Source organism: Chelon labrosus (assembly GCF_963514085.1).
Source record: "Chelon labrosus genome assembly, chromosome: 2".
Taxonomy (NCBI): Eukaryota; Metazoa; Chordata; class Actinopteri; order Mugiliformes; family Mugilidae; genus Chelon; species Chelon labrosus.
Genome location: NC_140338.1, coordinates 7,839,795 through 7,897,036, shown reverse-complemented (window position 1 = coordinate 7,897,036; position 57,242 = coordinate 7,839,795). Strand labels below are relative to the sequence as shown.

Sequence of the window (57,242 nt, the reverse complement as noted above, 5' to 3'; positions counted from 1 at the left end):
CTACGTCTTTGTGTCAGAATCTCCGTTAACACAGAGCGCCGCGCTGCTGTACCGATACGCGGAGCGGATGCCAAGGCAACCAAGAGACTCTGACAAGTTTGTCAATAAAGTTGGGAGGAGGAGCTAATTGACGTACCTGCCTGATGCACGTAAAACACCTGCGGGTCAGTTCTGATAGATAGAAAATATTATCTCGCCTGATACAGTTATGGCAAAAATAATTGCCCACCCTGGTATAGACAGTCAGTGTCATTCAGTTAACAGCCTGGCAAATTGTTCGACCAAATTTGATTGTATGACCTGTCTGCATTAAAATCACTACATGCTGTAAAATCACTATAGGCTACTGCTGTAATTATTTTACTGTAGACTACTTAAGGGTTCAGGTTAAGGATTACTATATGATTATGGTCCAAAACAACATCAAATGCAGTTTTTTCATCAAGGTACATGAAACTTGTGTTGCCGGCTGGCTGGCTGGCTGGCCGCGCCGCGCATGAAGTTAGTTTTCTCCATCAAATTAAGCAGCTCTTCACTCACTTCAAACTAACACACCTGAGGAACACAGGTAGCCTAATTGATGGCCCGGGAGTCATTGACAAACCGGCCCACTTCATGCGCGGCGCAGTCAGCCAGCCAGCCAGCCAGCAACAAAAGTTTCATGTAGCCTACCTTGATGAAAAAAACTGCATTTGATGTTGTTAGAACTGAATGACACTGACTGTCTATACCAGGGTGGGCAATTATTTTTCCCATAACTGTATCAGGCGAGATAATATTTTCTATCTATCAGAACTGACCCGCAGGTGTTTTACGTGCATCAGGCAGGTACGTCAATTAGCTCCTCCTCCCAACTTTATTGACAAACTTGTCAGAGTCTCTTGGTTGCCTTGGCATCCGCTCCGCGTATCGGTACAGCAGCGCGGCGCTCTGTGTTAACGGAGATTCTGACACAAAGACGTAGTAACTCTACCAGTTAGCAGCGTTACTACGTCTTTGTAACCAGTTAGCAGACAACGGGCTAAATCTGTTAGCCTACTGTTCCACAGTAGCACACACGGCTAACAGAAAACTTACTAAAAATGCCAAAACCACTGCAGTTAGTCTGTTAATATACATGCTAACATACAGACACACTGAAAGTTGCGATAGACTTTTTCCCCCCTTTATTTTTATGTTTCTCATGGCCCGGCCCACAGACCCACCGGCCCACCGGGGAAATCCCCGGTGTCCCCGTACGCCAGTCCGCCCTTGTTAATGAGCCTAGAGGCATACGCACAGGAAGTGCTTAACTTAAGGTTTCTCGTGCTCATGAGATACTTTCTCGTGAGCACGAGATACTTTCGCGTGCTCACGAGAACGTATCTCGTGCTCACGAGATACGTTCTCGTGCTCACGACATACTTTCTCGTGCGCACGAGATACTTTCGCGTGCTCACGAGATACTTTCTCCTGCTCACGAGATGCTTTCGCGTGCTCACGAGATGCTTTCTCGTGAGCACGAGAAACGTTTCATTTTTTTTTTTTTTACCCATGTCCCTTTAGGGGCTCCGTAGGAACCAAAAACAACGTCTGTAATATTCTGAGTAGTTAATGTTACAGACGCTGTTTTTGGTTCCTAACGGTTCCCTGAATTTATACGTTTGTGTGTGAATGTGTAAATGTTTATAGTACTTTGTAGAAGACGCTTAATAAAGTTCATTCCATTGACTCGTATTGGTTCACGGGACAGAGCTGCCTCCTCCAATATGGCGGCAACGTTGACATACGGTCCAGCGTTCAATGAGGCGTCTATGTATATATATGCAGTAGAAGAGCTCGAGGGGTGTGGCGATGACATCGTCGAAATGCAAGTATGCGTTTTCGCCATCCACACGAACACTCAAGGTCTGCGTTTGCGAATTTTTTCACCCTGGGACCAGGTTTCAGAAAAGTGCGTTTTAAGGCAATGCGTTTACCGGATTCGTTTGGACGATCGGCCAAAACGATGCAAAACATCTGCGTTTAAACCAAAACCTTTTTTTAACAAGTGAGGACTTGGTGGCATGTTTAATGCTTAGCTATGCAAATTCGTGCTAATCATGTCATCAGAAAGTTGATTTCCTTTATTAAACCTCATAAACCGGTGACCAGAGAGACTGCACGAACGTGTTCTTTCCCCTGTGCATGGAAATGGAAAAAAAAAAAAAGTACTCTGCAAAAGCAAAATGGTTATAAGCCATTACCATGACCACTTTTTGGTGTACACAAATTCTCCTTGGAAAACTTGACAAGTCTTTATGACCTTATGACTTGTGCCATGCAACAGAATTAAATTAGAAACCTCCCACATATCATGTGATGAATGAGCCATCCAAGTTACTTTTCCCAAAACTCTGGTATTCTTCCATATGCATATAAAGGTCATTTGCACAAAAAAATAAAGAGAAAAGCTTGATTTTACATCAATGTGTTGATGCACAAAACTTGAACATTTAAAAAAGCCGATAGATGTTGTGCTGTTTCTGTGCAAAGCGAAAGGTGGATTTGTGGGTGGGCTCGCAGTGGGCTGTTATAACCATATACCACAGATCCTATCTGCAACACACACACATTTATTTTTCATCCTGTTTGTTACAGGGTTTAAATGTCACAGTGGTTCAGAAGGAGAAGCCTGATCGTAGAGTTGAACAGAGGTGGGTGCTACATGTCTAAGTAACATCCACATGAATGAATGCCAGGTCCAAAAGTTTCTCTGCAGAACACTGAATTGTCACAAGATGTTATTTACGGTCAGTGGTCTTAATGTTGCGGCTGATCGGTTTATGTCCACGTTGTGTGAAGGGCTGAATGATTTATTGATTTCAAATAGATGTATTGATTTGTTAGGCTGATTTGTTTAGGATGCAAAGAAATGTATGCCATGCCACAAATCCAGGGTTTATTTAGATTTAATGCTAACCCTATCTTACTTTACTGCAGAATGTGTACTCAATACATATTGGGCGCAGTTCGTATATTTAAGCAAGCACATGCGCTGTTAACGTTTTATCGCATTTTTATTGAATCTATTACTAAGAGAACACTGAACCGAACCTCGAGATCGCAATGTCTGTGAGGAGCTTGGTTTCAGAGACCGGAAATGCACAACAGCTACAACTTTTTCAATGTGTGCTGTTTATCAGTCAAAGGAAAATTCAAATTAAATGTTCACACACTTAGCGTGCACACACACTCAGAGGTGAAGAAAAAAAACTACTAATACGTCTGTGGTAGGAAGTCAATTGGTGGTAAAAGCTCTTCGCCTCTCCTCCTTATCGGTGTGAGAGTTGACAGTTGGTTTATGATGGAAGAACTTTACGTTTGATGTTTGTTTCACACAGGACATGAGATGGGACAGAAGCAGCGAGCTGGCAACTTTACCGACAGGTGAGTCTCTAATGTGGACTTCCATGTTGTGGCTGTTTCATTTTAAGATGAAGTCTTTTAATGTCTAAGAAGTTATATGTTAATGCTGTTGTGTGTTATTGCTGATCAGCCAGGCACTTACAAAGCTTCAATTTGAGATATTTTCCTGTCTTTATGAGAAAATGGTGTGATGACTGTCTGTATGAAACACATTCTCAAAAAAGTTTTACCAAGGGGTTTTCACTATCACCGCACGTCGTATATCTCACAGAGCTCGACTCATTTATGCATTTATCAGTTGCTGCGTGACATTATGAGACGGAGCCGACAGGCAACACCAAGTCAGGGATTTATTGATTGCGCTCCCTGATGTAAAGAAATAAAAGACAAACAATCGATTTCCTAAGAGAGGTAACTTATTCCTGGGCTCAAGTCAGACTTGAGTCACTAAAGACTTGCAGAAAGACTTTTTAACACCACTGACTCCCGCTGATGTCGCTTGTAATTGAGTAACTGCAGAGCGCAAAATTCTAGTCTACAAATCAATCAGCATTAAAGCAACTGAAAGTTATTAATGTTACTCCCTGGATTTATACAACCACATTGCTCGATCTTAACCCAGCAGTGGTTCCCAAACTTTTTCTGCTGGGACCCCCTTTGGTACATAAGAAAATCTTCTTTGCTCTATCCTATCCCTATCACGTCACCAACAGTGAAACTGACTCCCATACCGCGGGACTCCTGCGGGAATACCTTGTCTCGCGGGAGTAAATTGTCACCCTCTAATTCGATCCGCGCCTTGATCCAACTTCTGCTACTTCTAAGCCTGGCACTGAAGTACCTCAAAGATGCTAATGCAAATCTTGTAACATGTGCTGCCGAAATAAACTGTATTTGACATTTGACAGCCACATGTTATTATTATACATGTGCAGAATAAGAACAAGAAGAAACCAGTGAGCTACACCCAAGGAAAGTGCAAACCTCCTCCTCGCAAACCAGTGGTTTGACAGCTCCCGAAAGAGATTACGGACGGCACGCTACACAGAAAGAAACATGAAGAACCCCCTCCTGCTTCTTCTTCTCATTCCTCTGATTCAAGCCCTCATCATCAGAAGTGATAGTTGTCCGAGCCTTCCAATTAACAGTAAGTAATTTCTGTGTTCACTTAACTTATGTATATTGCACAACTTTGAAATGCATTTGAGGCAGCGAATGCAAAGCAAATTCAAACTTGTTTCATCCCTTTTTGTTCCTCGCAGATCTCACTTGCTACAACGACTTCAATCAGAACATCACTTGTGAGTGGGACAGCCCATACTTGTCTCATCACAGAGACACTCGCTGCAAAATAAATGCTAAGAGGATACCTCCTCCAGGAAGGTAAGGACTAGGTCTGCTTCAATAATAATAATTTATATCAGAAAAATATTAGTAAAAGCGTTGGCCTTGAAGTTATCGAGTACATCCTCAATCTAGCTATGATTATCTCCAGAGCTCTGCTCCTTGGTCTCTACATATATGTATAATATCCACAGTGTATAAATAACATCTCAAACTTATATTTTTTCCAGTCTCTTCACATACAGCGCTTCCTGTGACCTAGAACCAGTTGACATCTCCAACCCAGCACGACAGAAGTGCTCCCTAATCTTCGCCTACACCTACATAGTGAGTTAAAAAAAAAAAAAAAAAAGCATTGATAATACATATTTCATAAGAGAGAAAAACGGGTTATTGGCTAACTTGGTGTGAAGGCTGGTGCCACTCTGATGTGTAACACCAGTTGTCATATATTTGTGTTATCTCCAGGGATATTATTATCTCAAGTTCTCAATGATCTCAAGAATATCCATTAAAACTTCATATTGATGTTTTTCTATTATTTTGTTTTACCACATACAAAAACAACAACAACAAAATTTTAACCGGTCTTGGCTGACTGTTTCTACATTATTCTCAACATGCACAATTATCCTTTAATCTATTAACATCTCATATTGTGATAATTTCATTTGTTTAACACGCATAAAATCATCTTGATTGGCACTTCCTTAGTTTTGCATTGTTTTTCAATCTTTCCAGTTTCAAGCCTACCACGTGTTGTCCATCACCGTGACCTGTAAGGATGTGGAGCAAAGTGTAAACATTGAGTACAAACCAGCTTGTCACAGTGAGTACACTGTATAATACTAGTACTGCCTTTTTGAAACTTACCCTCTGAACTATTTGTGGTTTTCTAAAACAAACTGTGTGTGTGATCTTGCAGTTAAAGTGAATCCTCCAGAAAAACCAAATATCAACAATACCACCGTTTCCTGGCTCACCTACGTCAATGAGAATGGATTCTCTCTCTATAAGTCAGAACTGCAGTGGAAACAACAAGATCAATCTTGGAGTGTACGTACAGCATATATTTTGTGCCTCAATTCGTATGCGATGGCGATTATGATGTGTAAAGCGATGTGGAAAATTAACATCCGCACATTGGATTCCAGGATTCCTCCGTTCAGAAAAACGAAACTTCCTGTGTAAAGGAGTGCACGGCAGAGCTGGACCCAGACTTTCTGATACAAGGCGAGATGTACGAGGCACGCGTTCGTGTGCAGGTCGAAGACAACGGCTATGAGGGAACCTGGAGTGACTGGAGCCTCACTGCATCATGGTCATCTCCTGTGGGGAAACCAAAACAACCACCAGGTACTTAACTGGTGCATATGAAGAAAGCTAAGTTAAAATTTGCCTTTGGAATCAGAATCTCTGACAACAAAACGTTGGATAGAAAACACACAATTAATGTCAAGACACAACAAGACAGCGTCTCGTGTTTTTTGTTGTGTCAGGCAGTTGGTCATTCATTGGTCAGTGTTTAATCAGCTTAGCAAAACAGTGCAGAGACATTCAAATACACAAATATTTTCACAAAAACATGATCATCTGAAATGAAACGGATACTGTAAATGTTCTGACCGAATGATCAGCGTGATTCAGGAGAGGCCAATCGTTTTACAGCGGTTTACAGCTCTTCCTAGCCTCACAGCTAATATTAGCAGTTTTCTCATTTGAAGGACAAACTACTGCCATGTCCCTGGTATGAAGAGTTATTTCAAGTCACACAGGCACAAACTTATGTGCCGGCTTGCTGGTGGTTGTAGTCCTTAAGGTGTGTTCAAGTGCAAGCTTTAGGTCCAGATGTGAGGCGTCATTGAGGCATTGCTAAGTGGACTTTAGCCCGAATCAGCATTCAATATCTAATTCATGGTGTCAGATAAGTTCATTTAACCTGCCTACATTTGCCATTTCCTCTGCAAACTGCTCTGCAACCCACCTCTTCCTTTTCTGCTGTCTAGATCAGGGGTGCGCACACTTTTTTGGCTCGCAAGCTACTTTTACAACGACCAAGTCAAAATTATCTATGTATATATATATATATATCATCATACTAATTGTTGCTACAGTGGTAAAAGCTCCATCCATCTCTGTTTTTATTTTTATCAAGAAAAATTGGACTGCACCTTTAGAAAAACAGCGCTGTCAAGACTAACATCTAAAACGTTTTTTTCAATGGCACGCGATCGACCGGTAGATCCCGAAGGCAGTGCGGGTAGATCGCGTGCCATTGAAAAAAACGTTTTAGATGTTAGTCTTGACAGCGCTGTTTTTGATCGATGTAATGGGCACCCCTAGTCTAGATCAATGTCATTTCTGCATCAATACTTGCTCAGTTCTGTATACGTCGGCCTTGACTATGACTCTCATTTCCTTAGGCACCTAAAAGGGCCGGGGACATACCAGAACAAAGCCATAAAGTCAAAAATATTCAATTAAATGCAAATACATATATGGTTTCTTTAACCAAAGTGGCCCAAACTGAAGTGGGCATTACAGATATCACAGTGGTATAGGGGCAAATTGGACGAATCTTCATTGTCTTAAGCTAATGGGACCTGTTCTGTTCTGTGTTTGCCAGGTATTGCTGTGGGGACTGTGCGAATGATTGTGGCAGGTGTGGCATTGTTTGCCTTGGTGCTGGCTGTCATACTCTATAAGACCAACAAGCCCACCTGGGAGGTATTCCATCAACGTAGCTAAGAATTGCCAGACTTGGGTGTAAGCTTGATGCTTGACTAAGCTCCATTTCCCAATCTAGCTCCAAGTCGCTCCATCAAGTGAAATCAGCTGGCTCCACCTGACTCTTAGTCAAGCCTCACCTGTTAAGTCTCAACTTGTGCACGCCCACAGGGAAAATAAAAAGCCCATTATAGTCGAGTGCCGAAAAGCAAGGGAAAGCATGCAGAAATGTTCTCTGCAGCGGAGCAAACCCTCCTCATGGAGGTATATGAGGATTACAGCCACATAATCCGAAAGAAGGGCAATACCACGGCAATCAATAAAGCGAGGGATGTGGCGTGGCAGAATATTGCTGACAGGCTGAATGCGTAAGTGACAAAGAAAATTAAGTATTTCAGCATCATCATGTTATATAAATCCCCCATCAAAGAGACAAAATATATGTAGACAATAATCTACCAATTGATTTCTTGATGGTTTTTGTTTTAAACTAATCAATTATGTGGACCTATTAATGCAACCAGATCCCTAAAATTAAAAGGAAAATCCCCAAAGAACAAAAAGACAGCCCTAATAACTAACATTCATATGAACGTAATTAAAATAGCATTATTGTTTCACTGCAATTTATGTGAAATTCTCCATATTTTATCATTTGGCAGCCCTAGTAGTAATGTTAGAAAGTGATATTCATCACATTTATCAACTGATTGTTATGCAAATCGATGGGATAGCTTTATTTCCTGCATGGCCAATTGCTCTGTTTAATTGTATAGAATTTATATCATTTTCATTTAAGCCTGTCATTTTTACATGCTGTATTTGTGCTACTTCTGTATTTTGTCCCAGATGCTATATGTTGAATTGTTGTATTTTCATTTTATTTTATGTAAAGCACTTTGAATCACCTTGTGCTAAAATGTGCTATATAAAGTTGCCTTGCCTACATTTTTGATAATGATAGGCTACATTTAATCAAAGTATTTTACATGACTGTCACAAACCTGCAATTGCATAGAATGTCTCCTTGATCCGCTGTGGGTCATGATGGCCAGGGAAGGTGATGTAGATATTAAGGAACTGCTTCAGGGCCAGGTAGACTGCTCTTACCTGTAATGTGTTTGCTCTGTGTCATGTTTAATGTATAAATATGAAAGACAACTATGGAAATTACTTTATAAATAAATATATTACTTCATTGCCATCTGTCTCTGTTTCTAATTAGTCATGGCCTATGACAATATGACATCATGGACACCCCCATGTGATCATCTCAACTCCTTTGCATAATATGTGGCGATGCTGGAAATAATCACAAATGAAGATAGGACATATAATTGTTACCTCTCTGAAAACAGTTGCCTTGCTTAACTTCTCAGCATCACCAACACTGTAGAGAAATGTACCACTGGCAAAGAACCGCAGGGCAATACAGACTGACTGCACAGTGGTCAGAGACTGGCTGCGGCAAGTGACCCTCATAATGTGTGGTTCAAGCAAACTGCATAAATACACAATGCTTTGCCTGGTGAACCGGTACCTCTCCCACAGGTACGCATCTGTGTGATTCAACGGGTTGGTCCTGTCCTGGAAGACCCTTGGTGCTGGTGGTGGTTTTACACATTTACATCTAATTGTGGTTTGGTGTACATATTCAATATTTTATTTTCAATGCCTCAATTTCCTTTTATTATATTTTTTGGCTAATTAGTTTAATTTTATTAATTTATTTGTGTCTTATTTTTTATTATATTTTATTTTCGTGATAATGTTCTTTAATGTACTTATAGATAATATATAATTATTAGTATAAATAATTTAATACATTTTATTATATATTTTATGTTTTACATATTATTTTATCATTCCATGACAGTTGTGTGTCTCTGTTTCTGTCTATTGGACATTCTTTGATTCATAGATGGTGCTAAGCTTCACTTTTAGCCTGCTACAGACCAGGTTTGCCCTGCAGCATAAGTTACCATGGTTACTTGGCTGGCATTCACATTAGCCACCTTGGTGGAACAGGGTTGAGGCTCAGACTGATGGAACGGAAACCTGAGCCACAGTTCTGTCTTAGCCATGGTTGAGGCTTAGCCGGAGTCATAGTTTCCCCGGTTACTGAGTTGGGGCTAATCTCAGCCTCTTTGATGGAACCAAACTCTCACTCATATTAGCCAGACTTGGCCATTTAAGCTTGGCTTTGCCTTTAGCCTGCTTGATGGAATACCCCCCAGATCACATTTTATGACAAATTTATTCAGAAAATCATGAAATTCCAAAAGGTTCACATACTTTTTCTTGCCACTGTACATAGAAGAGGACTAGACTAAAGCCTAACTCAGCTGAAATGATCTGGTTTTTAAATTAAAATCTCTGAACCACCCAAATCCCCTTCCCAGTTTCACAAGCATTTTGTACAACTACTGTCATCACCGTCTCCAGATGCACAAGCATTTCACTTATTCAGTAAATATATTTTTGTATTTGAATCTTATAAAAGCATATATCTAAAACATATAGTATTATATGATGGCAAACTCATACAAGTATATTATTATTTTCTATAAAAGAAAAAAAAATCAAGCATTTCAAGATAAACGTACTGTAGATCATTTATTGTTAAGCAAACACGACTTTCTGTTTCAGGACTCTTTCTTTCATGCGAATGCTATGTATAATATTATCCAGCAGATGTCGCCACATTCAACTTTATCAAATGCTTCCAAACACCTGAACTATTTCAACACAATTGCTTCTGGTTGATTCAGTGGTTCAGAAAGCTTCGGTTTCTCCATCACTAATAAACAGTAGCAACTATTCAAACTATGTCAGGGTACCAAATGAATTAAACATGTCAAACAGAGAGAGCTTTAGCATAGAAATTTGATCATGCTGTACTCAGTCACATCACACACGCGTTAACGGGAAGCTATCGCCATTATCCTAAAGTCCGCCAATCGCGATTCTAAACACGGATGGTTAAACTCGGTCTAGGAGGACGTAATTTTGTTGCATTTCACCGAGTACTGACCTGGAAAACACGGCAACCGAGTCAGAAGAATGAAGACATGAACCACCCATTTCTCTTCCTGATTTCCATCTGACGGAAGAGGGAGGGGTGGCCCACCTGAAGCCCCGCGGTGCAACGGCACCTGACCATTAGTTCCGCTCTTTGTTTTCCTCCTACGTTGGCACTCGTACTTGTGCACATCCCGTGTACGCAATATTAGGAAGGTGGTCATAATGTTATGCCTGATCGGTGTATGTTGTTCACATGCTGATTTTCTTATAGTAACAAATATTTAAGCACTTTAACAGTTGCTCTATCTTCAGTCAAACATTCAGTTAACCACAGTTTCATATTTCATTTCATTTTATTTGGCACATAAAATACAATAAAAACACAACAACAATACAAAATACATTAACAATACGCAATTGAAGAAGGTAAGAGCATAAAGGCATGCCAGGGAAACCCCAAAAACCCTCAAGGGGCTGGTATAGGAGGGTTCCTCAAAAGAACATTTAAATTTTAATTAAAGAAAAGCAATCAAACATAACACAGACAACAAAACAATAACTTACAGAAAAAGGAGAAAAAAAAGATGAGAAAAAAGAAAAAAAAAATGTATAAAATAATGGTGATGATTATTCATAGAGAAGTAAGTTTATGACAGAATATAGTCTGCACTTTTCTCTCTAATAGTAAAGTTTGGTATGAAATTAAATAAAGGTTAACAAACACAATCTTCAGACTGTGAATTGAATGCGTTTATAATAATGCTTAGATCTAGTTAAGATGAAGGGCAAATGCACCAACGATGGTGATGGTGATGATGAAGATGACTTAAGAACTATGATCTTCGTCTCCCATCTGTGTGATAACGGGGTTGCTACATGACTTATACCAATGAATAAATAAATAAATAAAACATAGACCAGGCCGACTTGTTTGATAGCCTCCACTGGATGTTCAGTTTTCATCCGTTGAATGAGAGAAAATGAGTCACAGTAGCTTTCGTAAACAGCTCCAGAACTGTCAGCTGATTTATAGATGATGTCAGTTTTCATTAAAAGCTTTAGATCTTGTGATTTTATAATCTTAACCTGATTGCGTTACTCAGGCTGTTCAATATCGCTGCAGGTATGCTGATCAGACAACAAAGGTTGCCGAAGGATACGGACAGACTGCAACAAGCTGTGAATGCAATCAAGTCACGCGATCGGTCTGGATCTCCTGAAGGTGTTGATCCACAAATAAGAATGTCTCTCTGCTAGATTAAAGGTAACATAAGTGCAAGTGTTTGCTAACCTGGTGTTGTTTCATCAGCACTGAGATGATGAATGATCATATCATCAGTACTGTCACAGTGACACTCAATATTATGCAAGTCTCCGGTCAAAGGTGAACAAGGGCACTGTCTGAATAACGCTCTTAGTCACCGGATCTGTCAGATTATTCAAACAGGATCTGGCAGGATGGGAGGCGTGATGACATTTGCATCAGTGACTCTGTTCTCTTTTTCTTTTCAGTGTCATAATAAAAATAAATACTTTGGCTTGAACTTTTTAGGATCAGAAAGATTTAAAAGGGATATTAAACAGAAATACAGAAACGATAAATCTATAAAAATCTCACACGTGGGATCGTGCTGGGCCAGACCACAGCGACATTTCCAACGAGAGGATGCAGGAATTGGCATATATTTTAAAAAAGCAATATCAGGATGGGGCGGCACAGTGGTGTGGTGGTTAGCGCTGATGCCTCACAGCGAGAAGGTTCTGGGTTCTAATCCATTTGTGTGGAGTTTGCATGTTCTTGACATGCTTGTTAGGTTAATTGGTGATTCTAAATTGGCCCGAGGTGTGAATGTGAGTGTGAATGGTTGTCTGCCTCTCTGTGTTAGACTGCGATAGACTGGAGACCTGTCCAGCGTTTGATTCTCAATGTTTACTTAAAATATGCCCCAAATACCACTGAAGGACAGTAGCAGATAGAGGGAATGGTGTGGAATTTAGATGTTGTCCACCCATATGTCAGTCTGTACAGATAGCAGTCTGTGAGAATACAACGCAGAGATAAGACCTCTTAAAGGTGCAGTAGGCAAGTCTTATAAAACTAACTTTCTGTCATATTTGCTGAAACTGACCCTATGTTCAAGTATAATTGCATGAAGCAGGTCATTTTAAAAAAAAATTCGGCTCCTCTGGCCCCACCTAGAGCCTGTAGCGCGATTTGCAAGACATCCAACGCTCCACGTTCAGATGCACCAATCAAGTCCAGGGGTGTATCTAACAGAGTGTCAATCACTGCTCATGGACACGCATTTCATAGCGCCCTCCCCTTGGCCGCGGGCATGTAGAAGGAGCCGGGATGTAATCCTCGTCTGAGGCCTGTGCCTCAGCTTCACTCTCAAACGTCTAACCACATCAACAGGTAGCGGTCATATATCTACCACATAGCAAATTGATAAATCTAAACTGTGGAATAAAACGCCACAATGAATGCTTCTAACTGTTACTGATAGCAAACATCACCGATGTAGGCTACTTTCAGAAACATCCTAACCTTGGTTTTGTCCTAAAGTTGACTATTGCTAAATATTTTGACCTAAAGTATAACGACTGTATCGTTACTTTAGGTCAAATTATTTAGCAATAACGAAGGGTATTATAAAAACTATTTTGTTGTTGTTACGTCGGTGTGTTCCATGCTAGTTTGTTTACTCGCTCTCTCTCGGTTCTCTGCTCGTGCACAGTATTCCAGGGCCAATATGCACGCGCTCTATCGTGCACAGCTCTCCCTTGTCGGGGGAGGGGCTTGGGAGACCGTTTTTGGCTTTAGCGGAAAGGGGGGAGGGACTGAGAAGTTGTCGATGTTCAAATTTTTTGGCTAAGTCCTGGATCTTCGCAATCCTGCCTACTGCACCTTTAAGTACCCATATAATTCTCACTACCACACACACCCACTTACCTGCATATATAATACTAAACACGCTCACACTGATATACAGACAAAGAAAAGCTTTGCTGTGCTGTTGCGGGGCCCGTCTGTGGGTGAAACTCCATTTGTGAAAGCTGCCTCAGCAGTGAACCTTGGCCTGTGGTAGACTGAATGTTTTCCACCGAATGGAGAAGTTTTCGTTTAGAGAAGTGGGGAAAAAAGAGGGAATTTTCATTTTGATGAAAACAAATAACACCAATAACATTTTCAATCTGCGGTAGAGCTGTTTGTTTCTGCCACAGTTTTTCTTTGCAAGGTATCTAATTCATTCTGACTGAATGATAAGACAAGACTTTTTTGTTTACACGTGCAGTCGTGGCCTACTGGTTAGCGCTTTGGGCTTGTGACCGGAGGGTTGCCGGTTCGAACCCCCGACCGGTAGAAAGCGGCTGAAGTGCCCTTGAGCAAGGCACCTAACCCCTCACTGCTCCCCGAGCGCCGCTGTAGCATGGCAGCTCACTGCTCCGGGTTAGTGTGTGCTTCACCTCACTGTGTGCTTGTGTGTTCACTAATTCACGGATGGGATAAATGCAGAGACCAAATTCCTTGTATACACAAGTATACTTGGCCGAGAGACACTTAATCTTAATCTAATCAAAAGTAGTGAAGTTTTGATGTTAATACACAAATTTAGCTGTTGTGCATTGGTGATATATAAATAAAGCTACTCACCATATTTACCACGTGGGCCAAAACTGGCAAGTTTGACACCCTAGATATAAACAGTAGAGTCAACAGGTGAGAGCGCTAGTGGCCAAGGTAGCTCAGTGCACTGCAGCTTAAGAAAGTACATGCAAATACAAAAAATTAAGAAAATGTGTTCATCAGTTTAACAATTCCTGCCCTACAAGTACTTGTAGCACAACCAAATACAGAAACAGAATACAAATACTCACAGTACCTGCAGATACAGAAGCACATTGTAAGCAGCACAAATGACGATAGCACAAAGTTTTTTTAGGGGATCTCAAAATTTTAATAAAAAGTTTAGGAATATGTGTTTAAATATTAGAAATCCTGGCAATCTGCAACTGACTTGTGTATTTCGTCTGATTATTTCAATTGACAAGCCAACAAAAAGCAAAAGTCTTGCAAGGAACGACGCGATCAGGTCATGGTATTTGAGCACCAGCAAGCCGAATGCTATCCATTAGCTTCAAGAGAAGACGGAAATATTTAACTGCTCATGCCTCCAAATATATTGCAGTTCACATCAAAACAATCTACACAGATTAAATTGCGCTGCAAGCCAGAAAGAAAAAAAACACAAAAAGCGCCGCTTGGAATTGTCTACGTTTTTCTCGTAAAAAGGACAAAACATCAGCAGACTTTCACAAAAGCAGACAAAGAGAACTCAATCAAAATGATTAAACAGAAATATTGACCTTTGGTATCTGTGGAGTTGGGAAAATGAGCCAATATTACATATCTGTGAGGTGCAAAAGTAAGTGCACCTCACTCCTGCAGGTGGTGCGCTAGCTAGTCACGACAGTGTGACATCACAGCTGTAAAGTGTTGGCCATATGTTAACTTGGCATTCTGTGATTAAACGAAGGATGAATGAAACACAGTCGGTGTCTGCGTTTGATTAGACATAACAACTTGGAAATTAATTTCAAGGCCAAATTAGAGTCCATCTGTTCTTGATTGTTTCTAATGCATGTTATGACACTTGGGAGTCATTCAGTGCTCCGTTTGTTTAAAGAAAATCAGGGCTTAGTTTCAGTCTGATCCTCACAACGCATGTTTGCAGAAGTGTGTGATGAGACGGACATAGGAGCTTCCTGAGAAGCTCAGAAAGTGAAAGAGTTGTTGTTAATCATCAGACATGAAAAGGTTACAAAATAGGGTTTAATATTTTTCCCGAAAATTAGATGAATCAGATCCCGGGAAACAGCTGTTTTTTGTTGTTGTTGTTTTTGCCCAAGTAATGTATCGATATCATTCAAATATGCGTTCCCAGCATGTTTTATAATATTTGTAACATTATTAGGGCAAGAAACACAGTTTATGTCCATATCAACAAAGTTTGCAATGATCAATTCTGCTGCGTGATCAAGTGAGCTGCGTGCGTGACAGCCTATCTGCCAAAAAGCAGCTACCGTATTGGTGTAGAATGATGACGTGACCAACCGTGCCACCACTCGCAACCAAGATCTTATTACGCTCTGAAGAAACTAGTTCTGCATAAAACATAGACGCATCGGCAATCGACTGGAATTTTTGCGACAAACTTTTTTTGGGTAGCTTAGCATGACTCGTTATTTTTTATGAACTAAAGATTGTGTAGATGCCAGACTGTGGAGCGGGATGAAACGATAACAGGGTTCACCTTACGGCCTAACAAAGCTGGCTTCAGACATCATTAGGAGGTTGGTAGCCTACTGCTGCAAATGACATTTGCTGCCGCTAGGGTGCGTGGATTTCTAGGCTATAGCCTACTGCTGCACTGAATTCAACGTTAACGTAAGACAACAATAGAAGCGCACGTGTAACAAAAAATAAATATATATTTCCCGTTTCCCGTCATAACCTTTCCCGGGAATCGGGAAATAGTCTTGATCAGATTTCCCGGGAATCCCGTTTCCCGGGATTAAACCCTATTACAAAACTGCCTCTAAAGAGTTTGAAATCCACTGTCAGACAGATCGTGAGAAAACTGATTTTGTCATTACTTTTCTGCTAAATGTGATGTTCGTGTGCAGCTGCACTGACATAACACTTCTTCTGACCTCCATCTCATGCATACAGCGGTTGGAATTAGGACATAGTACAAATAATCTGTTCTGAGAGGCACTGCAAGAGAGAAACAAAAACACAGTGGCTGGGACACTTAGATTTTTTATATCAGCGTTATGTTAAGTCTGCCTAATAACATTAGGCTTCATTCAGTTGCCATTCAAGTGCAATTAAGAGTAGGCCAACAAACCAGCATAATACCTCAAAACTAAAGCAGCTAGTGGAAGTACTAGCATTATTACAGTGTGCACCATTAAGTTGCTTTGAAAACAGCTTATAAAATAAGGACTATCTGTTAAATCCATGAGATAGTCGTTTCCACTGATGATTTTTGACTGCTACTGAGAAAACAGTGGAGACAAAGGGGCCAGAGTTAACTTAAATTAATGATATCATTTAGTAAGGTTGCACACATCAAGAAGTTCATTGGAAAATACATGTAATGTAGAAAATGTGGCCACTTGTCTTTACATTGCATTTTAGTGTCTTTCAGCCTGTTTTGGCGAACTGGCGAACATGAGGAGCATTTAGTAGCTTAACAACCACAGATTTATCTCAGCTGAGTTGGTGAAGATCACAGAGGAGCTGAAATGAGAGTTAATATTTAGGGTTTTCAGCACCAACACCACTCCAAATCAGCGCTCAGTGTAAAAATAAGACAATGTTGACTATTGTTGATTTCCCCAAAATCCCCAAAATCTGCTTTAACAGCTCTAAAAATTACACCTTGACAAACTGAAAGTCTCTGAATGTATCTATTGATCTATATTTCTCTGCTGATTTGTCTGTTTCCAGAGTTTTGCTGAGAGTAGTTGTTAAGTAACCCCGTTTCTCTCTTTCTGACTGACAGACACGGAGCCAGGCCACATCCCCGGCTCCGTCAGCATTCCCTTCAACTCCTTCCTGTCCGCCTCGGGTCATTTCCTGCCCAAAGATCAACTCCAGGCCCTGTTCGCCCGTGCTGGCGTGGACCTCAGCCGCCCAATTTGCAGCTCTTGCGGCTCTGCCGTGACGGCATGCCACGTGGCACTGGCGGCCCACGAGTGCGGCCACCCGGGGGTGGCGGTGTACGACGGCGGGTGGTCGGAGTGGTACACCAGCGCCCGGCCTGAGGACGTCATATCTGAAGGCAGAGGGAAGCACGTGTGAGATTGCCCCAAGGATGGTTTGGAGCTGGATCAGACCGACGCTGGACCACGAGAAAAGAAAGGAAGGAGCAGGAACAGCTAGCACCGAGTTAGCTAAGCTTAGCATAAAGACGTGAAGAAGAAGAAGACACAGCTCGCCCTATGCAAACATAACCTCTGAATTTATTTACACATTTTAACCTTTAATGTATTATCTGTGTGTGAATATGTTGAACAACAAGTTTAGGATTAGCTGCCTCCAGTCTTTGTGCTAAGCTAAGCTAGCTGGCTGCTTGTGATAGCTTCATATTTAGCGCACACACCTGTGAGAGTGGTGTCAGTCTTCCTCTCATTCAACTCTCAGCAGAAATAAGCTAAGAAACACATTTTACAGAATGTCAAACTATTTTGTTAACATTAATATATAACTAAGGAACATTTTCTTTACTACAAATACACTGTTGAATGACTCTACTCAGAACTAGACACTATATGAACACTGAACTTGTCTGAACTGGTTTTTGAAACAAGACAAGGTTTGTTTACAGCTTTAATGCATATGTTGGAATAAAATAGAGCGCCACTTTGAATCACAAAGTGCCGCTGACATCTCATGTACGTCTCCTTTTATTAAAATCAATGTGAGCTTATTTAAGTTACAGGTTTAACAGAAAGGACACCTGACCTGAGTGCAGAGTCTACTTGTCTAACATACTGACTCGACATACACACCCACATACACAGAGACACTATGTTTAGTGTTCTCTTTATAAAATTCATAATTTTCCAGTGGAAAACCCATCTTAATGTACACGGGTCAGTCACAACATTATGACCACTGACAGGAGAAATGAGTAACACCGTCTTGTCACTGTCTTGTGACAATTTAATGTTCTGCTGGGAAACTTTTGGACCTGGCATTCATTCATGTGGATGTTACTTAGACATGTGGCACCCACCTAGACCAGACCAAGCACCCCCACCCCATAGCAATGACACTAAACAAAATTAAGAAGGTGGTCATAATGATCGGTTTATATCTATTTTAAAAGATTGTTTTTGTTTGTTTTTTTTTTCCTGTGGAGACGTGAACATTTTACGTTTTTTTGGTAAAAAAACAAAACTAAAAAACATACACCGATTCAGAAATTCTCAGATGATTCTCTTTACTGGAAATTTAAATGTTGTTACTTCAACTTTTCAAATCCAGCTGGTAGTTTATAGCGTTGAATGGCTGAAATAAAAACCTGCACACTGAAAACAGGGAAGTTTGTTAAATCCCAAATGAAACAGGATAAAGTTCCTAAAATCAGAACAATAGTCTTCGATTACATGGAGTGTAATAAACTGCCGCACACTGGCACCAAAATCTAATTCTACTGTGACATATTTGAAAAGCATTTAAGTACATGCAAGTACTCAAACAACTATTACTTAAGAAAGGAATAACTGCAAATATATATCAACAGTCAAGTGACTGCAAACCACTGAAGTAAACTCTAGTTTCACGTGGGTTGAAATGGGGGAAGTGAAACCTGAAAAAAGTTCCGTCTCTCCTCTCAGTTGTATGTCACCTCTTGTTGAGTTGAAGTCATTTCGGAGAAGCTCTAATGTTCTTTTTCACTGTTTGAGCCTGAGGTAGTTGCCGTCCTGTCCTGGCCCTCACTGGTGAGTGTGTCCATCTGATAGAAATTATTTCTCTGTTATCTCGCTGTGAACATGATGTCAGCTGGCACGGTTGCTGTCGATAGCTTCCAAGGGGCTGGAAAAAGTCTCTCAGTTTTGTCTAGTCTGTTTTATGTCTTAAAAATATATATATTTATGTACTTGATTTATGATAAATTAAGAAAGATGTCACATTACATGTAAAAATGTAATGTTTCCAGCTGTCTTGTTTGAAGACTGGCGACACATTAAGGATTAAGTGTCATGAATATACATCTACATGCTGTCAAACCTACCTTAGGGTACTTCAGTTATATACAAAACCAAGTCGATAAATAGTAGTTTGCCAGTGATCTGTTTCCACTTGAGGGCAGCAGACCATCAGATCAGTTTTTAATTGTAACTGACAGTACAGTTGTAGTATGAGCTCACAATTTTCTCACCAGCTTCTGCATTTCGTGAGATGCTCTGTTTGATGCTCATTCCAATCAGCAGCTGATTTCCTGAATTCGTCGTGTGTTTAAAAAAATAGGTCAAAGAGATTTTCGGCATGACTCAGGGAACTTAGTTTAACTTTTGTGACTGAGATACAAACACAACAAAAAGGCCATAAAAGGCCGTCATGCAATTTAGAATCAGAGATGTGAGAGTAGCTGTCGCCAGAGCAGAAGTGCCTTTTTCCTCATTTTCATTCTTTGGTTCTGCGAAAAGCTGAAGTTGAACGCTTGTGGCGTGAAATGTGAAGGTGACTTGATAGTGGACATCCTCTGGGTTTTACACACGACTGTGTTGGAACTGAATCACGTCAGGTGGGCGGTCAGTTTGGTTTGTAGAATTTCTTTTTCCCTTTTTTTTCTGTTTGGCTCAAGGGCTTCACAATTTGGAATTGGTGTCTCAGTGTAGTCATAGTCACGGTTTATTTATGACCTGACCACTAGGGGGTGCCAAAGAGAAAGAAACTCTTCAGAACTCACAAGGATGAAATGAGCTTGGAAGACATAATGATACTGAGAGATGTCCTCTGGCTAATTTCCTCATTTTATTTAAGTGTATTTGCTGGAGTTATTTATTCTGTTTATTTATACATATGGAAAGTTTTGGATTTACTTTTGCAGTACATACTGAATATGTGACCATAAAGAAGTAAGAGTATAACTTTCTTTTAACTTTGCATGACTTGATCTTGATCTTGATCCAAAGTTGAACCAATTGCCATTTTTGAATTAGACTATACTGAATCAGGATACTGCCACCTGCTGGTGCGGAGAGTTATTTTCTCTCACACAGGACTACATGCTCCCAAGTGTCCATGTGCAACTCCTATCCCTAGCCAATGTGTTACGATGCCACAGTTGGTGTTTGATGCTGCTAATTGTTGTCGGTTAGGTGTGTTGGGGCGTGTTTATCAGATCATTTATCACCATGCAGAAAATTAAGTAATTCCAAAAGTTTAACAGTCGTGTGGTGTTTAGCACTGATGCCTCACAGCAAGAAGTTTCTGGGTTTGAATCCATCGGCTGACTGGGGCCTTTCAGCCGATGGATTGTGAAGTTTGCATGTTCTCCCTGTGTCTGCGTGGGTTCTCTCCAGATACTTCTGCTTCCTCCCACCATCCAAAGACATGCTCATTAGGTTAACTGGTGATTCTAAATTGGGAATGTGAGTGTGAATGGTTGTCTGTCTCTCTGTGTTAGCCCTGAGATAGACTGGAGACCTGTCCAGGGCGTACCCCGCCTCTCGCCCAACGACAGGACAAGCGGTTGCTGAAAATGAATGAATGAATGAGACATGTGACTTTAAAGGCACTGCTTAGAAGCTATTGTTGCCTTGTTACATCACACAATCAGATTATCAATGAACGCCATGGACTTCTGCTTCTTTTGTAATATAGTTTTATATAGTAATATATGACGCACAAAGATAAAAATATGTTAATTAGTAATATCCTGAAAATCCTGGAAGGCAAATCTTATTACCCTCCGTACAGACTGAGTCCTGCTTCCAACCTTTATGCTAAACTAAGCTAAGCTAGCTACATATTGAGTGTACATACACAAGGAGAGATATCAATCTCCTCGCTCTTATCTCTCATGTGAACTAAACACCGGCATACAAAGTTTGAAATTAATGACATATTTGGTATTTGTGATTAGGACTGAAGTTAATTAAACGATTTTTTCAAAAAAAAAAAGGTAAAAGTGTATTTTAAAACAGGGTTAATATAGACCTGGAAAAAAAGATTCATAATTTAAGTTCGCAAAATATTAGCGTGAAATTAAGGATCTTCTTAGTTTTAACTGCATTTCCGTGTATGCTTTCGCTGCATTTTAAGTCTAATTTGGGAAATGCCCGTTGTCACTTCCCACCACTTGTCGTGGTAACAAGGCAGCAAATAACCGAAACTTAGTCTTCTGGGGCTTGGGGATGAAGTGCTGAACGTGAACGAACGTGAACAGAAGCAAAAAAGAGAACGGAAAGTAAGAAAGCAGGGCAGTGAAAAAGAAAAAAAATAGGGGTTTCCGCATTTGTTGCTTTACAATCGCTGAAACATTGAAGGTATATCTTCAAGCTACCATACCGTCAGAGAAACCACACGAACCGCAGCTTTTTATATGCTTTAGTCACAGAGCCGCGCTACACGTCACCATAGATACTGAGAAGAGATAGTTAACTTTTTGAAGGGAAGCCAGCGTTTCCCTTCAAGCTGTCTGAATGACTCTGAAAATGGATGATCAGTAACTCTTCAACTGAGCTGATAAGAACGACTACGTCTGGACAGGTACGTCCTCGTCTGAGTTCATTTGACTTGACTCCCGTCGTACACGCAGCATCTCCTTCAGTGTCTGTGGCTGGAAACGATGCCGTGGGGTGAGAATTACGACGGATGAGGCGATTAGGGCAGATCAGAAGCGGCTTTTGTGTGCTACTGTGCTGATGATGATGATAGTATCGGTGGCAATAAGGTCAAACAAGAAAGTTCAGGTTTGACATACTTTTAAACTTTTAAAATCAAAATCAAGTTCACACAGTACTTATTTTTAAAAAAGCTTATTTTAACGGCCTCACATCTTCAAAGCTTCTAATGAAACACTTGATGTAAGTAGAAACATGACAGCACATTCTGGGAAAGTTTTTTTGGGGGGGTGGGGCAGTACAGCTACCAGGAAAACCCTCATATAACGAGTATCCAACCATGCATCACTTACACCACAATCTTGAGGATAAGTTCTTGCCATGTGAAGTGTTTTAAAAGAAAAATCGTATTCCACGAAACTTGACCGAAAAAAAGTGTTTGAGATACTGACTCATGATGATTAGTGTTCATTTTAAAAGAAGTTCAAGGGCGAGAGATAGCGAGAAAGAGGAAGATAGACGTGTGGGGGGGGAGGTGTTTGAAAGTGAGAGATGTGGTTCGTGTGGGAAGGTGGAAAACGACAAAAAAAAAAAAGCGTGGAGGTGTGAAGACAGACAGAGATAGAGGAAAAAAACAGAAAGGGGGAAGAAAACAGACGCTGCGTATTAAAATTATTATTTTTTTTCTCAGTTTATCAGTGGGCTCGTACGCTCACGCATCAGCATGTCAACATACATCAACAAGTGTTAGATGGACTGTGATCTTAACCTTTGGTGTAACATGCTTATGACAGCTTTTAAGGTAACCCACGTCACATCTGTCTAGACTCAAACGCCCACATTTCAACTTATCAGTGTTACTTGAGAAAAAATTATTAAAAAAAAAATACATTATCTCAACCATAACTGGACTGCCGGTTACAAACCATTCGTTCGTCAGGTAGATGCTGATCAAATACAAGACAAGCCCACACACTTATTCCTTTCGTCAGTCAAACTGCTGCGGCTTCATTGGGTTATGCTAATACTCATGCTAATTCAGATTCAGATTCAGATTCAGATTCGGAAACCTTTATTTTTTCCCGTGGGGTGCACTTTAAGGCACATGTGACATGTGACACTTAGAAAACTGAACATTAGACGTATGTCATAAGCGTTTGAAACTTTCCAAACCGTCCATGGAGGATGGAGTAATGTCTCCCACCTTAAACCTAGCTGCATCCAGTTGCAAGTAAAAGCTACTTCCTTGTATCTGAACCAACGTCGGACTAGCACTGGATGATAAACTCAGCTTCAATCATCAACTTAAGGACATTCAGACAAGAAAAAAAGGAGAAATCAAAGACTAAGCAACCATCTCTAAACTCCCTTATCCTCCTTCCGTTCAACCCGTCTTACTCTACGGCCCCACCTGTAACTTGAACGCTCTCTCCGGCGCAAATCTCATGCATAAAACCTTAACGCATCATGTATTTCCATTTCTCTGCTATTTCTTGGCAGGGGCATGCAGCGGTGATGTCAGTAATGTTGTGCATGCAAAGCTGCTGACTAACTTAGTCAGACGTGCGTAACTGTGTGTAATTAACGGCGTGTAATTAATTAACCATTGGGCTGTGACTTTTGCGATCCTGCAGTTGGCCTCTGGTGCAGGAGGGTAGTTGATCACTTTTGAGTTGGTCGCTTCGGAGAGATACAGCAAGGTAATGTCACCTTGCCGTATCCTGCCCCTGTTTAGGTGATTACCAGCTGAAATCTATTTTCATAGTCTCAGCAAAAGGCGTTGCACAGTAATGGGCTATGGGCTTCCTGTGTACAGACGCCAACACTAAGAGTCGGCTTGGTTACAGCCTTGAATGTATTTATAATCAAGACAAACTATATATATATATATATATATAGATATATATAACACTAGTTAAATGTTTTCTGAGGTAATACACCTATCAGCCATAACATTATGACCCTAATAACCCTAATACTGTGTAGGTCTCCCTTGTGCTTCCAAAACAGTTGGACATGGACATGGGCCTTCTGAGGGTGTCCTGTGCTGATGTGGTGATGCTGTTAGTGGGGGGCCTTTGGTTCCTATGGGTTGAGGGCATCATCCCACAGATACTTAATCATTTTGGGATCTAGTGAATTTGGAGGCCAGGTCAACACCTTGTGCTTTTCAGGTTTTTTTGAGTTGTTCCTAAACCATTTTTGAGCGTGCATCCTGCTGGGGATGGCTGCTGCTATCAAGGAGTGTCATTGCTATGGGGTGGGGGTGCCTGGTCTGGTCTAGGTGGGTGGTACCAGGGGTCGCGTTAACCAAGGGGTCGCGTTAAAAAAACTGAAGGCAATCTGTCATTTTGACAGACTGTAATTCACACCCCAGACCACTTGGTGGTGAGTGAGCATATTAATTGGCTCTTGTCTCTCTTGATCAGTAGTGTAAGAGTCGGTTAATAGTCGGTTAAGTTTTGTTTCTCTGCCGGACGAGTGAGTGGGTGCTGACTCTCAGGGATCCACGCGTAGCGGTTAAGTTTCATTTCTCTGCGTATTGTGCGTAAGTGGCTGAGTGCCTCAGTTTGCTAGTGGTCAAGTCGGGTGAGATGTAAGATGTTTGAATGGTGCAGTTTTTGATTATATATCAATCAAACGTGGTAGGACTCAACTGAGCCGGTTAAATAGGCGTCTAGATTCATGATTCTTGAGTCGTCTTTGATGGCCGGTTATATTAGCTGAATCTTTTTTTCCACCGCTACCAAATATTAATTAAAAATGAATGAAAATTAAATGCTATTGAATATGTCATTATTGTCATATAAAAACAATGAAAGTGACAGGATTTTTATGACCCTGTCAGTCAAAATGACAGACAACGAAAAAGTCTACCGATACCTCTGGATGGTAGCCTACATGTCTAAGTAACATCCACACAAACGCCAGGTCCAAAGGTTTTCCAGCAGAACACTGAATTGTCACAACATGATGGAAGTGGTTCCAATGTTGTGGCTAATTAGTGTAAGTGAGCAGTAGGGTCATTTCTCATACACGTTTATACAAGTGATTACTTTTCAACCAGGGTAGTCGTCCCCTGATGTTTATTAGAAGATGTATTACTAAAGTTTTTACAGGTTTAAGGGACTTTTGTCTTAATCCTAGCAGCGCTAACATTTATTTTCTGCCTGCTAAATTCTCTAATTCTAGAAAAAAAAAAAAAAAAAAAGAAAGGAAGTGCAGACTTCCTGGAGAGTAAATGAGCTTTTCTATGATTGGGAAATAAAATACCTTTCTTGGAACAGAAGGGGGTTGAGGTTGTGGTTTGTGTGCATGTGTAGTTTGTGGTTGTTTACTTGCCTTTGTCTCTGAAACAGAGAGAGGAAACAGAAAGAGTGTGTACAAAGAGAGAGAGAGAGAGAGAGAGAGAGAGAGAGAGAGAGAGAGAGAGAGGTGTCAGCTTTTACATTTTTTTTTTTCTGTTGGAGCAGATTAGGGGAACTCCAGATACCGGTGGTAAGATACATATGAAGAGAGAAAAGGTTAAGAGGTAGACATTTGAAACAGTACCTGAAAATGTGAAACTAGTAAATAGTTCTTGATAAGTTAGTCTGATTTAAAGTGCTGCTTCCCCATCATGTTTTTTTCCACCAGTCAGTGGCTTATCATGTTGTGTGACAGACTGAAGTGAGTCACTAGATGATGTTTATGTGCACCTCTACATGTGGGGAAATTGGGTGACTGTCCAGACTTTGAATCACGTCATTAATTTCATTGCATCAGACTTATGTCAAGAGATGGTTCACAGCACCTTTACATTTGAAAATCACAACTGTAACAGTGTGATAACCTCAATAAGCAGAACCATCTTCCTTGAAGTCAGCGTCATGTCGATCTGTTTCCCCCTAATTGATGTCATGACAGGGAAAGCACGGCTCTAGTATTGTCGGTACCTTCGTGCATGGGGGAGATTTTTAGGTTTACTTTAGGTTTACTGTCATTCTTCGCGGGACAGTTAAAGGAAGTAAGGCCCGGTTGACGAAATTTGTTTTACCACCAGCATTTCCTGCTCTGACAAGTCAACATATGGGCTCATTAACACGCATCTTGGGCGATCCCAACACATGTGGGCTGCTCTAAGTACGCCCGTTCACACCTGGCATTGGAATGCGTCTCGTCTCAGTTCATCTATATGCAAATGATCATTAATTTATCATCTCTCTTTTTTTTTGACTTTAATAAACTGATCAGACCTTTGCTTACACCCTGCAACCTTTCTGGAAACATGGTAACTTACCTCCTGAATACATGGCTAATAATTAAACCACATGCAAACTCCAATTTGTATTTCCGATATCCAATTCTGAAATTTATTCATCAGTTAAAAACCTCTTTCCACTATCAAACACACAGTACTAGTTGTCGGTGCGTATCTCAATGATTCTTGGGTGAGTTTGCACCAAAGTCTTTTAGCTTCTCACCCTTCGCACACTTTTAAATGCCGGGTGTGAACAGGCCTGAGCTACCACACGACCATATTTACAGCCTTTAGCATGTAGCATTCAGCACAGACATTGGAAATGACATTAGCAAGTGCAACTCAATAAAGTTGTGGGACTTGGATCCTTGTCCTTGGATCCTACAATCCCCAACATGCACCTTGATAGTGTCCTGTCCTAGGACATTTGTTTCTCGGTTTGTTCAGATTTCTAAAATGATGTCCCAAATCTGGGCGGCATAGCGGAGTGGTGGTTAGCACTGATGCCTCACAGCAAGAAGGTTCCGGGTTCGAATCTGTGGGCCTTTCTGTGTGGCGTTTGCATGTTCTCCCCATGTTTGTGTGGGTTCTTTTCAGGTACTCCGGCTTCCTCCCACCGTCCAAAGACGTGCTCGCTAGGTTAACTGGTGATTCTAAATTGGTGGTGTAGGTGTGAGTGGTTGTCTGCTGTAGCCCTGCGACAGACTGGAGACCTGTCCGGGGTGTACCCCGCCTCTCACCCAATGATAGGATGAGCAGTCCCTGTAAGCGGTTACAAGATGAATGGTAGGGTGCCCCACACTGTTTCCTGATGTTGGCTGACAGTTCACATTGCTCAATAAGTCGCAGGATGAGTCAAGCTGAGTCTGATGGCTGTTCATCACGGATGTCCTTTGTCATTTTTCATCCTAATGCTAATGACAAACCGCAGACCGATTGTCTTGTCATTCATTCATGCTAGATGGTCAACAAGATTCTGGAGAAACCGTCTCTGTAGGACAGTGTGTGTCACTCATCCTAGCTTCCTGGCCTCACAGCTAATGGTAGCTTTTGCTGTTTTGTCCTTTTGAATGACAAATAGACTACTGCCACCTGCTGGTATGAAGAATTATTTACTTTCACACAGGCGCCGAACATAAGGGCCAGCTAGCAGTGGGCTAGGTGACTTTTTGGAGGTGACTTTGCATTCTGCCTTTGTTGTCGGTGGTCCCGATCTCGGTTTGCGGTGTCCGTACCGTAACATCCAGACCTCAACTCCTCATAAGTACGAAATTAATCGAAATTATATGTCAGGAAACCTCAAACAAAGCTCTAGTCAACAGTTTAACCGCTCATGTGAATTTGTGAATTAATGTATAAGTGACATTGACTGCGGTTCACTTTCTGCTCAACGCCCAGTGCCTTCTTATCAGACAATTCCTCTCACAGAAACCAAACAAACTTTCAGTTAAACTGACTGAAAATGATACATCAATCACAGCCAGCGATTTCTTTCAGTCAGCTATGGCGCAACAATGATTACACAGTCACATCAAACAAACTTGGCTTTGTGTCAGCAGAAGATGATCACGTAACAAAGTTTATAGATCAGGCAGATTAAATACGCGTCTACACGAAACGCACCGTAAGCAGTAGTAGTGAATCACTGAGGCCAGAAAGTGGAGATTGTAAGTGAAGACGATCACGATCAGCCATAACATTATGACCACCTTCCTAACTTAGTGTAGGTCTCCCTTGTGCCTCCACAACAGTTGTGACTCATCAGAGAATGGACATGGGCCTTCTGAGGGTGTCCTGTGGTGCCTGGCAACAGGATGTTATTAGTGTGTGTGTGTGTGTGGGGGGGGGGGGGGCTTTGGGTCCTATGGGTTGAGGGGAGGGGGCTTCTGTGGATCATCCCCAGATAGTTTCAGTTAGGAGAACATTATATTGTCACAAGATGGTCAATGTTATGTCCTTCTCCTGTCAGTGGTCATAATGCTGTGGCTGATTGGTGTATGAGTTAGTATAAAGTTACATTTTTCTTTTGTGTCTTTTTTGTGTCTTCCTTATCTTATAGATGCTTTGGGTTTTTCTGTACCAGCTCCATGACACCCACTGAGGCACGTCTCAGTCCTTTTCACTTCAGCTTTGGTCTCCATAACGATTCCACAGGATTGACCTGATGTTGTTGTTATTAGAAACTCCAAATAAATGCCTGCTTGTTAATTGACACTGACTCTGTATAAGTTAAACACACCAGATTTGCCTGAATCTAGTGTCAAGAGCCAAGGTTCAAGTGTCTTTATTTGACACATGCATAATCTACAGTTACAGCTGCATTGAAATGACACTGCAGCAAGGATCGATCTAATTCACCTTTTTTTTTTTTTTTTTTTTTTACAAGTGAGGACTTCCTGATGGCATGTTTAATGCTTAGTTACGCAAATTCGTGCTAATCATGTTATCAGGAAGTTGATTTCCTCTTTTCTAGTAATGCTTATAATAAAAAATGGGCCCTTCAGGTTATGGGCATTACTCATTGTGGAGATAAGTTAATGCCTGAATATGCAATCTGATAAAAGCTATTTTAAGAAATGACATTAGCAGAATGTGCACCTGTCAAAAATAATGGTACATTTGGGTTTCTCGGAAAAAAAACAACCATTTTGACCTTTAAACCTCATAAACAGGTGACCAGAGAGACTGCACGAACGTGTTCTTTCCCCTGTGCACGGAAATGGAAAAAAAAAAAAAAAGTACTCTGCAAAAGCAAAATGGTTATAAGCCATTACCATGACCACTTTTTGCATGTCGGTCTGCACCAATTCTCCTTGGTGCACTTATATATATATATATATATATATAGGCACATAATATCCAAGCATATGGAAAACTTGACAAGTCTTTATGACCTTATGTCTTGTGTTGTTGTCATGCACCAGAATTAAATTAGAAACCTCCCACATATCATGTGATGAATGTGCCATCCAAGTTACTTTTCCCAAAACTCTGGTATTCTTCCGTATGCATATAAATGTCATTTGCACAAAAAAAATTAAATAAAGAGAAAAGCTTGATTTTACATAAACGTGTTGATGCACAAAACTGAACATTTAAAAAAGCCGATAGATGTTGTGCTGTTTCTGTGCAAAGCGAAAGGTGGATTTGTGGGTTGGCTCGCAGTGGGCTGTTATAACCACATACCACAGATCCTACTCGAACACACACACATTTATTTTTCATCCTGTTTGTTACAGGGTTTAAATGTCACAGTGGTTCAGACGCAGAAGCCCGATCATAGAGTTGAACAGTTTATCAGTTGAATATTCTCAAAAATGAGGGAAAAAGGACAGGGAGGAGGAGGAGGAGGCATACTGCAAATAGATAAAACAGACTGTGGAGTGCAGGGTGGTAAAAGAGATTTGTTTGGGCACATACACTGTTTAGGCATAACATTATTATTGTGTAGGCCTCCCTTGTGCCTCTAAAAGAGTTGTGACTCATCAGAGAATGGACATGGGCCTTCTGAATTGGGGGCTTTGGGACCTATGGGTTAAAGGGAGGGGCCTCCGTGGATCACCCCACAGATACTTGATTAGTTTGGGATCTAGTGAAGTTGGAGGCCAGGTCAACACCTTGTCCTTAACCATTTTTGTGTGTGTCTGTGTCAGGCTGCATCCTGCTGGGGATGGCTGCTGCCAGTGTCATCACTATGGGGTGGGGGTACCTGGTCTGGTCTAGGTGGGTGGTACATGTCTAAGTAACATCCACACTGAATTGTCACAAGATGTTATCTACTGTCAGTGGTCTTAATGTTGCGGCTGATCGGTTTATGTCCACGTTGTGTGAAGGGCTGAATGATTTATTGATTTCAAATAGATGTATTGATTTGTTAGGCTGATTTGTTTAGGTTGCACAGAAATGTATGCAATGCCACAGATCCAGGGTTTATTTAGATTTAATACTAACCCTATCTTACTTTACTGCAGAATGTGTACTCAATACATGTTGGGGGCAGTTCATATATTTAAGCAAGCACATGAGCTGTTAATGTTTTATCGCATTTTTATTAAATCTATTACAAAGAGAACATTGAACCGAACCTCGAGATCACAATGTCTGTGAGGAGCTTGGTTTCAGAGACTGGAAATGCACAACAGCTACAACTTTTTCAATGTGTGCTGTTTATCAGTCGAAGGAAAATTCAAATTAAGTGTTCACACACTTAGCGTGCACACACACACTCAGAGGTGAAGAAAAAAGCTACTAATACGTCTGTGGTAGGAAGTCGAAGGTGGTAAAAGCTCTTCGTCTCTCCTCCTTATCGGTGTGAGAGTTGGCAGTTGGTTTATGACGGAAGAACTTTACGTTTGATGTTTGTTTCACACAGGACATGAGATGGGACAGAAGCAGCGAGCTGGCAGCTTTACCGACAGGTGAGTCTCTAATGTGGACTTTCGTTTTGTGGCTGTTTCTTTTTCAGATGAAGTCTTTTAATGTCTAACAAGGTATATATTAATGCTGTTGTGTGTTATTGCTGATCAGCCAGGCACTTACAAAGCTTCAATTTGAGATATTTTCCTGTCTTTATGAGAAAACGAGGTGATGACTGTCTGACTGAAACACATTCTCAAAAAAGTTTTACCAAGGGTTTTCAGTATCACCACACGTCGTATATCTCACAGAGCTCCACTCATTTATGCATTTATCAGTTGCTGCGTGACATTATGAGACGGAGCCGAAAGGCAACACCAAATCAGGGATTTATTGATTGCGCTCCCTGATGTAAAGAAATAAAAGACAAACAATCGATTTCCTAAGAGAGATAACTTATTCCTGGGCTCAAGTCAGACTTGAGTCACTAAAGACTTGCAGCAAGACTTTTTAACACCACTGACTTCCGCTGATGTCGCTTGGACTTGACTAATTGCAGAGCGCAAAGTTCTAGTCTAGAAATCAATCAGCATTAAAGCAACGGAAAGTTATTAATGTTACTCCCTGGATTTATACAACCACATTGCTCGATCTTAACCCTTTATAGGACACTCATTGAAATACTTGGAAATTCCAAACCCTATAGTGATACTGTAGGGCATAAGAAGACTTTTTCACTTTTTTGAAATTTTCCATTTTCGTGTAGAAAATCTTGAAGGTACCATATAGGCTTCCTTGCCCTTTAAGTCAACATGCACATTGTCACATCAGACAATATTAGCCCACTTCTTCCTGGGACCTAATGAAGCTGTAACGCTCAGTGTTCATGCAGAAGTGAACCTTGCAGACCACATTTGACCTGAGAATGTTTCCTTGATCTTCGGTAACTGCCTGGTTGAAAACCACATGCTACTAAACCTCACTGAGAGGCACGGGGAACCAGTTTAAAATTAAACTCCAAACATAGGTTGGAAATTCTCCTTCACATGTATGAAACATGAAAAATGACTTAAACACAAGTAAGTGACGTTGCTTTAAGTTTAAGACTTCAAACTTGCCTGTCTTGAGCACAGGACCAATGGCTTGATCCAGCTTCTGCTACTTCTAAGCCTGGCACTGAAGTACCTCAAAGATGCTAATGCAAATCTCGTGATTTGCATTTGCACCCCACTTCATCTTCTTACGATAATGTCTTAGTTTCAATTGAAAGAGTATAGGAAGTGAGGGCAGTGTTTTTGTTTGTCTTTCAGTAGTAGCACCTTGCAGCAATATGTGGTTGTGGGTGTGATAATTGGAGAGAGCAACAGAATGCTGCATATACCCTCCTGATGTCACGCAGCTCTTTGCATGTAAACATAGTTGGTTAAACCACCTATAAACCACCTATCCCAGCTGTCATCGGGCGGGAGGTGGGGTACACCCTGGACAGGTCTCCAGTCTATCACAGGGCTAACACAGAGAGACAGACAACCATTCACACTCACACCTACAAGCAATTTAGAATCACCAGTTAACCTAACCAGCATGTCTTTGGACGGTTGGAGGAAGCCGAAGTAGCTGGAGAGAACCCACATAGACACAGGGAGAATATGTAAACTCCACACAGAAAGGCCTCAGTCGGCCTGTATTTGAACCCAGAACCTTCTTGTTGTGCGGCGTCAGTGCTAACCAGCTTAACTTTCCCCAAAGTCTTATCTCATCTTATCACAGTGGATTTCACCAGCACTTTGGATTCCGGCTAGAGATATGCTGTTATCTTATGTGAATCAGCTCAATAAATGATAAAGGGAAAATCCATTTAAAAGGAAAACACATTTGACCACTAAAGCCTGATTTAACTCGAAATAACACATTATCAGTTTGTGTCTTTTTGACAAACCAAATCTGACCTTTCAACAGATGTTTTGTTAGCGTGTGGGACCGCAGCACATAAACTGTGTCAGGATCTGAAACATGCCTATTTCGGTTTCTTTCCAGTCACCTGTTGGTGCCGCAGCCTGTTTTTGCTATCTCTGTGGTTACTTGTGTGTGTGTGTGTGTGTGCGCAAGTGTGTGCGTGTGAGTGACCAGAAATAAACTGTATTTGACATTTGACAGCCACATGTTATTATTATACGTGTGCAGAATGAGAACAAGAAGAAACCAGTGAGCTACACCCGAGGAAAGTGCAAACCTCCTCCTCGCAAACCAGCGGTTTGACAACTCCCCAAAGAGATTACGGACGGCACGCTACACGGAAAGAAAAATGAAGACCCCCCTCCTGCATCTTCTTCTCATTATTCTGATTCAAGCCCTCATCGTCAGAAGTGATAGTTGTCCGAGCCTTCCAATTAACAGTAAGTCATTTCTGTGTTCACTTAACTTACATATATTGCACAACTTTGAAATGCATTTGAGGCAGCAAATGAAGAGCAAATTCCTCCCAGAAAAGTTTCATCTCTTTTTGTTCCTCGCAGATCTCACTTGCTACAACGACTTCAATCAGAACATCACTTGTGAGTGGGACAGCCCATACTTGTCTCATCACAGAGACACTCACTGCAAAATAAATGCTAAGAGGATACCTCCTCCAGGAAGGTAAGGACTAGGTCTGCTTCAATAATTATAATTTATATCAGAATGTTGTAAAAGTGTTGGCCTTGAAGTTATCGAGTACATCCTCAATCTAGCTATGATTATCTCCTGAGCTCTACTGCTTGGGCTCTACATATATGTACAATATCCACAGTGTATAAATAACATCTCAAACTTATATTTTTTTCAGTTCCTTCACATACAGCGCTTCCTGTGCCCTAGAACCAGTTGACATCTCCAACCCAGCACGACAGAAGTGCTCCCTAATCTTCGCCTACACCTACATAGTGAGTTAAAAAAAAAAATAAAAAAAACACATTAATAATACATATTTCATAAAAGAGAAAAACAGGTTATTGGCTAACTCAGTGTGAAGGCTGGTGCCACTCTGATCTGTAACACGAGTTATCATATATTTGTGTTATCTCCAGGGATATTATTATCTCAAGTTCTCAATGATCTCAAGAATATCCATTTAAACTTCATACTGATGTTTTACTATTATAATTTTTTTCCACATACAAAAACGGCAACAACAAAATTTTAACCAGTCTTGGCTGACTTATTTCTACATTATTCTCAACATGCACAATTATCCTTTAAGCTATTAACATCTCACATTGTGATAATTTCATTTGTTTAACACGCATAAAACCATCTTGACTGGCACTTCCTTAGTTTTGCATTGTTTTTCAATCTTTCCAGTTTCAAAGCTTCCACGTGTTGTCCTTCACCGTGACCTGTAAGGATGTGGAGCAAAGCGTAAACATTGAGTACAAACCAGCTTGTCACAGTGAGTACATTGTATAATACTAGTACTGCCTTTTTGAAACTTACCCTCTGAACTATTTGTGGTTTTCTAAAACAAACTGTGTGTGTGATCTTGCAGTTAAAGTGAATCCTCCAGGAAAACCAAATATCAATAATACCACCGTTTCCTGGCTCCCCTACATCACTAAGCATGAAGAGTTTACACAGTATAAGTCAGAACTGCAGTGGAAACAACAAGATCAATCTTGGAGTGTATGTACAACATATATTTTGTGCCTCTATTCATATGCAATGACGTTATAATGCAATGTACATGTAAAGCGATGTGGAAAATTAACATCCGCACATTGGATTCCAGGATTCCTCCGTTCAGAAAAAAGAAACTTCCTGTGAAAAGGAATGCAAGGCAGAGCTGGACCCAGACTTTCTGATACAAGGCGAGATGTACGAGGCACGCGTTCGTGTGCAGGTCGAAGAAGACGGCTATGAGGGAACCTGGAGTGACTGGAGCCTCACTGCATCATGGTCATCTCCTGTGGGGAAACCAAAACAACCACCAGGTACTTAACTGGTGCATATGAACACAGCTAAGTTAAATTTTGCCTTTCGAATCAGAATCTCTGAACAGAAAACTTTGGATAGAAAACACACAATTAATGTCATGACACAACAAGACAGCAGTCGGCAATTTGCCGGGAGTCAGGCAGTTGGTCATTCATTGGTCAGTGTTGAATCAGCTTAGCAAAACAGTGCAGAGACATTCAAATATACAAATATTTTCACAAAAACATGATCATCTGAAATGAAACGGATACTGTAAATGTTCTAACCGAATGATCAGCGTGATTCAGGAGAGGCCAATCGTTTTACAGCGGTTTACAGCTCTTCCTAGCCTCAAAGCTAATATTAGCAGTTTTCTCATTTGAAGGACAAACTACTGCCATGCCCCTGGTATGAAGACTTATTTCAAGTCACACAGGCACAAACTTATGTGCTGGCTTGCTGGTGGCTGTAGTCCTTAAGATGTGTTCAAGTGCAAGCTTTAGGTCCAGATGTGAGGCGTCATTGAGGCATTGCTAAGTGGACTTTAGCCCAAATCAGCTAATAGCTCAGCTGAGGCATCCGTCGGCATGCAATATCTAATTCATGGTGTCAAATAAATTCATTTAACCTGCCTACATTTGCCATTTCCTCTGCAAGCTGCTCTGCAACCCACCTCTTCCTTCTCTGCTGTTTTGGTCTAGATCAGTGTCATTTCTGCGTCAATACTTGCTCAGTTCTGTATTCGTCTGCCTTTACTATGACTCTCACTTCCTTAGGCACCTGAAAGGGCCAGGGACGTACCAGAACAAAGCCATAAAGTCAAAAATACTCAATTAAATGCTAATACATATATGCTTCTTTAACCAAAGTGGCCCAAACTGAAGTGGGCATTACGGATATCACAGTGGTATATGGGCAAATTGGACGAGTCTTCATTGTCTTAAGCTAATGGGACCTGTTCTGTTCTGTGTTTGCCAGGTTTTGCTGTGGGGATTGTGCAAATGATTGTGGCAGGTGTGGCAGTGTTTGCCTTGGTGCTGGCTGTCATACTCTATAAGAGCAACAAGACCACCTGGTAAGCTGACATAGATGACTATCACACATATACAGTTGAGTTCTGTGGCGTTCTAGTTTTCTCACAACTCTGGTTTGTTTAGGGTTTACATGGTCAAGAGGATCAGAGGTCCGCCCCTTCCAAACCCAGCAGAATCCTTCTTGCAGGATGTAAGTTCATGTATACACAGGATCCTGTAACTCTTTCTTGTAAAAAGAACATTTTCTTGTAAATAGAATTAGCGATAAACACAATACCGATCTGATAATGGGGTCAACATTAGAAGACAACTTCCAGCTTTAGCAAAGACAAATCTCTAGCATTTATTTTGCAATTAAGACATTAAGCCGTTACACATCTAAACAGTCTTTTAGCCTTGTTTTATTGTTAGCTCTTTTAGATGTTGAACAAAGGAATTGCCAAAAGCTAACGTTTGTTATTTGATGCTGGGCAGCTAGCATACAAATGGTTTCAAATGGATTCATGGATTTAGATTTAGACCAGGGGTGTTAAACTCATTTCAGTTCAGTGGGCACATACAGCCCAACTTGATCTCAAGGTGGCCGGACCAATAACACAATAGCATAACAACCTATAAATAATGACAACAAGAAAAATAAGGAATTTTGCCATTTTGCTGTTTAGTTCCTGGTCTCAGTGTTGTGTTATGTCTCCAACTCGTACCATAACAGTGGGACCTCTACTGGACAAATTAGGATTAGTAGTAACTTTTATTGAAAATTTGCAGTTAATGTCTTCTAAATTCATCCCGTGGCCCAGATTGGACCCTCCAGCGCGCCGGTTTTAACCCCCGGGCCATATGTTTGACACCCCTGATTTAGACTGCAAGAACAACAACAAAATCAAACCAATGTGTTGACAAGGGAACTGAAAAGTTGAATTACTGCTAGTAAACCATTCCACATGCCAACCTTGTCACATGACAAGTATACACCCTGAAGGTAGTGAAACCAGACCAAACAGAATTACTTATCAAAGAAACGGCACATGGTCGAAAATGTGTAAATACAGAGAGACAAAAACACCAAAAGCGGTAGTTTCATCCTACACATTGAACATTTTCTAATTCTTCCTCTTGCTCAACTACCTTTGACCTTTTCTCCTCCAGAGTTGGTTGACACCTCACTTCACCAGCGACTCCTTCCATTCCTTCCTGAAACCAGTGGAAATCGTCTCTGTGGAAGTAACCTCCAGCGTGGATTTTGTCGCACCCTTTAAGCCAGTGGAGAAGATGCCGCAGAACAAGAACAGCTCCGAGTCCACCAGCTCCAGCTTCTCTAACCCGAGTTACTCTGAACTTTGCACTCCTCCTCCTCCTCCTGTTCACTTGCTAACTCCAGGAAATCTGGAGCCCTGCGCTGCTGATTCACCTTATGGTCCCGTTGGTAGTCAAAGTGAAGAAAGAAACACAGAGCAGGAAGATAATAAAGTGAGAGAGAGAGACATGGAGTTCCTTAAGTTGCTTTCCAAAGGTGGCAGCAGCAGCAACAATGAGTCAATGACGGTCATTTTAGATTATGAGAAGACAGATCAGGTCCAGGCTGAGCGCCTTAGGCTCCAGAGTCTAGATTCAGGCATGTGCAGCTGCGAAGAGGTCAGTCAAGAGAGCATTGATGTAGATAGCATCAACGTGTCTGACAGCCACGAGGAGGAGCTTGAAGATGAGGAGCAGAAGAAGGAAGAGGATGTCCAAAAAGTAGCTTTTGAGAAGCTGTTTGGAATCAAAGGAGGTGTTTTTGGCAAGGAGCCTATTCTCGTTTGCTCCGATTACGAGCGAGTCCAGAACCTGCAGGCTGACAGCCCAGAGCTTTCCAGCCTGGATTCAGGTGTAAGCAGTGGCGGTGAGGAGCATGTGAGTCAGGAGGAGTTAACGGAGGATGCTGACAAGCCCACTGAAACGACACGCTTCCTGTTTCCACCTCCTCCTTCCATTGCCTTACCGTGCTCCTTGCTCCCTTTGCCACAACTGCCTTTGAACTTCTCGGCTCCGGCTTTGAGCCCGGCCTTACGACCTCCTCTAAGCCACGTGCTCGATAGGATTCCTCGGATGTCGAGTGGCAATGTAGTGGAGCCCTCTGGTGATGGCTATTTACCGGTGAGACAGGAACAGTGCTAAACCAGACAGAAAGCTCTTCAGTAAGCCTAACTGTAAAAAGCTGCACAATAAAGTATGTAGCATGTGCAGGATTTGACATGGCAAGACATTCTGCCAGGCGCCTTGATTGTTTTTCTATGACACATAACATCAACCTTTATTCAGCGCTTGGGGTTTAAAAACCATGAAGGAGGAGGGGTTTAATGAATGTATTTTTTTATTCTTATTCTTATTACTGCTACTGTTTCCTCAGGGGGAAATGTAAAATATCTATGTTCTGCCTCAGAAGAACGCTTTGTGCTTTAAACAGCTGAACAAAGTAGGGACATACTTGTCTTACCCAATGTCAGAGTTGCATTGTTAGCAGCGAGAAGGTACGATGTGTTGACGGTCAGCTACTTTGGTACAATATTTGACTTGATTTACATGTGTCCAATATCTACAATGGTGCCTTATTTAAATAATATGTGTATATAGATTGTTTTTTACAAAAGCTATTGTTTGATGCTCAAAGGTTAACCTAGAGGTTACAGTTAATAGTACACTGACTATAGGTATAAGAGGACTATACACCGATCATGTGACTCATCAGAGAATGGACATAGGCCTTCTGAGGGTGTCCTGTGGTGTCAGTGTTAGTGGGAGGCCTTTGAGGGGAGGGGCCTCTGTGGATCATCCCACAGATACTTGATCAGTTTGGGATCTAGTGAATTTGGAGGCCAGGTCAACACCTTGTGCTGTTCTTCATGTGTTTTTTTTCTTTCCTAAAGTGTTTTTGTGTGCGTTCCTGTGCATCCTGCTGGGGATGGCTGCTGCCATCAAGGAGTGTCGTTGCTATGGGGTGGGGGTGCCTGGTCTAGTCTCGGTGGGTGCCACATGTTTAAGTAACATCCACATGAATGAATGCCAGGTCCAAAGGTTTCCCAGCAGAACACTGGATTGTCACAAGATGACTGAATGAATGTATCCCCTATCCCACTTCTTCTCCTTCTTCTTCTTTTATTTGTTGCATTTCTACTGTACTGAACGCTTCAGTCATTACTGTCCACCGCATCTCCAACAGAACCTGTGTGCAGTCATCCACTCATCAAGCTGCACAAGGGGACAACGACAACTTTAAATGAATCCCCTGCCACAGTAATACAGAGCTATTCCTTATTTACATTCATATGGCAACTATAATGTACTTACTTGAAGAAGTTAGACCTTAACTGGCTTAACTTTTCATTATTTTCTTATTGTTGATAACAGTATATTTGGGACAAAGTTTTCCAAGGACTGCAACTATCATGTTAACATTTACGTCTGATTTGTATGCTGCTGTATATGTGAAATAAAATGCATATCTTGGAACTTTTGTTTTTAATGTCAATTTATTCTTTTTTTATTTATTTACTCCTCACAAGTTTGCCACAAATGATTCTCAGAACATTGACAATATATCCTGATAATAATATTAAACCAAACGGGACTAAAATACATAAATAAACTAGATGATCGCAAGCGATCATATCATAGCATAAAGGGGTCCATTATGGTCACCAGCAGCGCCCCCTATAGACCATACTGCAAATTTTAAGCAGTTTACTGCGGTGGTTTGTGAGATATAATACGCTCGAATTTCACGAAACTTGGGATGATTGTACGCAAGCATGTTATTATGACGGCTGCTAAGTTTCATAAGGATTGGGTGAATACTTCAAAAGTTATAGGCCTTAAAGTCATATGAAATGTTTCCATGTCACCTGTAGCGCCCCCCTGTTGACGTAATGTCACGCAACTTGATGGGCATCTACACAATATGTTACAGATTGTGTATGCCAAATTTCATGGAGTTAGCTGTTGCAGTTTTTGAAATATTGAAATGTTGATTTAGTAGCGCCCCCTAGAGACCAAGGGTCACAGAAGTTGGGGTGCTTGTACAGAATCATGTTATTGTCAATGATATGAAGTTTGATTAAGTTTGGGTATATACTTCACAGAATATTAGCTTTGGAGTTAGACTGTTGCAGCCATAAAAATGAATTAGCCATTAACTTTCTAATCAATAATCCTGCTAAAGTTCTTTTGAGAACTTTTTATTATCTTTGTCCATAAATGATACATGCCAAGTTTGGTGAGAATTGGATGAACGGGCTAGGAGGAGTTGATGTTGCTTTGAGGTGCAATTTCAAAATGGCTTCGTCCATTAGAACCAGGGCTATGTAAGGAATCAGAGGGATAAAGAATTTATTTTGTTTCTAGGGCACACGGTTCTCTAGATATGAGGTAAAACGTAAATTGACTTATTATAGCGCCATCTAGCAGCATGCATGCGTATTGACACTTTGGCAAAGTGACATGCTAGGACTTCTACCAAGTTACCAGGTTTGATGCCTTTCCCCCTTGCAGTTTGTCCTGGGCAGACACTTTAGTTACGCAGAAAAAGAGAAATCATTATAAGAATAAAAATCACGACAAAATCAATAGGGATCCTGCAACTTCGTTTGCATGGACCCCTAAATAAAGATTCTCTGTAAGCAACACATGTAGGTTTATAAGAAAAAAAGAAAATGAAGTGTCTGAGAGTAAAATAAACAATACTTCGTGGCTCACTGGGATTTCTTGTTTGCATGGAAAAATAAAATAAACTCTAGAGAAACGAGGCGAGAGCGTAAATAACCTTCACCCACCTTAAATCCCAGCAGACGTATACCTGTTCAGGTGAGTCAACTGGGTGCATCCCTGTTGCTAGGTGATGATTAGTGACATCAGCATAACTGCAGTGCACCCTACTCCCTGCCTGCTCTCTTTAGATGTAAAAACACTCGACAACATGTATGGTTAGTCTTCAGTTAAGAGTCCTGTGGATGCACAGAGTTAATTCAAACTATGTCTAAGCGAGAATGTGCAAATCCAAACGGGCTTTGGGAAAATATTGACTAGCTTTTTTTTTTTTTTTTCTTCTTGTTACCTTTGGACTTACAAACAAGAACGGGAGTCGTTCTGTGCCTGTCGGTGCGACATGTCTGCTGTGGGATAACCAGAGATGCTTGGTAACAGCTGTTAAGTTGGAGATTCAGTCATCAGTGAGGCCCTAATGGACGCTAAGATGATTTCTCAAGGAACAAGGAATCCGGAGTAATGCAATGGCGCTCGGGCACGGCTCAAAGAAGTCAATTTCATGTGAGCAGGAGGTCACACCTGCCTCTCTGAGCAATGGGGTCAGTAATACTGAAAACACTGGTAAAGTGGCTGCGTGCGTAGCCTGATATTTTCCACTCATTACACTGAGATTCCTGTTTGTGAAACCTGTGTTTAACACAATGATATTTACAGATATTTTTTAAACGTGGGCTAGTGGAGGCTCTTGTTGTGGTTTTACATGCTATTGCTGTGATTATAAAATCTGTACTAGTAGATTCATATGGCTCTGGTTTCATGACAGCACTGAGCTTCCTGCACTTTAAAGCCCTTCCTGCCATACGTTTCTGACTTGATTCCATCTGTTTCCAAATGTCTCACCATTCGATATGCAAGAACATTATGCAGGCTTGCATTATGTAGAAAAAAATTCGATGAATTACCATTGTTTTTTTAAGAAGAAAAAAGTTTAAAAAGGAGTGCATGGAGGAAGAAGTAAAGACAGCTTATGCAGACCTCTTCAGGCCACTCCAGTGACTCCTACTAAGCACACCAGAATCTCCTAAAACGCTGTTCATGATGATGTTTTGGGGAATCCAATGGCAAAGAGAAGCGCGTTTGCAATGAGGTAATGTTTCTGTTTGTGCTTTTTTTAACTGCCAATTGGGTATCAATAAAGTTATTCACATTAGCTCCGCTGATGTGCTTTGCAGGGACCAAGCAGGGATTGATTTTGCAACTATCCGGTGTGAAGAACAGTGGCAATGACTAATCTATATGTGTTTCAACGCCGACAACACCCATTGAGCCCACACTGGGACACTAATTGCAGAGATACATTGGAAGAGTTGTATTCATTTAAATATTTGGCTTTATTTTCACCCATAAAAAATATATCATTGATTAATTGATTAATTATTGTTTGAACTTTGAAATTAATTCACGCGTGCAGTGATTTTGCAGATTTAAAATGATTCCAGCAGCTGCAGTAATTCTGGTGCAATTTTCGAGTCCTCTACATATAAACAATGATAGGAAAAGGAGAATGTAAGCTATTGGAATAAGAATATAACTAAATTAAACTAAGGGGGGATGTCAGGACCCCTTTAGTCAAAGAATCTTGTTGCATTTGCATTAAATTTCTTATTAGCATGGATCTGTTCTGGGAAGTATACCTGCCCTTCACAATGTGCTTATGTGGAAAGCCTAAGACCCGGGTACAGAACAGAGAGGCGCCAGAGTATTGACATTATGCAGGCTTGCATTATGTAGAAAATAATGATGGACGGACGCAGCATAAAACGAGGAGCTAGGGTGGAAGTGGGTCGCAAAAGGGCTTGCTGGGGGGAAAAAAAAGCAAGAGAAAGCAATTCACTTCTTCGGAAACAGCGCGCTGCCTCCACGTTCACACCAAGCCAAACAAGAAAACATGAGGGATAAACGTTCACACTTTCACAACAACGACCGAGGTGTGAACGCACCCTAAATAAGCTCTTTGGATGGGAGGTGAAAGCTGAGCTGGCTAATGGCTGGTTGTAGATTAACCATCGGCTGATGAGCTGAGCTCGACTCCATGGCTACGCTTGAAACCCTAACATCTGAACCATACTTGTCATATTGGATGTTAGGTTAGCTACATCGAGAAGAGAAGAGACGCTTCACTTCTCAGCGCTGTTTTCTCCGTAACCATGGGCAACGTGAGATCGCTGCCATATAAAACGTTCAAACTGGCCGCACTCTGCAGGCTCTGTGGTGGCGTCGGCCATCCTGTGTGGAATGGTCTGGAGCAGTGGCATCGCAGAGAGGGAAAGGAAGAAGCTGGAAAAGATCATCAGGAAGTCCAGCTCTGTCCTGGGCTGCCCCTTGGACTCGGTGGGGGAGGTGGGTGATGGGGGAGTTCTGGCTGAACTGTCCTCCATGCTGGATGATGAGTCTGGGCCCCCCTCCATGGTGACCTGACGGGACTGAGGAGCAGCTTCAGTGACAGACTGCTTCACCCTCGATGTGTGAAGGAAAGATACAGAAGGTCTTTCCTTCCTGCTGCTGTTAGGCTCCATGGCGAGCACTCCTAATATGTGAAATATTGTTACACTTTATGGTGTAATAACACCAGTCTGTGCAATATGTCTATTATCTGTTCTATCTCTGTCATTTCTGTATGCTGTTGCAAACTGCAATTTCCCCATTGTGGGACTATTAAAGGTTTTCTTATTCTTATTCTTATTATTCTTATTACACGTTGTTGCCATGTGAAGATAGATTAGGGTTAGGGTTTCTTAAACACAGGGTTTCTTAAACACAGCCCCAAATAACTCATAGCAGCACAATGACACACATTTATGTTTTTAATATTACAGAAGCTCCTTGTTGGGCAAGCCCACTTTCGGGTACTTTTCTAAAGGTCACAGCTTTTTTTTGTTTGTTTGTTGGTTTTGTTTTGCAGGTAGAGGTTGTGACCCAAGCTGTGTCTCCACCAGCCAGGAAGACTCGGCCCTCCAAGTGTCTCCTTGCCCTCCTCATCAGCCTCATCATCATCCTTATAGCTGCAGGAGCCACATTGGCGTGGTACTTCCTGGGTGAGCTTTTTCTTCTAGCCACTATGAGGTTTTATTGGATGGATTGCCATAACAACAGGTCGAGATGTCAATGTTTCCCTCAGGATGCTCCTAGAGTCATCACCATATCAGTTTTTTTAAAGTCTTTTTGAGGTTTTATGACTAAATATCTCCAAATCTAACGTCACCTCAGACTGCCTTGTGATTGCTGCCAATTTAGCAAGCATGCTAACACAGAACTTCTAGTCTCTGCAGACTCTTGTTAATCTGCGCTGTGTGTATGTCTTTCTACCTTCCTCTGCAACAGAGTACAGAGTTTGGGTGCTAGAGCCTCGTGTCCAGCAGCAGTACACGGCCTACATATCCATCCTCAACAAGAACTTTTCTCCTGATCTGTCCTCTCACAACAGTCCTGCGTTCAAGAAGGAAGCCAAGGGAGTACAGAACATGGTGAGCAGGGAATAAGAACTCCTCTGATACTTTATGTAGCTGTGCACTAAAATAACTTTATTCAGCCTCACACAGCCCCTGGTGGTCTGTTTTTCCTGGAATTTTTTTCAGTGCATTTAAAGATAGACACAAGAAAACAAGGTCCCCCTAAAACAGTTGTGACTCATCAGAGAATAGACATGGGCCTTTTGAGTGTGTCCTGTGGTGTCTGGCAACACAATGTTGTTAGTGGGGGCCTTTGGTTCCTATGGGTTGTGGATCATCCCACAGATACTTGATCAATTTGGGATCTAGTGAATTTGGAGGCCAGGTCAACACCTTGTGCTGCTGGGGATGGCTGTTGCCATCAAGGAGTGTCATTTCTATGGGGTGGGGGTACCTGGTCTGGTCTAGGTGGGTGCTACATGTCTAAGTAACATCCACACCAATGCCAGATCCAAAAGTTTCCCAGCAGAACATTGTATTGTCACAAGATGGTCAATGTTATTCACGTCTCCTGTCAGTGGTTTTAATGTTGTGGCTGATCGGTGTACACTGTGGGTGGATAGAACAAACGAGTAGGTAACATCCAGAGGAAATCACCTGCATGTACATATCTTGTCCTTCAGTTATGACTAACATCTATCATGATGAATGTTTTCTGTCTCTTTTTTCTGTCTCTCAGGTAGAGACAATTATGAGACGCTCCAGTCTTTCTCGATACTTCAACTACACCACTGTGTTCGCCTTTGGGTATGTGGATCAATCAAGTACAGTACACTAATAATAACTGAGATGGGCGTGACAGAGCTTACATGCGCTGCATGTGCAACACTGCTAACGCAATAGCTAAGGGTGTTTAAGACATCTGTTGCTGGTTAATATGCTTTAATTCAAGCACCCTTCTAAGTGATCAGCCTCTGTTACAGGTGCCGAATGTTAAATGTGATTGTCAACCTCTGCGCATTCAGTGGGTTAGGTTTTGTGGTTGAGCGTGTGACTGCAGCTAAAAAAATCCCCGGTACGAATGTGGCCCACCCCTACACTGCTGTTGTTCTCAGGTTCTGACATGAAACTGGATGATTCAAAAGGTCTGTTTCAGAGTTTTGCTTCGTACGTGTTTAGAGTTTGGGGATTAAATTTGTCATCCACAGCATCACTGATCATAAAAGCAGTGACGACTTTACATCGTAGCTTGCTGTCAACAAAACAACAGTCTCGGCTGATTGGTTGATCTTTAGTTCACCTCAGCTCTGAGTCTAATTACGCCCATATAATATTGAAATATCATAAAATGAGGGCAGGAGGCTAAGGAGGAGGAGGAGGGGCTGTTTGGAGAGAGAGTGTGCATGAAGGTGGTGCTCACAATCATATAACAATGTTCTAATTTTTATATATTTCTTTTTCTGTGGTCAGATGACATAAATAATACGAAATGTTGATTGCCAATGTTGGTTTGCATGTTAAAAATACATGCAAACCAACAGTCACGTATATTTTACGTGCAAAAAAAAAAAAAAAGTGGAAAAATGCTGTAACCCATGTTAACAATTGACTTTGAAAGGTCCACGATGATTTCAACCTGTCAGTGGGGTGCTGTGTTTCGTCACACATTTGAATGCGTAGTGTCTCTTTAACTCCTGCATGCAATGTGCAGCGTTGGGTGCAGGCTGGAATCAGAAACTAGGCCGCTGCAGTGAGGCCCGTAGCCTCAGTTAACGGGGTGTCCGCTCAACCCGGCGAGAGGGAAAGGGGGCGCCCCCAGTGTGCAGCTTTCAAGGCTCCCTCGTGGGTTTCATTTTCTTTTCAACGTTGTGGTCTCCCACAAGGTGTTACTCACAGAAGTGGTTGCCTTTTCTCATTGCCATAGTGTAATGTCAATCTTACTGTGTGTCACCCACCGTGGACTCATATTATAGTCTAATCAAGTTGATTATCACAATACTAAACAGGTCTGGATTTATTTGCTTTAAAAGTTACATCGGACTCAGAATTGAGTTGCAGAAATGCATGAAAATGTGTTCTGCAAACATCCTTGTGAATGCGTGGGTGAATGGCACGGCTTGTTTTCTGCAGGGAAGGGAGTGTTGTGGCTCACTTCTGGACAGTGCTGTCTGTACCCAGCAGCCACGATGGGAGAGTCACACTGGAGAAGGTCACCAGCAGCCTGGAGAAGGGCCTGAGGGCGTACAGCAGCGGGTCAAAGGAGGAAGAAACGGCCAGCTTCGATGGATACCTCTTCCACATCCCTACGCTGTCTGTCAGTGGTGAGTGCAAAAGCGGAGGAAGGAGCTCGAGAGTGTGTCTGCACAACGGCAACAACAACAGTACGAGGAAAGATAAGAAAGATATGGTTCAGTTTCAGTTTTAATCTCTGTCTTTTTACTTTGCTCCCAACAGAAACCGACTCCAAAGTTATAGAACTGTTGAAAGCCTCGTTTGGTATCACATTTTATCTTCATTTGCTTATTCATAATTTAATGATTTCTATTAATCTTTTTATTAATCTGCCCATTTTCACTGCTGAATTAATAAGCATGCAGCGCGGCACAGTTTGTCTGCCTCAACAAAATTTTTGATGTGTGAAAAATAACAATCATCAGAAAGCACAGCAGGCTTATGCTTTTCATCATTACATGACACATTACATAGTAATTCCAATGTGAAAAGATCCATAACGAGCTGATAAGATCTCACCACTGTTTAGTATGAAACTTTTAAGAGCTGCAAGAATGACTTTCAGAATTTGACTGACAGTCCACTGGGATTTTTATGACATTTCAAAATGTGATATCGGTCATGTGGGATGTTTATTAAAGTTTCATTTTAGGCAATCAGTGAATGCACCTTTAACACAAACCAGAGAAACGGTTTTGGGGAAGAAGATCAAAGCAAAGCACGAGAGAGCTAACAACATTAGCTTAACCTATAGCCTAATGCTAATCACATCTTGGATCAAAGTCAGTGGATGTGTTAGCCCTAAACAAGTTTTTTTTGTCGAACATTACCTCTGACCACACAAAATAATTAATCCTAATGCTTGGATTTGGGAGGAATGCAAGAGGTTTGCAGGAAGTAGGCTAGGTTACGATAGTTTGCCAGGTACGCTATAGTTCCTAGCTTACATTAGAGGTAATTAAACCTTTGCCCTTGCGTGTTTAGTCATGGATAAGTTAATAAAATATATACAGACAGTATATATTATTCATTATTTTTATTACGACGCTCCCTTATGTTCCCCACCATTAGCTTGCTAAATTGTTAGCCTCAGTAGCTTCTAGGCGCTAATTGTCGCCTAGCAGCCTTCATTCTTTGGTCACAACTTACAGCAGACGTTACCGCTTGAAGTATTTTGCGTCTACGGGACGACATCCCATGTAGGAACAGCAAGCTTATGTGTTCAGTCGGAAATATTCAAGACATAGGCTATCGCAGACTTTCCTGTGAACATGGTAAACACAGCTTCATTTGAAGGCAGCACGGGTTTCATCCAACACATTATCTCCTCATGTAAAATCAAACTTTATGATCAAAACGCTTCACGATCTCATCAGTTATGGATAAACTGTAGAAAACCCACAAAATCTCTAACTCTCATTTTTGGCTCCTTTGCCCCGAAAGACTGTTATCGCTATCAGAAGGTGGTGTCCAGCAGCCCCGTGGCTCTCCGTGGCCCCGACACGCAGCGCTCTTCCTGCCTGTGGCACCTCCAGGCTGCCCCAGGGTCCCAGCTGGAGCTGCACATGGAGTGGCTGCTGCCAGAGTGCCGTGACAGGCTGGTGGTGTACAACTCCCTCACCCCCACCGACAACCACCTCATCACATCGTGAGTTCAAGAACACATATATTCTTCAAAGTGCTGTAAATAACAAATCAAATCAGTAAGAAGCTTAACCCAAGAAATCGAGAGCGTGCTGTGGATCAGTTACTTCGGTCTCATCGCATAATCCCAGACGGACTCTGTGATATTGGGATCAGGGCTCTGTGGGGGCCACGCCATCTGTCGTATTTGGAAACAATCAGATTCCTCCCTGACAGTACTGTGTCAGATGAACATTGAAGAAACTGAAGCTTCCTGGAAAGGGCTACGATACTTTATGTCAGGGCCTCATTTGTGAGGAGCAGGAATGCATGTCTACTGTATTTATGTGCATTCATAAGAAAAACATTCACTCCCTCTGGCTGCATCTCTGTGTCTCTTTTTCCAGTGTGTACGGCTGCAGCAGACATGAGCATGCCGTGCGTGTCCTCTCATCGGGAGAGTGGATGACAGTGGTTTGGAAACAGGGTCTTTACAATTACAAGGACCCATTTTCTTTAGCAGCACAGGCTTGGGACCGCCAGGGTAAGACCTGTACAGATTTAGAAACGCACCCACACACTGTGAGTTTAATGGCAGCCCAGTCAAATTAGAAAGGCTTTTTCTATAGTTAGATTTAGAAAGGAAATACTAAAAGACCAAAGCAATGCAAGTAGCTGTATGATGCTGGATTTGGTGCTTCACATGAATGAGTATGACTTGTGAAAGTAGTATACGTGAAAACACTGACCAGCTGGTTAGGCTACAGGTTCAGGGAATCACCAAAGATTCAGCTTCAGGCACAACATACACCAATCAGCCACAACATTAAAACCACTGACAGGAGAAGTAAATAACATGACCATCTTGTGACGATTCAGTGTTCTGCTGGGAAACTTTAGGACCTGGCATTCATTCATGTGGATGTTACTTAGACATGTAGCACCCACCTAGACCAGACCAGGCAAACCAACCCCACATCCCCAGCAGGATGCACAGGCGCACACATAAAGCTGGTTTAGGAACAACTCAGAAAAACATGAAGAACAAAAGCAGGACTAACAGACTGCTCAACAGTTTTCTCTCACAAGCTGTTAGACCGTTGAACTGCTGAACCGGCCCCGGGAAGGGCACCGTGCACCTTGTACTTTGCACTTATTTTAACTTTAACTGAGTCTTTTACTTATTTGCTAAGTCTGCACAGATCTCAGAGAGTAAACACAATTTCATTCTGCCTGCATTACAGTTGTATGTATGTCAAAATGACAATAAAGCTTGATTATTGATTTGATTATAAACCCTTTTTCCGCCAACAACCTAGATCAGGTTCAGATTGAGCACTATGAACAAAAAGAACCTGAAAGTCTCTTTTAAAACCGAAAATTTGTTGGTTTTCCTTCACTTGCATTGTAAAATAGATCCGTCTACAGGCTCGAAAGAGAGGATGAAGTGCTCCATCGATTCTGCTCAGATACTAAGCTTCCAAGAATCCTCACTGAGCTAATTTGGAGGAAGAGTTCACCTCCAAGTAATTGTGCAGTGAGTTCTTTAAAACAGCTGAACCCCACGGCAGTTACACCCAGCAGGATGCAGCCTGACACAAAAAACGGTTTAGAAACAACTAAAAAAAAAAAAAATCATGAAGAACAGCACAAGGTGTTGACCTGGCCTCCACATTCACTAGATCAAAACTGATCAAGTATCTGCGGGGTGCTCATACACAATATCAGGAAGGAGAATGAATTTGGATTGTGGATACATTTTCTTTTTTGTTTTTTCTCCGTCCTTCTCAGACTGTAATTCCACTATAGAGCTGAAGGCAGTGTCAGGGGTTCAGGGGACTCTAAGGACACCTTTCTTTCCCAGCTACTACCCTCCAAACACCAACTGCACCTGGACTTTTACTGTAAGTCCCTCATCTGTACATAGGTTTTTTTTTTAAGTGACGGTACATTAATCACATGTTTAAAGGACATTGCGTGTGTTTCCGTTTTAGATGCCCGATGCAGGGACGGGCTTGTCTCTGGAGTTTGAGGGCTACGAGCTGAGCAGAGCCAGTTACAACCAGGCCTGCACCCAGGGACAGTGGATCATCCAGAACCGCAGGTAGACTAGTCTAGCTGATCTGCCATCAAACCGTTACTCTTTAATATCCTCATATCTCTCAAGGCTCACATGCAGAAACTACAGATGAGAGTTCAGCTGTTCAGTTTTTTTCCACTTATTACACAATGTAATCTACTTTGCGGGTAGAGCAGCGCAAAACGAATGTGGCTTATGTGGAACTCTGCCTCTGTGTAGTGCACAGGTGCGGAGTCTATTTTAGTCTGAGCCCTGCTTCTTCTTTTTCTCCCTTGCATTCGTGCAGCGTACCACATACAGGTGGCAGCGGCACAAATGTTTGTAAAAGAACAAAGCAGAGAGAGCAAAAAAAAATTGACATCAGTTAAAGTATTTATTTGTAAGGGCCACCTGTGTACAGCAGCTAGGTGTCTGACAGGAAAAATACAACGCAAAAATGAACCAAAACTAGCGAGGTAAACTGTTTATATCACCACAGTTGTTTTCTACGCTGGACAGCAGGGGGCAGTATTGTGCCACACGACCAAAAAACCTTCACCTGTGAGCCCATTTCTGGTTCAATACAAGCATTTCACATATCTGTTTATATTCATTCTGGCAAATCTTGTGCTTGCTAATCAGCATTCACCCAAGAAATGTTTGTTTTTTTGCACCGTAGTACAAGCTTATTGTCGCAGGCTTAAGGGCACCATTGCCATTCAAAGAGTGCTTCCTCTGCTATACCCTTCTTCTTCTTCCACCGAAGTGAAGCATGACTGCAATTTCTACTGAATTTAGTCACCTCTCTCGTTTCTCAGACTGTGCGGTACAAGAGGTTTGCAGCCCTACGTCGAGCGCCTCTCCCTGCTCTCTACCACGGTGACTGTTGTCATGACGTCCGAGGTGTCGCTCACGGGGCCGGGCCTCCAGCTGCACTACAGCATCTTCAACCTGTCAGATCGTGAGTTGTCGATGCACGTCGGGAAATCTGGATAAATGAGCAATAAAGAATGTTTCTGCCGTGCTTGTGAATGAATTGTGTTCATCTGTGTGCCGAACAGCCTGCCCGGGCCAGTTCCTGTGCACCGTTAACGGCCTCTGTGTTCCCGTCTGCGACGGAATCAAGGACTGTCCCAACGGACTTGACGAGAGGAACTGTGGTACATGCTTCACGGCAGTCACTCCCTGTCTGCACACATATTTTATTGTTTCCTGCTACCACCAGAAATTAGAGGAGAAATAAATTCTCAAATATTAAATGCGACACACGAAGGCCGCAAATCCCAGTGCAGCGAGACACTGCTGAATTTACTGCTTGTCAGAGACTACACAACTTGTGAGGCCACTCGGGACACTTTAGGACAGGGGTGTCAAACTCATTTTAGTTAGGGGGGCCACATACAGCCCAATTTGATCTCAAGCGGGCCGGACCAGTAAGATAACAGAATGATAACCTATAAGTAACGTCAACTCCAGACTTCTTCCATTTGAGAAGAACAAGTAAATCAGGAGAATGTTTACAATTTATAAACTATCCTTTAAATAAATATTAAAATAAATGCAATTTGCGCACATTGCTGTCTGCTGTTTAGTCCTGGGTCCCAGCGTTGTGTTCTGTCCACTTCTCTTTCTAAATCAGTGGACAAATTAAGAACAGCAGTTATTTTTATTGAAAAATTGCAGTCTTCTATGTCATTTTCGCTCTTTGCACATTGATACAGCAGGCCAGATTAGACCCCCCTGGAGGGCTGCTTTTGGCCTGCGGGCCATATGTTTGACGCCTGTGCTTTAGGAGATCTGAGGCTGCCACATTTACTGCATAGCTGCTGGCAGGAGCGTCAAAGCAAAACAACTATAATGTGAGCCCTGTCAGTGTTTGCTGCTAATGAAAGTTGGCATCAAATCCAAGCGAGATGTTGATCTAATTTGATGGTTCTTTCTAAATCCTATGAATTCACTTGGACAGAAGGGTTACGGTCCGGGTTAGGGGCACAGGTATCCACTAACTAGAGGCTATCTCAAAATGCAATTTGCAGCTTAAATAAGAAGTACAACAGTCCTCCGAGCATCTTCATGTCACAAAGTGATGAACTTCTGTCTTTCTGTTTTCATGTGAACAAAAACGCATGCTGGTACTAGTATCTCCTTGTGTGTGTGTTTCAGTGTGTGCGGCACAGTTCAAGTGTCCAGAGGACAGTCAGTGTGTGGACTACTACAAAGTGTGCGACCAACACCCAGACTGCCCCGAAGCCACAGACGAGATGAACTGCACCGAGGGTAACAAACTCACACCCACGAGTAAACACATATTCACACGTACAGGAGCGCCACAGCCTCTGGCGGCAGGTAGTCTGAGAAATAGCTGAGCTCTCTCTGACTCAAATGTGTTGTTTTGGTCTCGGAGCTTATTCTACTGGAACTTTCTGTTTAAGTTCAGATGAGCGAGATTACATAAGAAAATCTGCTAAATCGGGTACAAGTACAACAGAGAGAAGCAAGACAAAGCATTCATGTCCGCCTATGTGCGTGTTCAGGTGTGCAGTGCACAGATATGACCTACGTTTGCGCCGATGGCACTTGTCTGAAGAAGCCGAACCCGGAGTGCGACTCTGTCACCGACTGCCCTGATGCCTCAGACGAGAAACAATGTGGTGAGAAGATAAACTACTTTCATTCTTGATACATGAACTTTCAAATCAGAATCGCTCTGAACTGGTTTCACAAGATTGTTTTAAGCCAACATGAAAGTGAAGTCAAATCGAATAACAAATCAGTTTTTCTTTCCTTTATGTTTTTCTTGTTGTCGTTGTCAAAAGAATTACAATATATTTACTGGATGTAAACATAATTTTAAGTAATCCTCAAGAAGTTTATTTGCGGCTTATCTACACCGATCAACCATAGCATTATGACCACTGACAGGTGAAGTGGGCGTTTTCATGGAAACTGTTAGTGGGTGGGATATATTATGCAGCAAGTATTAAAGGGGAACCACCGTTATTTGCAACCTGGACCTTATTTCTGGCATAAAATACGATCATTTACTCACCCATATAACTTTGGTGTTATTTGGAGTCGTTAGGGAGATATTTAGATCCGCGTATATGCATATAGTGGGAGTGAATGGGGCACCGAAACACAGCCTCTAAATAACGCATTATCTGCCCTGAAACTTGTTCATTTCACCAATATTTTATTATGGTTCGCTAGTGCTATTCCCCGTTGAGTCCGGAGTTACCTGTCCTGGTGTGTGCTGGCAAAACCTAGTCAGATGGTCATTATGATGTGGCTGATCGGTGTATATGCATTACGACTGTAAATCTACCTTTTTTTTTATTTTTTTGCATTTTGTCTTCAGACTGCGGCCTGAGGCAGTTCTCCAGCCGCATCGTTGGGGGTACCGATGCCTCAGAGGGCGAGTGGCCGTGGCAGGCCAGCCTGCAGGTGCGGGGCACCCACATCTGCGGGGGTGCGCTAATTTCCAACCAGTGGGTGGTGTCTGCTGCCCACTGTTTCTATGATGACCGGTAAGTGCAGGAAACCAGGATGACTTGAAACTTGACACACTCTGTTGGGGAAAGATTTAAATCTTTTCGGTCTAATCATCGAATCCGATGACTCCTTTTCACATCTCAGGAATTTTCAGTCTCTTATGTTTTGCTGAGTACTTTTTCCTCCAAACATCCTTTATGTTCAGTCCTGCAGTTGTGCTTCTTCTTCTGGCATCTGAGCAGTCCAAGGTTTAGCTGTGACAGCCCGTCTGACTCAGAGCCAGAGTATTTACGTATTTATATATTCTGTGTCTCTTTCAAACCCAGCATCAGCCACCTGGACTGGGGCCAAAACTATAGCTGCAACATCCTGTAGAGGATTAACAGTTCTTCTCTACTTTGTTTTCCTGCATGCTGCTTAAAAGCTTTTGCAGCCTTCAGTGAGTCTTGGCATTTCAGTGGATGGGGAAGATTAAAAAAAAACAAAAACAAACAGCTGCTCAAATATTTGTTGGCATAAGTCACAAATGGCGAACGCTTATGGGTATCATATGTTATTTTAAATAGCACCAGGACAAGAAAAAAAACTATTCTACTTCTGCCCCTGCTGCAGCCTCTACTCCCCCTCGGTGTGGACGGTCTACCTGGGTAAACTAATGCTCAACCGCAGCAGCCCCGTAGAGGAAGTGGCCCGGGTTCAGCGCATCCATCTTCACCAGTACTACGACGACGAGTCCCACGACTACGACCTGGCCCTGTTGAAGCTGGACCGCCCCGCCGCGGCGCTGCTGGCCGGACACGCCCGGCCCGCGTGCCTGCCGCCTCCCACCCACCAGCTGGAGCCGGGCCTGCTGTGCTGGGTCACCGGCTGGGGGGCGCTCCGGGAGGGAGGTGAGCAGGGAGAGAGGGTGGAGTGGAGAGCGGATGAAAACAAAATTACCTTAATTAGCCAAGATTAGATTGTGCCATTACACATGACCCCTTGAAATTAAGCCATGCTTGATAACAGGCTTTATGCTTTACTGTGTAATTTGACCTCTCAAATAACTTCCAGATTGCTTTATTTAAGTAACTGGTCTTTCAAAACATTCAAATTTCAAACCTGTCCAATAAAACTTTAAATTAAACCATTTGCATCAAGGATTTCTCAGGCCAAGGTTTTTTGTTGTTGTTGTCTTGCATTGCAGAAAATTTCCATTTAACCACAGGCCTATGTATGGATAGACAGCATCTTTTATAAATGGACATTCAACAGTGCAGTTTTGCAAACCATTTTAAAGTGCAGTTTTATTTGCTGCTTTTCACCTGACAGTTTATATTAAAGCGAAATAGCCATTTTACTCCTACGAGAGGACGAGCGTTAAAACTTTTTTCCCCCCACCGGCTCATGCATTATTCAGTCTCGTGCATTATTTTCCTCAGGAAGCGGTCGAGTGCTCTTTAAAATACACTTTGTCAGTCACGCCTCAAAACAGTGCGCACGAGTGTTTGTGGTGGGTGGGTGGGCGGTGTATGATAACTGAGCAAACACACATGCGGTTAGCCCGTGAAAATTAAAGAGGCAGGAGGAGGAGATGGAGTCGGTGCGGGTGGAAGTGGTTGCCCGTGTCACTTTGAACCCAAATGAGGAGGTGATGGCCTGAAGGAGAGGTGGAAACGATGGTGGAAATTATTTTCTGGTCCGCCAACTCTCATGAGGGTTCGGATGAATGCATGACTTAACTCTGGTTACGCTACCGTACTTATTATGAGATAGTTTCCTTTCACAGTAAAGATGAAAACATTGTTAGTGTTCCTGTTTGTGCACTCAGACGACAACAAAGCCGTTAGCCACATCGCTGTGTCAAAAATATATAGAAGTGAGCACAGTCCAGTTGGTTCCTCACAGGGAGGCGCTGTAGAGTCGTATGTCCTGAGTGACAAATGACCTCCTCAACCTGTCCGTTGTGCAGGACAGAGGCAGCAGCCTGTCAGAGAACGAGCTTCTCTGCCTGACTTTGGTGTCGTGTAGACGGTGGTGGACATTGTTCATGATACTCTGGAGTTTGTTCAAGGTCCTTACATCTGCCACTGATGTCAGGGACTCCAGCTTCTTAGTGCTGCCTCCCCAGCACACCACAGCGTAGAAGAGGACACTGGCAACAATAGTCTCCTAGAACATGTAGAGCAGCTTCCGGCAGATGTTAAACGACCTTAGCCTCCTGAGGAAATAGACTCTGACCTTTTTTGTATACTGAGTCCGTGTTAGCCAACATGTTTGTGATCTAGATGTAGACCCAGGTACTGGTCTGAACCACCTTTACACACTCCCTGTTGATGGTTACAGGCTCCAGGTGGGGCCTGGACCTCCGGAAATCCACTACCATCTCCTTGGTTTTATCTGAGATGAGTTGAAGTTGTTCACCAGATTCTTCTTCTTCCCGCTCCTGTCCATCCCTGATACGGCCCACAACTGCAACGTTGTCTGAGAACTTCTGCATACGACATGACTCTGTGTTGCACTTGAAGTCCGAGGTTTAGTCTCCAACGCTATTGTCCTCTGAATTCCTCCAGGAAAGGCCAGCAACGTACTTCAGAAGGTGGACGTCCGCCTGGTCAGCGAGGAAGCCTGTGTTCGTTCCTACGGCCACACGGTCTCTCCCAGAATGCTTTGCGCTGGGTATCGCAGTGGAGAGAAGGATGCCTGTCAGGTACGGAGATGCACTTTCTTAGGAGAGGCTCAGTTTGTTTCTCAGTCATAGTGGTGATCATAATGTTGTGGCTGATCTGTGTTTGTTGGGTATAATTATCGAGGCATGATGTATTAAGTCTCTCTCTTTCTTCATCTGGATTTATATTAGCCCAAAGGCAAAAAGTGGGAGTGTAGATTTCATAAAAAATAAATAAAATAAAAAAAAACAACTGCTGAATATCTTTGAATTTAAGTTGGTCATATGAGTAGCATCTAAGCACCGAGTGTCGTCATAATCACCAACAATAATCACAAGCATCGTTATTCGTCGTAATGACATTATTCTCTTACATTTGTGCCTCCGTCAGGGAGACTCCGGCGGCCCCCTGGTCTGCCAGGAGCCGTCGGGTCGCTGGTTCCTGGCCGGGGTGGTGAGCTGGGGCAAAGGCTGCGGGCGTCCCGACTACTACGGCGTCTACACTCGCGTCACCAGACTCACCGACTGGATCAAGCAGGTCATCAGCAGCCGCTGAGCCACCGAAGATCTTCCTCATCCTTGCATCTTCCGTGCAAATTAAAACATCAGCCACACCATGTGAGGTGTTGGTAAACTACTTGAGGTTGCTTCTCATCCACACAGCACAGTGGGAAAATGTGAACGGCTTTATTCTGAATTCATTACAAAGCTAACGATTATGAACCATTTTATGTGACAGAGCTGATATTTTAAAGTGTTTATAAAATGCATCTTGCAAACAGTGAAAAGACAAAGCCAAAACAGCAAAGATAAAATAGTAAAAATTATAATAGGACTCCAGCTGATGAAGTTCTGGATCATTTACTGTCATGCAGGCTGAATCTTTTATAGCTGAAAGATATTAAACTTTCGTGTAACAGCATTTATTTTTCTGTTTTTTTTTGTAATAAACTGTTTGTTTGCATGTCTGGCTGAGAGTGAATATGAAACACAGCCAGTCTGTGAGGCTGTATCACATCAGCGCTTAGAGCCAAATGCTGTCGTCACCATGCCAACACGTTCAAAGCTATAATGTCAACATAAACCAGTGTAATAATAATAATAATACATTTTATTTGTGGGCGCCTTTCAAAGCACTCTAGGTCACCTTACATAAAACAGCACTGCATGAAACATAAGAATAAAACCTACATAATAAAGCATATACTTGCAAAGAAACGAGATGAAAGGGAAAACAGGTTAAATTTAAATAAACTATTTTAAAAAAGATTTGAGTCTGGATTTAAAGCGTGTCAGAGAGTCTATGTATCGAATGTCAGGTGGGAGATTGTTCCAAAACCCACGGTGGACAGTCGGACAGGTGGTGCAATGAGAAGGCCCGAGGAGGATCTGAGAGTACGGGAAGGTGTGTATAACTGGAGACGTTCAGACAGATATGATGGAGACTCTGAAGGTAAGCGGCAGGATCTTGTACGTGTCAGTACCGAATTTTATTGGAGGTCAGTGGAGCTGCTGAAGAACTGGGGTGATGTGGTCCATAGAGGGGAGTTTGGGTGATGATGTTTACCACATT

At 42.0% G+C, this 57,242-nt stretch overlaps 3 protein-coding genes across 4 annotated transcripts; all 3 read left to right on the top strand.

Annotated features, from left to right (window-relative positions):
* The first annotated feature begins 4,438 nt into the window (after positions 1-4,438).
* On the top strand, positions 4,439-6,849 carry LOC311504872 (uncharacterized protein). 2 transcript variants are annotated; one of them, XR_014699646.1, is made up of 5 exons: positions 4,439-4,534; positions 4,650-4,770; positions 4,962-5,058; positions 5,473-5,787; positions 5,886-6,849. XR_014699646.1 is itself a non-coding variant. In XM_084568207.1 (4 exons), the coding sequence occupies exons 1-4, from the start codon at positions 4,444-4,446 to the stop codon at positions 5,575-5,577; spliced, it is 414 nt and encodes a 137-aa protein (XP_084424333.1). In that variant the 5' UTR covers positions 4,439-4,443; the 3' UTR covers positions 5,578-6,849. The 2 variants fall into 2 exon arrangements, 1 of the variants encoding a protein (XP_084424333.1); XM_084568207.1 differs by having other exon boundaries at positions 5,473-6,849.
* A 14,683-nt stretch (positions 6,850-21,532) lies between these two features.
* LOC311496273 (uncharacterized protein) lies at positions 21,533-38,878 on the top strand. Its single transcript, XM_084556071.1, has 11 exons — positions 21,533-21,775; positions 30,462-30,507; positions 32,630-32,841; positions 32,962-33,082; positions 33,270-33,366; positions 33,785-33,872; positions 33,969-34,102; positions 34,209-34,410; positions 35,372-35,468; positions 35,551-35,617; positions 36,577-38,878. The coding sequence occupies exons 3-11, from the start codon at positions 32,751-32,753 to the stop codon at positions 37,582-37,584; spliced, it is 1,905 nt and encodes a 634-aa protein (XP_084412197.1). The 5' UTR covers positions 21,533-21,775; positions 30,462-30,507; positions 32,630-32,750; the 3' UTR covers positions 37,585-38,878.
* Positions 38,879-39,251: 373 nt separating this feature from the next.
* On the top strand, positions 39,252-56,872 carry tmprss6 (transmembrane serine protease 6). Its single transcript, XM_084556008.1, has 18 exons — positions 39,252-40,770; positions 43,134-43,262; positions 43,549-43,691; positions 44,356-44,423; positions 45,747-45,937; positions 46,071-46,112; positions 47,292-47,496; positions 47,879-48,015; positions 49,263-49,375; positions 49,466-49,575; positions 50,349-50,491; positions 50,592-50,690; positions 51,694-51,807; positions 52,065-52,181; positions 52,889-53,057; positions 53,635-53,912; positions 55,575-55,711; positions 56,061-56,872. The coding sequence occupies exons 1-18, from the start codon at positions 40,692-40,694 to the stop codon at positions 56,223-56,225; spliced, it is 2,439 nt and encodes an 812-aa protein (XP_084412134.1). The 5' UTR covers positions 39,252-40,691; the 3' UTR covers positions 56,226-56,872.
* The last annotated feature ends 370 nt before the right edge of the window (positions 56,873-57,242 follow it).

What these genes read in the sequence shown, in the direction of transcription:
- LOC311504872 (XM_084568207.1), top strand. Translation starts at nt 4,444, where the DNA reads ATGAAGAACCCCCTCCTGCTTCTTCTTCTCATTCCTCTGATTCAAGCC. An exon ending in AGGATACCTCCTCCAGGAAG is followed by an intron (nt 4,771 to 4,961) that starts GTAAGGACTAGG and finishes TATTTTTTCCAG; the next exon opens with TCTCTTCACATACAGCGCTT. An exon ending in TCTTCGCCTACACCTACATA is followed by an intron (nt 5,059 to 5,472) that starts GTGAGTTAAAAA and finishes CAATCTTTCCAG; the next exon opens with TTTCAAGCCTACCACGTGTT.
- LOC311496273 (XM_084556071.1), top strand. Translation starts at nt 32,751, where the DNA reads ATGAAGACCCCCCTCCTGCATCTTCTTCTCATTATTCTGATTCAAGCC. An exon ending in AGGATACCTCCTCCAGGAAG is followed by an intron (nt 33,083 to 33,269) that starts GTAAGGACTAGG and finishes TATTTTTTTCAG; the next exon opens with TTCCTTCACATACAGCGCTT. An exon ending in GAAACCAAAACAACCACCAG is followed by an intron (nt 34,411 to 35,371) that starts GTACTTAACTGG and finishes TGTGTTTGCCAG; the next exon opens with GTTTTGCTGTGGGGATTGTG.
- tmprss6 (XM_084556008.1), top strand. Translation starts at nt 40,692, where the DNA reads ATGGCGCTCGGGCACGGCTCAAAGAAGTCAATTTCATGTGAGCAGGAG. An exon ending in ATTGGCGTGGTACTTCCTGG is followed by an intron (nt 43,263 to 43,548) that starts GTGAGCTTTTTC and finishes CCTCTGCAACAG; the next exon opens with AGTACAGAGTTTGGGTGCTA. An exon ending in CGAGATGAACTGCACCGAGG is followed by an intron (nt 51,808 to 52,064) that starts GTAACAAACTCA and finishes GTGCGTGTTCAG; the next exon opens with GTGTGCAGTGCACAGATATG.